Here is a 71,482-nt window from a genome sequence, read left to right as displayed (position 1 = left end):
TCGATGATTAGTACAAACCTGAGTTGAAAAACTTCCCCATATAGCTTTAACTCTTCCATTCTCATCAGTTAGTACTCCTGAAAAACTGCTACCAAAATCTACAAAAAAGCAACCAACATCATTAACTAATTGATGTATCTAAATATGTTTTAAAATTCATTAAAAAATGGATAATGGTATTTACCAGTATCAAGCTCTATAACTTCCATGTTGGTTGCTCTATAACGCGGTGAATCAGCTGAACTTATCTTTAGAGGTGCATACGGATTGGTTACAACAGATTTTCTAGATGTTGCTTGTAAACTCTTATTTAATCCCACAAGATACACATCCTCTCCACGCCTCAATGCAGGTTCTATCACAAAATGAAATAAAAATGAGAAAACATCTCAACCATTGATCTGGTACAAGTTTTTCTACCTGGAAGAAGTTGGGCAGCTCGGACTACTGAACTACCAGCGGGTCCAAGGGCAGAAGGGTCATATGCAATAATTGCATAGTTATGAACAGGATGGAGAAAGACCACCTGAAAAATCAAAACTTGTGACAAAAATAAACGGCCGGCTTCTTAATTTTTTTAATATCTGTTTCATACCTCCCCAGGAATTTCGATTGGAAAGGCGGCAAAAGAAAGCATGACGTCAGATGCTGATACGGCAACAGTATTCTTGTCAACTGCAACTAACCCCATTTCTTCTGAATGATAGATAATGACACCAGTTCCAAAAAAATGCTGTGCATAAACACCATCAACCATACATGATGATGGTACATGAACCTGACACGTCATACACCAGTAAATATAAATATTCCAAAAGTTGTACACAAATCCCATCAAATAGTAATAATAAATGAACGATGATTTGATTTTGAAGATGTTACCGAAAACATGACCAGAGTAGGCTCTATCACACGCTCAGCAACAGAAGCATTACCAGAGCCTGCTGATGTGTCTTGATCTTCCATATCCGCAGATGAATCTTTATCGGTGGATTCCTCTTGAACATGTGCGGAGCTACTAGTGTCCATGCTGGCAACACCATTAGGTACTTGGGAATTTGAGGGCAAAGCCGTCTTTCTTATCCAAATACCAGAAGTGTCGTTGCGTGTATATATGCTAGGTGAAGCATACCACTCTTGGCGGTTAACTGTAACAAGAACAGACTGCGAACAAAAGAAAGTCAATATTATCCACCAAAACATCCAAAAAATATACTTTAGCAATATTATTATTAAAATACCTTCCTCCTGTGTCGATCTTTGTAGTTTATGTATTCTAATGGAACCCGAGCTCCTTTAGAGAGATTGGATAGAACATTAATGAAGTCTTCAACATTTGAAATGTCTTCATTGGCTAATCTTTTGATAATGGCATGCCGTGGGACCCCGGCTCGATAAAGCATGTAACTGCAAATGAAAAAAAGATACAAAAACAAATGGTTGAACATTTCATTTTCAGAAGTAGACCAAAGAGAAACCATGTTAACTGCACACATATTTACCCGGGTTCTGCTACATATACAAGACCACATTTAAAACGAAAATTCCTAGCTTGTTGATATGAGAGCGGGTGTATAATCCCCCCACTAACTTCCAAAAAGTAGTTTGGAGTTATGGAGTGTAAATCCTCAACCTGAAACAAAACACAATATTGAATTTTCCAACACTAAATTTTTGTAAAGCACAAAACATGGATGTAAGAGACCGGTCAACCATCACTCACCACTAACTGAACGGTCAAAGATGTGCCACCCCTTTCAAACTCTAGCTCAACATTTTGGCCCACACTGTCATCAAGTAAAGTCTCCATCTTCAGAAACTGAGTAATCACCTGCGTAAACTCTAGTTCATTTAAGCATAGTTTTACAAATGATAGTTTAAGAAACTATATTCATATAGCACATACCTCCCCATTCATGCGAACAAGAACATCACCCGGTTCCAAATGTTTACAAGCTGGGCCACCTGGCACCTACAGCATACCCGTGACGATGTCAGACATATTTGCTCAGCTGAATCTGTAGATAGCAATTTCACAACAGAATCTGAAAAACTTACCACAGAGTCAACTACAAGCATCCCGGTTTCAGTTAGTGGAGATGCATGGCGAACCAACTAACCCAAAAACAAATCAAATACCAGAACATTCAAAATTGTTTTTACAAATCAACAAATAAAGTTGAATAAAAACTAACAGACCTGCTCTGTTTCACTTTGTAAACCGAGCCTGCGTGTTTCATCAAATCCTTTGTGGACAAAGGTTGCCTAACAGAAACAAGAGACTGATAATAATTATAATAACAACATTAAGTTTAATAATGAAATTAACTTTCAGCTAATGTAACCAACAAACCTGGAATGTACCGCGAGGTACTGTAACAGCCTGCCACTTATCTTGACTAGAATCTCTTCCTTCTTGCAAGAAATTTAATGCCCTAACAACCTGCAAATGCAAACTTCAGAGTTTATGCATGATTCCTTAGAAAACATAACATTTCTTGTTCCAACATATAATATTGTACTTACTCGTTCTAAAGGAAAGTAAAATGCCGAGGCACTAGAAGAGTTGCTGCCAGCGTTTAATGCAACCGCACGTCCTTTCCAATCAACGACTGGGGACCCACTCGAACCGCCTTTAGTACCTGAAGCTGCCTGTTGTGGGAAATCAAAATAATATAAGAAATACAAGCTACTTGGTCAAAGTCTAGAATAACCCAAAAATAGTAGCATTAGTAGTTGGAAGTTCACCTGTATGTAGAATGTATTGAAATCATTGTAGCCATCTCTGCAGCAAGAAAATATCTCATTGTTAACAAGTGATGCATAGCGGTGATCTTTTATTCATCTTTTTCACTATTATTACATATGATATAATTCAAAGAACACATATGAAAGCAGAACAAATCAGGCATATAGGTGTAGTAAATCAACCAAATATAATGTAAGCTGCAAGGATTTTAATCATCTTTGGCACGAAGTTAATCCAAGAGCTAGCATACTCATACTTGGACCAATTCAAAATGTGCTAGAAAAGGTTCGAAATGGCATAACTTTTGCTCCTTTAGAGTTACGGGACCCATTACTAATGGATGAAAAATCTCAATGGGCCCCGGATTTCAATCTCTTAACAAGTTTCCCCAGTTTTAGCAAACTAGAATAACTTACTTTACATTGTAAATACGCATAAATCTTTAGTTATTTCCAGTTTTAAGATTCAATATTATATCAATTTTCTTATCAAGAGCATTCTTGTTACAACTTTATCAAACCAAGAATATAAACAAAGAAAACACTGTGAAGCAGCATACTTCCTATAATGCGGTGCATCTCTGTCTAGACGCGCAAGAGTACCCGCCAAAATAGAGATCTTCTCTCCACTATCATTCCCAACAACTCTAATTTCCAGTCCAACAGAAGCCGCTTCAGGAGCCAAAGGTATCTCCTCATAGCTCAGAAACTTCACCGCGGCAGGATCATACCGAAAGAATCCAAAATCATGAACCTAAAAAATTGCACAATCAGTCAATCACAATATTATAATTTATATATCACCACAAACTGTCACACACTCACACACATCAATTATCTTATCAAGTATTAACAAACCAACTCACAGGGTCTCGGTATATCGGATACACCGGAATCTCTTCCCGGTTCACAAACATAGCTTCAGCTGTCACCGGACCTACAAAACACACACACTCAAATTAAAAGTCAACTCAATTACTATAAAAGTCAACTTATATTATCACAGTTAAAAAGTAATGTTTTTACATCGAAACGGAAACATAATTACCTGGTTTAACGACGTGGCGATTAGTTAAAATAATTCCACGACGCTTATCAACAACGAACCCCGTGGCGTGGCTTGCAGCAGCGGACTCGGTATCAAAGGCTCTACACGCCGTCGTACGGAGCACAACCACCGCCGGAACGACCTTGTGCAGCGCTTTACGCCAATCCTCAGCCGTCGCGTGGTTGTCTCCTGACGGAGGATCGATTTCCATGGACAGATCATCATCGGGAGGATTAATAACATCCAATGACTCCGATTGTGATGCTTCCAGTGAGTCGTCCATATCCGGTGACTGTGTATGGTGGTGAAATGAAACTCCGGTGACGGTTACGGTGGTGATTACAGAGGTTTTTGAGAGATCGAAGGTGAAGAGTAAAATAGTTATAAACAGTTACAAATGGCTGTTGGAGTCAAACTATTGGTCAACTGTTAAAGTTATTGACAATTAGGTGTGAGCTTTTTATGTGAAGTTGGTGTAACCGATCCTTTTACCAGTAGTATATTTCAAAATTCTACTTTCCTTTTCTACTTTAGAATCATGCGAAATAGATGTATCATGTTGAGTCGAAACATCTACCTAAATTTGATCGGTATTAATTTGGTTTGTTATGGATAAAAAAAAATAATAAAAATTTCAAAAATGTAAAAACCAAATAAAAGAAACCAGAAACTGAAAAATAGCTTGCGGCACCTGTCATGCCTGTCAATATTATATATACTATACTATAATATAAAAAAGACAATATTATATATACTATACTATAATATAAAAAAGATTTTTTCACGAACTGTATTTTAAATATGGAGCGGAATCATTGCTTGATCTGGTAGTAAATGTGTATGACTTTTAATCAAAACTTTTTAAATGTTGTGGGTTCAATATTAGTTGTTCAGAAAATAAATATGAAAAGATACAAATTATAGTTACAAAATACACATGTATCTTAGGATTATGTAATACTTTTCTATTAAAAAGCCATACAATATTTGATACTTTTATATTAACAACCATACAATATAAATACAACATGTTTGCTAATAGACTAGAAGATACATATGAAAAAGACAAATTATAATTACAAAACATATATAACAAATGTTCGCTTGGTACCATTTTTCTTAACGGTGTTAACTTAATGGCAGTGATATCTTTTCCAAAGTGTTATAACACTTGTCAAACTCTCCTTAACCAAAGTTCGAATCTTTCTCTGTGATGCTTGCCCATATTTATAGAATTTACACTTAGTAGGAACTGTACGGGAACCTCCTCAAAAGGAAATCTATTAGCGAAAAACCCCTAGTCACATGAGTTAATTCATGATACCAAATTGGATAAAAAGGTAGTGTTTTTATTGATTTTATTTATGAAACCGGTGCTAGATAATATCATATAAATTAGTTGATTTAATATAATTTACTTCGTATATTATAAAACACTACTAGAGTGCTAAATATGAGACTTTTTAAGAAGAAAGAATAAAATGTTAAGTTGAAAATTCGACAGCAGTCCGGTTATTAAAACAAAATTAGGTAAAAGCAAAACTGCCAAGAAATGTGTGCCTTTTAGTATTTGATAAAAGATATAAAGATCTTTAATTGAAATTACATGAAAGTTTGTTTGCTTCTTTGTTTTCTAGGTGGGTGGGTCGTGGATGGAGTGTGGTTTGGTTTGGTCCCACCATTGATTCAAAATATGGTCCGAGTAGTTTGAATACGGATGAATAAACAAAATCCCAATTGGCCTACATAGCCGACAAAGAATATTATTTTATTCAACTAGCATAATTCGTTGGATATATATATATATATATATGAATTTGGTAACGACTGTCCTACGTGTTCGTTATTACTTTATATACGTATGAACATATATTATATTATGGACGACCACTAAGACGAGAATAGATGATTATTGCATTCATTCCGTTAACAAGATCGTTTTACAAACATATTGAATTTTGTTGTAGCAACCTTTAATTATTGTTTATGGTATTATATTATAATGAAGTGTTACAAAGTTTATAAGAAAGCAAATACTCACACAATCTTTGTTTTGAAAAGCATTTTAATACTACTTATGAAATGAATATATAATTTATCACAAATGAAAAAATAAATTTTAAATAAACAAAAATAGTCCCTCTTTGATTTTAAAGTATGTTATATGAATCAGAATGTTTACGTAACTACCATTAAGTTTTGCAATACGAGGGGCAGAAGTGAAATTTGGCAAACATCATTGGCTAACCGAAATAAAAAAAACATTGTCAGAAGTGGGATTTGAACCCACGCCCTCTCGAAAAGACCAGAACTTGAGTCTGGCGCTAGAGGTGGTCAAAAAAACCGGTCCTCGAACCGGTTTGCCGGTTTAAACCGGAAACCGGTTTTTTAAGAAAACCGGTTTTTTGTAAACCGGTTTGACCGGTTTACAAACCGGCGGTTTATATATCGGTTACACAATTTGGAGCCAAAACCGGTTTTATAACCGGTTATAAAAAAAACTGGTTTTTTTAATAACCGGTTATTAAAAAACCGGTTTTTTTTAATAACCGGTTTTTTTATAAACCGGTTTTTGACCGTTATAAAAAAACCGGTTAACCGGTTAAAAACCGGTTTTTTCCCGTTGAGTAACGGCCATATAGCCGTTTTTTATAATTTTTGACCGTTTTTTTTTTCCCCATTTTACCCCCACAAACATCTATATATAGCTTAGGTTGGGTATTGGTTAGATCACACTCGATTATACAACTCCAAACGCTCTAAACGTTTATTACATACGCGATTATTTTGTTATCTCACGCTCAATTATACCACATTACCACTCCATACGCTCTTATTTCGTAGTCGATTATCATGGCCTCCCAAAGTGCTACTTCATCCGTCAACATGGGTGCCTCGAACACGGGAGAAACGGTCGTTCGGTCATCCCCACGAAACGAAACCAAGATGTTTGGCAACATTTCGACCTATGCGAAATGTCTAACGGTACCCAAAAAGCTCGATGCAAACATTGTTTGAAGTTTTATGGCAAAGATGCAAACTCCACTTTAAGAGCGCATGTACAAAGGCCCTTTTGCAAGGCCTTGAAGGACGAATCGGGAAGTAGTTCGCAGCCGGAGATGACGAATCAAGGAATGGTGTTTACGTACGACCTTGAAGCGGTACGTCAAAAGTTTTCAAACTTTGTGATTCAAAATACACTTCCTTTCAACCACTTCGACAACCCTCAATTCACGGAGATGATGCAAAAGTATGTTCAACCACGCTACCAACACGTAAGTCGTTCGACCCTTAGAAGAGATTGTCTTAAAGCTTGGAAAAACGCTAAATCCGAACTAATTTCATACTTTTCAAACTTACAAACTGGTGTAAACTTAACAACGGATGTGTGGTCGGTACCTAATGGTTCGCCCGACTCATACATTTGTGTGACGGCTCATAGGGTTGACCCCGGGTCGTGGCAAATGATGAAACGAACCGTTGCGTTTCAATTGTTTGATTACCCGCACACGGGTAGAAATATTTTTAAACTCTTGGATAAAGTCATTCGACAATACAAGATTGAAGATAAAATCTTTTCAATTTCGTTTGATAACGCGTCCAACAATACGGCCGCGGTTGGCCATTTAAAATTAAAGTATAAACCTATTTGTGATGGAGCGTTTTTTCATAGCCGATGCATTGCACATATTATCAACTTGGCCGTGCAAGATGGGTTAAACGTGATCGAAACGCAAAGAAACAATTTTAAAAGAATGTTACGAGATGTTTTTAGCAACAATAAAACATTTTCAAGATACAAAAAATTTTGTGATGAAGCTAATTGTCAATGGTTGGGGCCCAATTGGGATTGTCCAACAAGATGGAACTCGACTTGTGATATGTTTGAGAAAGCCATCCAACAAAAAGAATCACTAATTGCGTTTCATCAAATAATGTCATGTGACATCTGCCCGATCCGACCCGACCCAGGTACCCGTTTCTCTGACCCGATCTCTTTCTTTTATGATTTAATATTTATTTATACTAATATTTTACTTTTAATAATAATAATATATTTTCCTTTCCGCCTCTTTCTCTCTCTTTCTTTCCGCCGTCCCGTCCCTCTCCTTCTCTCTTTCCGCCTTCTTTTCCCTCTTGTCGCCGTCCCGCCCTTACGCCTTGTTTCCCTCTTTTTCTTCTAACTCTTTGCTTGTCCTTTGTTCCTTCCCGCCTAAGGTTGTCTGCGCAGCTCCACGCGCCAGACCCCTTACAAGGAATCCTGCGTGAAGACCACCTGTTTCAGCGATACGCGAGACGAACTCTTCTCGCAGCGCGCTAAGAATTTTAATTCTTCTCGCAGCGCGCTAAGAACGGTAGTTCTTCCCGCGACGCGCTAAGGATTGTAGTTCTTCTCGCAGCGCGCTAAGAATCGTAGTTCATCCCTCGACGCGCGAAGAATTATAGTTCTTCCCGCGGCGCGCTAGGAATTTTAGTTCCTCCCGCGGCGCGCTAAGAAATGTGATTCTTCCCGCGGCGCGCTTAGAAATGTAGTTCTTCCCGCGACGCGTTAAGGTTGGTTCTGTCTGCCTTCGCGCTCGCGCTCTCTTGACCTTCTGTGTCTGCCTTCGCGCTCGAGCCTTCTCGCGCTAAACCCGTTTTCTTCTGTTTAATCTAGCCGTTTGCTTTTGTGTTGTCTTATCTTTTGTGCTGTTGACCTAATCTGCTTTATGTCTGAAAAGTTACTTTCGGCGCAGCATGCGCACCAACCCCATTGGTTGGCAGAAAAAGTGACTGACATTATCTTTTGAGATCTGCTTTTTCCATGCCTGACCAGTACCTTTATCTGACCTGCCCATGCCTTTTTACTGTTCCCTGTCAGCTTTTTCTCTTTTTCCCTGCTGCCATATCTTTTGATATCTTTTGCTTTTGGAATCTTTTACTTTTTGAGATCTTTTCCCCTTTTTCTAGGGATTGTGTTCCCTAGGGTTTCTCTATAAATAATAGTATTATTTTTCCTAACACTACACACACAAAACACTTAATCTCTCCTGTTCTCCTTGCTCTCTCTGCCGCCTCCCTCTCTGCCTCCGTCTTCCTCCCTGTTATGTCCTGCTCTTCCGGTAATATATATATATTATATATAATAATTTACTTATTAATTATGCTAACTTATAATCAAGACTTAAAACAGATCGTTAAAACAATAATCTTTAATTATAGGTTAACTTGTGCTTGTTTAAAGTTGGTTCTTGCTTTATCTTACACCGCATCGTTTATCAAGTGAGTAATCTCGTACCTAATCCCTTTTTGCTTTTAATGTTTTGGGATGTTCATGTGTTCATACAAACTTAGAGTCTTAAACTTGTTTATGAGCTTTAGTCGCGCAGTATCCCATGTGTTGAGGACGTTTACTTGGCTGTTTATTTGTATGTGTGTATCATTAACCGCTTTGTTCGGCCTATTCCGCAGTTTTCATGGATCCATTAGATGAACACGGGAGACCTATCGTTTACGGTTTTCTTTGTTTACACTTGCACAGATGTTTTCTCGTTTTTGTGCTCAATTGGGAGCACGGATTGAACTATGAACTATGAGCTATGATCTATCTAGGCTTGATCACAATCTGATTGCACCCTTGTTAAACACCAGACATACACGTGTTGCGCGCAGATTTATTGTTATCTATGTATTGTATTAAACTTGATTTCTCACCAACACGCAAGTGTTTGACGTTTATTTTAACACATGTTCAGGTTTGCAGTAGCTGTTTTTGGAGCTTGTGGACACATAGGACGTTTTTACTTTTGGACCTAGATTAAAATGTATCAAGACAAGTTATTGCTGTTCGAATATTATGATTTATAATATATTGATTTATGATGATTTATGTTATCTTACTTTTACTTTGCTCGTGCGCGAATGAATGTATTTATTAAATATTGACACCCAATAGTGTCACGAGTAATGAAACAATATGTGGCGCCCCGATGTATAATCCGCCTTTGGTCGGGGTGTTACAGATTGGTATCAGAGCTCGTTGACCTTAGGATAGGTGGTTAGACGTAACGGCCTAGAATACCTAAGAGTCCCTTCTCGCGCATGAGAGAAATCTCATGTTTGCGCGCTTATTGTTAATTACTCGTTGTTTATGAATATGCTCGCGCTTGCGCAGTATATGATTTTATGTTTTATTCCGCGATATTTCGATTTTTGATTGAATTTCGATTTTTATTGATTTTACTTACATATTCGTTTGTTGGGTTTGAAAATCCGAAAAGTCATGGTGATACATGAATAGTTGATTTTCAATTTCCATTTACAATTATGTTCTGAGGTTGGAGACTTGAAAAGTCATGGTGATACATGAATTGTCAACCTCCAATACTCATTTTCTTGTATATTTTATATTGAAGATTGAAAAGTCATGGTGATACATGAATCGTCAATCTCCAATACTCGTTTACTCGTATATTTTAAATTGGGAATTCGGAAAGTCATGGTGATACATGAATTGTCGATTCTTGATTCGAATTTGCTACCTTTATTAAGTCTGCATTTAGGGTCATTTATTTTACTTTAACTCTTGATAGTATCTAACTCCGCGAAACCAAGCTTTTCGAGGTTATACTTTGCGATAAAAACCAAGATATTAACTAAAATTAAAACTTTTATAGAATGCCTCCACTATCAGCTCGCCATCTTAGGAAGAAAGAAGCCGCGCACAGGCGATCGCTGCAACGTTCCCAGGAAATGGCCACCGCAATAGCCCAAGCTTTGAGCCAAAACAATACCAACACCTCCAGTTACAACATTAAATCCTTTAACGCGGGTAACCCTCCAAAGTTCACAGGTCTTGAAGGAGCCACCGTGATGCTCCAGTGGCTTGAGAAAATAGAAAACACTTTCCTCCACACCCAATGCCCCTCAGACAGACGAACCCTATATGCTTCCAGTGTCCTGGAATCTAGAGCGCTTACATGGTGGAATGGAGTAGCTCATGCGCGTGGCGCAGAAACTGCTTCTAGCATGCTCTGGGAGGAATTTAAGGAGATTCTGACGCGAGAATTCTGCCCTCCCAACGAAGTTAAGCGCCTGGAGGAAGAATTTTGGAATCTCAAGCAGTACAGCGGTGAAGCGCGCGAGTACGCGACGCGTTTCCATGAACTAAGCCTGCTTGTCCCTCACCTTGTTACCCCTTCCCGCCGAGCCATAGAGAAATTCCTTGGGGGTCTCCCCATGGAAATTCAAGATTCTGTATGGGCCAGAAACCCAGTAACCCTCTCTGACGCCATCGAGTTGGCCGCTGTGCTCAGCGACAACCATGTCAGAGCAGGAACCCTGTTCCTGCGGGGAGCTGAGAAGACCAAACCCACCAAAACTGCCCCTGAACCAACAGAAACCAAACCAGAACCCTCAAACCGTAACAACCTCAAGCGCAGGCGCAAAGCCTATGCGCTTACCAACCCGCCCATTGTCCAGCAACCCATCTACCAACCTCCAGTTTACGCGCCTAACCCACTGTCAGCCTACCCAACACCTCCTGTAGCCCACAACTATGCCTTAACCAATCCAGCACTCCCTGCCCCGCCAACTAAGAAACCTTACACAGGAAATCAACCCTTTTGCCCAACCTGTAGACTTCACCACCCAACCCAAACCCCGTGTCGACAATGTAACCGATATGGCCGCGTTGGTCACTCTGCTGAATACTGTAGAGTCCCTCTCGCCAACCCAATTGCGCCAACACCACCAGTCTACCCGCAGAATCCACAACCAACCTACCAAAACCCACGACCCAGATCGTGCTTTAACTGCGGTGATCCCAGTCATTTCCGGAACGCGTGCCCAAGACTACAAGTTCAGATTACACAAGCGAATCCGGTGAACCAGATTTCGAACCAAGTGACGCGTGGACGAGCTTTTAACATAACCGCGCACCAAGCGCAAGCGAATAATGACGTAGTTAATGGTACATTTTTGCTTAACGGATTTTATGCTTCTGTACTTTTTGATACTGGCGCCGATCGAAGTTTTATCTCTCGCGCCTTCGAGCAGAAGCTTGCGCGACCGCGCAGCGATTTAAAAGAATATTTTTCAGTTGAATTGGCTAATGGCGAAACTGTTTTAATTAACTCGGTGATTAAAGATTGCACGCTTAACCTTAACGAAAACGATTTTCTAATCGACCTCATCCCCATGCCTCTTGGAAGTTTTGATGTTATCATTGGTATGGATTGGCTTTCGCATAATCGCGCCGAAGTTATTTGCGCCAAGAAGTTGATTCGCATTCCTCGAGAAAATGGTGATCTTCACATCTACGGCGAAAAACCCTCCAGTGGTCTTAAGCTTATGTCTTGCGCCGAAGCCCAAAGACTCATGCGGAAGAAGCGTATTGCATTTTTAGCCCATGTGGTCAAACCTGCTGAAGAAAAGAAGCTTCGCGATATCCCCGTTGTGCGTGATTTCCCTGAAGTTTTTCCTGATGATCTTCCTGGTATCCCTCCCGCTCGTGAAGTCGAGTTCCGTATTGATCTTGTCCCTGGTGCTTCCCCCGTAGCTAAATCTCCTTACCGTCTTGCGCCCGCTGAGATGCAAGAATTGGCAAGCCAACTTCAAGAGTTGACTGCTAAAGGATTCATCCGCCCTAGCTCTTCGCCCTGGGGTGCTCCGGTGTTGTTCGTTAAAAAGAAAGATGGATCGTTTCGCATGTGTATCGATTACCGCGAGTTGAACAAACTCACCATTAAAAACCGGTATCCCTTACCGCGTATTGACGACCTCTTTGATCAACTCCAAGGTGCCTCTTGTTTCTCCAAGATTGATCTCCGCTCTGGCTATCACCAGTTGCGCATCCGCGATGAAGATGTTCCGAAGACTGCTTTTCGAACTCGTTATGGCCATTTTGAATTCTTGGTCATGTCCTTCGGTTTAACCAACGCACCCGCCGTTTTCATGGATCTAATGAATCGGGTGTGTAGGCCTTTCTTGGATAAATTCGTGATCGTGTTTATCGATGATGTTCTGGTGTATTCTAAGACCAAGGCCGAGCATGAGCAACATCTCCGATTGGTATTGCAAAAGCTTCGAACCGAGCAGCTCTATGCTAAGCTTTCCAAGTGTGAATTCTGGTCTGATGAAGTACAGTTTCTTGGCCATGTTGTGAACAAGATGGGTATTCATGTCGACCCATCCAAAATTGAAGCAATCAAGAACTGGATTACGCCATCCTCTCATTCTGAGATCCGTTCCTTTCTGGGCTTAGCTGGTTATTACCGGCGCTTCATTTCGAACTTCTCGAAGATCGCTTTGCCTTTAACAGCTCTAACGCACAAAGGTAAACCATATATTTGGGGCTCGAAGCAAGAAGAAGCCTTTCTATCGCTCAAGCGATTGTTGTGTGAAGCTCCTGTTCTTGCGCTACCTGAGGGTAATGATGATTTTGTCGTGTACTGCGATGCCTCCAACCAAGGTCTCGGTTGTGTTCTTATGCAACGAGGCAAGGTTATCGCTTACGCATCAAGGCAACTTAAGGTTCATGAAAAGAATTATACAACTCACGACCTCGAACTTGGTGCAGTTGTATTTGCCTTGAAGATCTGGAGATACTACCTCTATGGTACTAAGTGTATCCTCTACACTGACCATAAAAGCCTTCAGCATATCTTTGATCAAAAGGAACTCAACATGAGGCTACGCCGATGGAACGAACTCATCAGCGATTACGATTGTGAGATCCGGTATCATCCTGGTAAGGCTAATGTGGTAGCCGATGCGCTCAGCCGAAAACCCTGCCAGCTTAACTGTATCTTGCCGCGCACGCATCTTCACTTTGCGCCGATTCAAAGCAACCTTGAATCGCGTATTCGTGACGCGCAGCGCGCATCCATCAGTAATGGTAACCTTCGCGCCGAGTTAGCGTGTGGCGCGGAAGCGCATTTTGTCCCTAATCTGGGTGGAATTCTCTGCTATCTTAATCGCATCTGGATTCCCTTTGATGAGAATCTTCGCGCTGATATCCTGAGTGAAGCGCACAAATCTCGGTATTCTATTCATCCTGGCGCTGATAAGATGTACAAGGATTTGCGCATTACTTATTGGTGGCCCGGTATGAAAAAGGATATTGCTGTGTTCGTAGCTAGATGTCTGACTTGTTCTAAAGTGAAAGCTGAACACCAACGCCCATCTGGTTTGCTCGAACAACCAGAAATTCCTACGTGGAAATGGGAATGTGTAGCGATGGACTTTATTACCAAGTTACCTTTGACAGCAAGCAAACATGATAGCATTTGGGTAATAGTGGATCGTTTGACTAAGTCTGCTCACTTTCTGCCCATTCGTGAAAACTACCGTGTTGAGCATCTCGCGCAGCTTTATGTCAAGGAAATTGTCTGCCGCCATGGTACTCCTTTGAGCATCATATCCGATCGCGATGGCCGTTTTATATCTCGCTTTTGGAAATCTCTCCAATCTGCGCTAGGAACTCGCTTGGACATGAGTACGGCATATCATCCTCAGACTGACGGTCAGTCTGAGCGAACTATTCAAACCCTTGAGGATATGCTCCGATCTTGTGTTCTTGATTTTGGAGGTAATTGGGATTCACACCTGCCTTTGATTGAGTTCTCTTATAATAACAGCTATCATTCCAGTATCGGTATGGCCCCATTTGAAGCACTTTACGGTCGTAAGTGCCGCTCCCCGATCTGTTGGAGCGAAGTGGGTGAAACTCAAATCACAGGACCCGAACTTGTTCAAGAGACAACCGATAAAATCGCCAAGATCCGTGATCATCTGCTGACTGCCAGAAGCCGACAGAAGAGTTACGCAGATCGTAGGCGGAAGCCTCTCGAATTTCAAGTTGGTGATCTTGTTCTCCTCAAGGTGTCGCCCTGGAAGGGTGTTGTCCGCTTTGGGAAGAAAGGTAAGCTTCCTCCTCGATATGTTGGACCATTTAAGATTCTCGCGCGTGTGGGAAAAGTTGCCTACAGACTTGACCTGCCGCCCGCGCTCAGTAATGTGCATCCAACGTTCCATGTATCCAATCTCAAGAAGTGTTTAGCTGACGAGAACCTTCACATTCCACTTGATGAAGTTCAAGTTGATGAATCTATGCATTTCGTTGAGAAGCCTGTTGAGATTATGGATCGCGAGGTTAAGCAAACCAAGCGCAGTCGCATCCCTATCGTGAAAGTTCGCTGGGAGTCCAAGCGCGGAGCCGAGTTTACATGGGAAAGGGAAGATCAAATGAAGATCAAGTACCCGCACCTGTTCTCTGCGCAACCTACTTCGAGATAAATTTCGGGACGAAATTTCTTAAAGTAGGGGAGACTGTGACATCTGCCCGATCCGACCCGACCCAGGTACCCGTTTCTCTGACCCGATCTCTTTCTTTTATGATTTAATATTTATTTATACTAATATTTTACTTTTAATAATAATAATATATTTTCCTTTCCGCCTCTTTCTCTCTCTTTCTTTCCGCCGTCCCGTCCCTCTCCTTCTCTCTTTCCGCCTTCTTTTCCCTCTTGTCGCCGTCCCGCCCTTACGCCTTGTTTCCCTCTTTTTCTTCTAACTCTTTGCTTGTCCTTTGTTCCTTCCCGCCTAAGGTTGTCTGCGCAGCTCCACGCGCCAGACCCCTTACAAGGAATCCTGCGTGAAGACCACCTGTTTCAGCGATACGCGAGACGAACTCTTCTCGCAGCGCGCTAAGAATTTTAATTCTTCTCGCAGCGCGCTAAGAACGGTAGTTCTTCCCGCGACGCGCTAAGGATTGTAGTTCTTCTCGCAGCGCGCTAAGAATCGTAGTTCATCCCTCGACGCGCGAAGAATTATAGTTCTTCCCGCGGCGCGCTAGGAATTTTAGTTCCTCCCGCGGCGCGCTAAGAAATGTGATTCTTCCCGCGGCGCGCTTAGAAATGTAGTTCTTCCCGCGACGCGTTAAGGTTGGTTCTGTCTGCCTTCGCGCTCGCGCTCTCTTGACCTTCTGTGTCTGCCTTCGCGCTCGAGCCTTCTCGCGCTAAACCCGTTTTCTTCTGTTTAATCTAGCCGTTTGCTTTTGTGTTGTCTTATCTTTTGTGCTGTTGACCTAATCTGCTTTATGTCTGAAAAGTTACTTTCGGCGCAGCATGCGCACCAACCCCATTGGTTGGCAGAAAAAGTGACTGACATTATCTTTTGAGATCTGCTTTTTCCATGCCTGACCAGTACCTTTATCTGACCTGCCCATGCCTTTTTACTGTTCCCTGTCAGCTTTTTCTCTTTTTCCCTGCTGCCATATCTTTTGATATCTTTTGCTTTTGGAATCTTTTACTTTTTGAGATCTTTTCCCCTTTTTCTAGGGATTGTGTTCCCTAGGGTTTCTCTATAAATAATAGTATTATTTTTCCTAACACTACACACACAAAACACTTAATCTCTCCTGTTCTCCTTGCTCTCTCTGCCGCCTCCCTCTCTGCCTCCGTCTTCCTCCCTGTTATGTCCTGCTCTTCCGGTAATATATATATATTATATATAATAATTTACTTATTAATTATGCTAACTTATAATCAAGACTTAAAACAGATCGTTAAAACAATAATCTTTAATTATAGGTTAACTTGTGCTTGTTTAAAGTTGGTTCTTGCTTTATCTTACACCGCATCGTTTATCAAGTGAGTAATCTCGTACCTAATCCCTTTTTGCTTTTAATGTTTTGGGATGTTCATGTGTTCATACAAACTTAGAGTCTTAAACTTGTTTATGAGCTTTAGTCGCGCAGTATCCCATGTGTTGAGGACGTTTACTTGGCTGTTTATTTGTATGTGTGTATCATTAACCGCTTTGTTCGGCCTATTCCGCAGTTTTCATGGATCCATTAGATGAACACGGGAGACCTATCGTTTACGGTTTTCTTTGTTTACACTTGCACAGATGTTTTCTCGTTTTTGTGCTCAATTGGGAGCACGGATTGAACTATGAACTATGAGCTATGATCTATCTAGGCTTGATCACAATCTGATTGCACCCTTGTTAAACACCAGACATACACGTGTTGCGCGCAGATTTATTGTTATCTATGTATTGTATTAAACTTGATTTCTCACCAACACGCAAGTGTTTGACGTTTATTTTAACACATGTTCAGGTTTGCAGTAGCTGTTTTTGGAGCTTGTGGACACATAGGACGTTTTTACTTTTTGGACCTAGATTAAAATGTATCAAGACAAGTTATTGCTGTTCGAATATTATGATTTATAATATATTGATTTATGATGATTTATGTTATCTTACTTTTACTTTGCGCGTGCGCGAATGAATGTATTTATTAAATATTGACACCCAATAGTGTCACGAGTAATGAAACAATATGTGGCGCCCCGATGTATAATCCGCCTTTGGTCGGGGTGTTACATGTCAAGTAGGGGTAAATGTGCACCGTACGATCCTAGAAACTGGTTATTGATTGAGATCGTTACGGAGGTCCTTCAAATTTTTAAATCTTGCACAACTAGTTTATCCGGGGTTTACTATCCAACAAGCCCCATTGCTTTACCAAAAATTGCTGTCATGTGAACAAAGTTGAGTGAACTTCATTGTAGGGGTGCACCTTATTTTGATATGGGTGTAAAAATGAAAGAAAAATTTAGAAAATATTTTCAACAACTACCCGCTGTTTTGACATGTGCTGCTGCGTTAAACCCTTGCATAAATGTTGGTGGTGTTGAAGCTTTAATAGAAAAAATTTGTGATGAGCTAGAGTTAAACGACGATCAAAACCCCTATTATAACCAAACTTTAAAGAATGCTTTCAACACCACCTTGTCTAACATGTATGATGTTTACCTTACAAAATACGGGTCGTCTTCCCAAATTCATGACTCGTTAAGAGCTGTTGCCCAATCCCAATCCCAAACCGACCTTGAAATGGGGATGTACTACATGATTTAGGAAGACGCCGGTAAACGTCAAAAGGTAAACACCCCAAGCAGTGAACTTGGAAGGTATGGTGGTACCAACTTTGTGAAACACATGACTCCAGATGAATTTAGAAGTCTTGATTTGCTGGCTTGGTGGAGAGGTAAGGAGGATGAGTTTCCGATCCTCGCCGCCATGGCCAAAGATTTACTAACGGTCCAAGCTTCCACGGTAGCTTCGGAGTCTGCTTTTTCTGTTTCTGGCAGGGTTATATCGATTAGGAGGACTCGACTCACTCCACCAGCTGTAGAGATGTCTATTTGCTACAAGGATTACTTGGACTCTTTAGATAGGGCACAACATCAACGCTCACTCGAGGGGGAAATGGACTATGAGGCGGGCTTGTATGAAGACGAGGTCAATCAAGGACACACTCAACCAATGACCGATGAAGAAGCCGCGTACGACGATTACCTAAGGAATAGCTCGGGATCGGGTAGCGATGAAAATAATGAGTAAGAAACAGCAAGTTGTTAATGTAATCGTGTCTAAGCATTCTTTAATGTTTGTATTTTTGAGTTACGAATATGCGATAACGATTTAATGTTTGTATTTTTAATGTAAAAGCTATAAATGAAAGTTATGTATTTTTGAGTTACGAATATGCGATAACGATTTAATGCTTGTAGTTAACGGTTTGTTTATACTGTGAAAAAATTATGGTTATTTAAAAAAAAAAAAAAAAAAAAAAACCGGTTAACCGGTTAGACCGGTTATTAAAAAACCTGTTAATAAAAAAACCGGTTTATTAACCGGTTCTAACCGGTTCCCAAACCGGTCCTAACCTGTTTGACCGGTTATGGTTTTCATACACAAAAACCGGTTATTAACCGGTCCGGTTATTAACCGAACCGGTTTTTTTAAAAAAACCGATTTGTGCACCTCTATCTGGCGCCTTAGACCACTCGGCCATCCTGACTTGATATCTAACGATTCTCAATTAATTATTGATACCAACTGTAAAAATTAACTTTTTTATTCTAAATAATTGCTCCAACTTCCAACGATAATATACAAATAAATTGCTAGGTAATTATAGATGACTTGATATTGTGCTTTTATTAGCTTCGTTTTACAGCCTGCTAATTGCCATCACCATGTATGCCTCTTGGTTTTTATTGATTAAAGTATCTTGTTATTTAAAAGACAAGTATTCTATGAACAAAGAGGATTCTGTATAACGATTTTATTTGCTTTCCTAGTTTCATCTGAGTTGTGTTTATTTTAAAAGGGAAATTTTTGAGTGTAATAAAAGTGATGAATTGAGATTCAACATGTTTGAAGCCCGCGTTACCATCACTAACAGAGATTTAAGATAAATAAGTTGGAACCCGCTTTACCGATTCTAATACTAATAAAGAGTTAAGAACATTGATGCATTTGTGTTAATCACTTGATTCATCACAAGTATATGTTACGGTTTATTCGAGACAACCGTCAATCTCCCAAGAACACAAGAGAATAAGAGAAAATAACCCAAGATAATAATTCTTTTTTATTCTTTTACTTAAACGAGATTACAATATATAGGAAAACAAAGACATAAAAATAGAAAAAGATAAACAATAATGAAACATAATTTGATTATAATAAGGAAACTAAATAATATATAAACTTAAATATTATTATTATTATTATAGGATCGTGTCAGTATGTTAGAGAGAGAGAGATAGATGTTCATTGTAGAACCAATACTCCAATAGTATGCTGGAAACATAGCTATGAACGCTTTAACCTTTGCACTGCTTGTTGTATACTCCGTAACTGACTAGAATGTACATGAATTTAAATATGTTGGAGGTTTATTTTAAAAAAATACGGTATTGATAACATTATGTTTATATGCATATTTGCATCCACTCCATGTTTATGTGCCCATTGCTATACTTTAAAAAAATCTAGAGAGAAAATAAATCACTTTCGTATTCTATTTTGTTGTAACAATTATTGTAACAATATGCACATATTAGTACACGTATCTCATAGTTCTATCATAATATTACTGTAACAATATGATTACATTGTCACACCCCGATAAAAGGCGGCGGTACATGCCGGGGTGTAACGTGATTGGACAAATACACAAGACACTATTAAAGTGACAATATTTAATCAACTCATTAATTTCATTCAATCACCAAAGTAACACATATTGTTCATACAAATAACATCAAAACATAAGAAAATAGATATTGTTCATTCTTCTAATAACCTAGCGGTATCAAAATAGAATGACGTCTTCAAACTCCAACTCAAGTAATAATCAAACCTGTAACATGCATAAAATAACATTTGTCAACACGTATGTTGGTGAGCAATTTCATAGTTTTGAGTATATATAATATGAGTGAAATCCACAAACGTATATGAGACTATAAATAAAAGCATCAATCATGGTATATAAAACATATGTAAATGAGGATCATTTCTAATCGGTAAGAATACCGACATACTTGGATAATGAGGCCCTATTCTACTAGCACAAGGCTAAGTAGTTAGGGGAGCGTATGATCATACTTAATGAGGCTCAACAACAACATAAAAATAAACACTCGCGCACGTAAAGCATATGAGACATATAACACACAATAGAGCAAGTATTCTAGCATCATATACCCTAAAGTTTGTGGTTTGAGAAATGAGTATAATATAAATCATTTTTGTTTGAATAAGTATGCATGTTACCCCCAAAAGATAAAAATGAAAACGGGGGATGAAATGTACTCACGTTAACTAAGTAACTTGAAAGATTGATTCGTGAATAATCGGAGATCGGGTTTAACGAGCAAGACCTAGATTAAACGGGTCTTAAGTTAGTAGGTAGTCTTTGAAGGGTTTAAAATAAAATATGACAAGTAAAGTAAATAAATGAAGTTTATGGTTTAAAAATGTAAATACTTGGGAAATTAAAGACATGTTTTAAAAAGTAAGTTTACTCGAAACCGGGTCTTGGTATTTCATTCATAATTATTACTCGACCTATGTTAAGTAACTTATGTGGGTTATAATGCACTAATGCAAGACCCTTTGGGTATATGAACACCAAAACAAGGTTTTAATCGAGTGTTCGGATTTGTTAACTTGGGTCTAGATAATTAACTAAACTCAAAGTTAACTTTCCAAAATGTTTTGAGATAACTCAATAAAATCGAAAGACTTAACCAAGTATATAGTTCTATTATGAAGAACCTTAACGTCCGTTAAGTGTGTACCCAAGTAGTAAAGTACACAATACCACATACATGATAAGAACATCAGAAGTCAGAACATGCACGTTTAAGGCCCAATAAAGGGAGGGCCGACCTACTTATAGTTTATCCGGCTCAATAAAAAGACACCGCATTTTCACTTCTAAAAAACTAACGATTTCAATTTCAAACACACAGTGATTTTAAGAATAAGATAACTTTGATATTTAACAATCTAATTTGTATCATGGTTTAGAGCTCTAGAAATCTTGAATACTTTCATCTGTGAATATTTCGTCTTTATAAACCAAATGGAAAACATAAGAAATTTGATTTAACTTATTGCATTAAGCTATTGAGCTCTTGAAGTTTGATTAGACGTTTTACACCAGTGATAAATGTTTCCTTGTGACGGTTTAACGTAATTAGTTTACGCAACATGTTTTGACCCAGCCCGTCGACAACGATTTTCGTGTAAACTACCCATAAGCATTCTTTCATTTGTGAATATTTCGTCTATAAGAAATGCTTTTAAATTATTTGAAAAAAGAGAGAACGTTTTACTATAATGTAATATTTTTTTTATTACGTTTATGTCGATTTAAGTTTATTTTGTTTGAAAAGACACTTCTTTAGTTCTTTTGAAAAGCAAGTCTGTAATGATGTGTAATTGCTAATACTAATAATCAGGCCTCCCTTATGAAAGATATAGTCATATAGATAGAGGCCCACTAATAAGTTAGTGGTCCAAAAACACAGCAAAGTCAAGGTCTAGTATGAAGAGTCTAAACGTTTTAAAGGTGTTCTTGAATATTATTATACACCAATTCAAACATTTTATTCTTAAATATATTAGTTATTTATTAATTTACCGAAAGATAGAGCCATTTTTCTTTCAAAGTAAATGAAACTTAAATACTTTTCACAATCATAATAGATGAGTTTGAGATATGTATATGATATAAACATTTTGTTTTAATCGGTAAATAACTACTATATATAACTTACGGGGATGGATCTTGCGAGAAGTGATATTACAGCGATAAGTGTGAGAAGTGAATGTATAACTCCATTAATCTCTAATTTCACTCCATTTCATATGATGTTACATACATATATGTAGGTTGGTTGTATTTATGTCTTAATTACACATTCAAACCAACCTATAAACATATAAACGTACCGAACCACATTCAAACTTATGTACCTAAACACATACAAACATACATACACATATACAAACATACGTACCTACACACATACATATGCACCTACACAACGCATCTACACATAAGAAATGGGGTAAAATTAGGGATTAACGGAGTTACACCTTCAATTCTCGCACATCTCGCTGTAAAAAACTTTTGAAATGATCCAATACCTATAACTTACATGCTATATTTACTATTCTTACTACTTACTAGGTGATGAGATATGGACCCGGATACAGGTCAGATCCAGACTCATGACTAAAAACAGCCAAGCACTATGAAGGAAAATGCCAAGAAGGAACACACCTGGCGAACATCTAGGGCGAATACGTTCAAAGTGCCGCGAAAGAGAAGTTATATATCATAAATGTGCAGGCATATACACTAACATGGAAGAGCCACATGTATAGCAGGTACGCATTGGACCACCACAATGGACACGCAAGGGAGACAATGGTACTAAGCAGTGGGCTCTGCGCAACACGACATTCACGATCTCCACTATGACGACTGCAGACGGGACAAACCGGATATTCCTTCGACACGTGGCCCAACAGGCTTTCTTTAACACCTCAGGTTAAAAATACCGAACTCCTCCAAATAGTAAAGAATAAATACTTAATTTATACAACACTAAGACGCATTAGTTGGTGTAAGTAACTAAATAGATTCACGGGTATAATATTTTACCAACCTTGTATATATTATTCAGTCTTCCACAACATTTACAATGAACTACACCAATTTTGGCAAGTTTATCAACATTCACCACTTACCAGTCACATGATACCTACCAAACACAAAAGGCCTGGACTGGCTTTCCTAGTATGTAACAACATATTATCCCACCACATGTTCATAATATATCATGTTACATTAAACTGATCCAACAAAACCCACATTTAGAAAAAAACATATTACCGACCTTTTTTAATCATGAGAACCCGTTACGCGCAAATGTCTCCGCTGTAGATGTCTCAAACTCTGTTCCATGCTAACTTGCACCATATCTGCTAACATCTGTTTTGCATTCCCAGACTGTTCCTTACCTTCAATATGTGATATTATATCACACACAATGTTTTCAAGCGTATCGGGCTCGCGTTCCGATCTTCGGTACGCCGATTCCCGTAACAACCGAAGCAAAGTACGGGCTTTTGTCTGCGAGGTTACGGTTCCTTGAACCGTAAGCTCCAAAAGCCCAGGGATAACACCTTCTTTAAGTATTGGTTCCCAATATCTACACCGGTCACTTTCACACATGGTTAAAAGTGTACCCACCGCGTGCTCACGGTTTTGGGGGGACCCACGCTCGAGAACCTCCACAACCGCAAGCACGCCGCCTTCTTCTGAAGTTAGTGACACCCTCCCTTCTTCAAAACTAATCAATAATTCAAGAACACCAGTGCATCTTTCTGAAATCTTTGAGGATTTTTTGGAGCTTTTAAGGATATTTACTAGGTAAGGAACAGGTTGTGATTGTAAGATGAGGTTAAGGTTGTTTTTGTCTGATGAAAGATTGTATAGAGCCATGACTGCATCCACCTTGGCTTGTGGGGTCCCCTGATCAAGAACCTCGACTAGAAACGGTATCGAACCGGATGCACCAATGGTTGACCTTGTGACAGGTGATGCGGATAATGTGGCTAATAACGCGGTTGCGTGTTCTTGCATATTTATGATTCCTGATTTAAAAATTGTGACAATTGGGTCCAATGCGCCAGCATCCACAATACTGATCTTGTTTCTGTACAAATTGAATCAAAAAATTATAAAAAAATGAAGAACAATTATGAAAAGTTAATCAAGTATCAGATTCTATGCCCAATTAAAAAGCATTCATTGACTTCATGCTTATCTTCTAAGTAAATATTTAATAAAATGGTTAGTTAAACTTAATCAAGCTCTCTACGAATATCAACGTTGGTACCGAATAAATAATATACTCTCTAGCAGGCATATCTTCTGCAACCTGACCCGAACCCATGGTATAATTCGAGTAGAAACTAAAATGATCCAAATTCAGAACAAACAAAACTACCAATTTCCTGAACAAAAACATTTATCTTATATTCATGCTTATCTTTCTGCATTTATTAAATACAATGGTTAGTCAATCGGGTTTTGCTGCAAATATCAACGCGTGTAAAGAATAATAATATACTCTCTCTAGAATATTATCGGTGTAACCCGACCCATTAGCAAGTTTATAAAAATGACTCGTTTTAACCCATGAAATCACATAACGAACAAATCAGCCAATTTCTTGAAAAAAATAACATCAGACTTGTAATTTTTTTTTAAAAAAAAAATAATACTTCCCAAAATTTTTTACAAAATGAACATAATTTATAAACGCAATTTACGGTTTTAATTCGGTTGGATTCAATCATACATTAAAAGGATCATTTACAATTCAAGATTTCTTCAACAATACATTAATGAACTCTAAGCAAAGCAGACACCAGAAAGTGACATACAACAGTCTCTTTAAAGCAGTTAACTTCAAACTGAATTAATCAACCAGAAAGCAAGATCCATATTGGTGACTGGTGATCAAGACACATAAACAGTAACCGTAGTAATACCATACCAGCTTTCTTTTTGAAATTACGTCAAATTCATGATTTGATTAACAAACTAAGTACTAACCATATTATCTTCAGATACTTCTTTAACATGATCTGTTAACTTTTCTCAACCAACCAATTAAAATCATGATTGATTAAAAAGTAGAACCACAAACAGAATACTTTTAACATTATTGCACTCTCATTTTTCTTTGAATTGATGAATTTGAGAAAAATATGCACACATAAGCATAGAAAATGACACACCAATAATTTAATTTAAACTTCGGTTTTCATCCCTATGGTTAACAGAAATATTTGTCAGAGTTAGTCAGCTAAATTTTTTTTTTTTGAACGGCCAACAAAAACCATTCATTCAAAACCGAACAAGTAGCGAAAAAAATAAAACTGAAACGGCAAAAAATAAACTTTTGGATTAAAGTTTATTAGGGAAACTAGTAATTTAAAAAAATATATATAAAAACCACAACATGCCTGCCAAAAAATTGCAAACCAAAAAATGTATTTGGCAGAAAAAAATAACTTTTTGGACTAAAGTGGCAATTGTAGCCAAAACTGAACTTTGACTCAAATAATAATATTAACTTATGTTTCATCTTACCAACCCGGTGTCAAAGGCAAAGCCTTTAACTCTTTAAGTCTCATATATAACACAAATTTGTCGTAAAAAAAAAAAACAAAACGTACGTTTCGTCTTGGACGGCGAGATTAAGCAGCGCGAGAAGAGCTGCAGCTTTCGCTTCAACAGACGGATCCCGTAGCATGGAAACAAGGGGAGGTATGGCGTCAGAGAATTGTCTACGGAAGCGTTGTGATGTTTTGGTAAGTTTTCGGATTTCCTTAGCTGCTTGAATTTTTGAAAACGTATCATGGTTGTGTTGTTGGATGATATGAAGTGTACGGTCGATGGTGGAGGTTGTCGGAGTATGATCACCGGTGATGGTGGTGGTGGTGTTTGAATCCATGGGGAGTTGGCACTGGATGAAATTAAGTGAAGGGGGTTTAAAAGAGATTGGCGTTAAGCAACAGTTATTATTATCAACGGCTTTTTCTTTTTATAGAATATATATATTTGTTTATTATAACCTTAAAATTTATAATATGAAAAAACAGACACCATATATTAAACTTTATAAGCTTCTATACTTGTGGTAATCATATTTTGGGGTGTTTGGGATTTGCTTATTTAATATCCTTATGATTTATAAGTTGCTAGAAGGGTGTGATAATTGTGATCTGACAGGTGTTTGAATACAGACTCTAGTAATCACGTAATAATTATGGGTGTTTATGGTTTGGTTTGAAACTTTACAACCGTTTAAATATGTTAATTGGTTAGGTTTCATGGTTGGTTTTTTTCTTTAACTTTCGGTTTCAATTTTCAACGGTTTAGTTTCTATTTTGGACGACAAATAATCATTACTAGCAGCTTGGCTCGCATGTTTGACTTAAAAACCGTCACAAACGGCCCTAAACACTCATTTTTAAATTACTTAATCATAAGCGTCTTAATTTGCCCTCTCCTATATTATATATAATAATATAGATAAGTTATAAAGAATTTGAAAAAATTAAAGGTTGTGAGTAAATAACCCATAAATTATAACTTTGTAACTTATAACTTATGAGAAGCTTAAATAAGGAATTCTAAACAGTCTTATATAAATTTATTTCTAGCTTAGTAAAACCTTTTGTACTTTTTGTACTGTTAACTCAACCTTTGAAATATTATATCAACTTCATGATTATTTATGAAAAAGAAAAGGGCGTGGTGAAAGAGTAAAAGTTCTCGTCTTTTGGTTTTATGAATAGAATAATGTGTAAGAGTTCTTCTTCCAATTTTTCAGAATTTCTCGTACTAGTTTTAAGCAACAATAGTATTTGTGTGTCTTGTCTTAGTGTGTGAAAAAAAAAATACAAATATCATTTTATTTATGTTACAACTTCTCATTACAATATTTTTTGCTAGTTGGCATGATCGATCTTAGACTAACATAATAGTAAGTGGTTAGCAGTCTATCTGGGGTCAAATGTTACTACGATAAAAAAACAAGGAATGATTGGCAATAACACCCACTTACACGGGACCGAAAGTTTGAGTTCGACGTTTATGTCAACACAATGTTTACCAAACATATTGGCTCTTTAAATAGATATCACTTTTAGGCTTGGTCATCTATTTTTGTGGGAAAAAAAATACCCAATTTTTTTCATTAATTTAAGCTCTATATAAAATTTACTAATTTGATTACCGCTACCTCATTGAACACATGACTATACATGTTTAATCATCTAATATTATTTCAATATATTTAAAAGGTTTCTTTGTTAAATTTGTTAGAATGAAATATATGAGAGTTGTAGCTATATATAGACAAAAACAGAGTTACAATCATGTATGTATTATTAAAATAACAATAAACCTTTTATTAGTTGTTTGGTGATGTTTATGTAACTTAATCTCAACAGTCTTTGTCAATGAAAGCAAAGCAGTACACAAATGTATTGTTGGCTTGTTGCCCACCAACGCTTTACAAATGTTCCTTTAACCAATCAATACATATAAAAATCAGATTATATCCGTTGGATATAACTACTTTAAAATTAACATACCAAACAAAAACTTGTAATTATGGGAAATGGGAAATGATGGGAAAAGTTAATGTTCAAACTAAAAAAACGTACTAACTACACTAATCAAATAGTGTAATTATGTAAATAATTAACTACAATATATATATATAATTACACTTCTTAATACGTACAGTTCACATACTTATTTTATTTGTATTTGATCCAAGCAAAGGGGAGAATTATATAGATATCTTATTTATTACATTTTAGCAATTAAAATTGATTATGTATTGAATATAAATGTATTACTACTATAAATCATTTTCTAATAATCATACATGTACTCCATTCCAAATAATTTTTTACAGTAAGCAATGGATTCGAGCATAAAGTTTTGAGTAATAACATAATGAAGATTAAGATTCTTAACTGAAAGTGACCCGTTATTAAGTTATGTGTTTTCCTAATCTTTGTTCTTTAAGATAAACAAACAGATTAAATAATTTTTTATTCCACTACTGATTTGAAAATCAAGGCACTAAAGTCTTGTTTTCAAATTGTGTTATGAAAACTTGCATGAAGACAGATGAACAATCATTTAAAATATACATTTTGAACATACAAACAATTCAAAACATCATGATGGTTTATACGTTTTTCTTCTTGATTTTCTTAATGTTTCAGTCCAATTAAGTTTGGCAAAATCCACTCCAAAAATACTATTGACAACTTAGGCAGAAACGCTCACAGTTTTTCTTCTTCTTATCTTACAAGTGTCATATTTGTCTCAATAATGATGTAATATGAGTGTGAGAAAGTATTTTTAAACCAAATTTCACTTCTAAACGATAAAGCGATACAATTATATACATGTTCGGCTATTTTAGTGTTATCGTTTTATTAGTTGATTTAATATAATTTACTTTGTATCCATACACACGAACGATTTAAATTATAAAACACTAGACTACTATAGTGCTAAATACGAAACTTTTTAAGAATAAAGAATAAAATGTTGGTTATACCTTTTAATAAAACAAAACTAGGTAAAATGCAAAGCTGCCAAGAAAGAAAATAAAGTATAGTGTTTTTCTATTGTTTGCCTTTTACCCAACCACCCTTAAATATACCATGTATAGTCCAATACGGAGCATATTGACTCCATTAATTTTGCCTTATTATGTTTTTTATTTTAATTTTTTATACTACCGGTGCGATGGTGGCCCTCAGTTTGGGTTATCCTCCATGATTGCATGCAAGGTCCATACCATTTGTCCTTGACCGTCGGACCACAATAACACACCCATGATCTCGTCCTCTCTTTTTGGCCCATTCCTCAAACTCTTTACGGGACTCAAAAATCTAAAACCAGTTACAAATAAATATAATAAATAATAATCTTAAATATATATAAACGAAAACTCCCTAAATACTCTCAAGCCATCAGATTGCTTTATTCTTAAATGAATGTTTCTCATGCATTCGACCCGAATTAATGGGTATGGGTCTCACCAAATCCATATAGCCCTTAAACGGGTTATAACATCTCATTATATTTAAAATTAATCTCATCAAATATTTGATATGAAAAATCATATAAAACAGGGAACTAAAAACCAATATCCATTTAAAAAAAATATTTATAATTAAGAAACAATTTTATGATGAAAAAAAAATAAGTTGGTCATGGGTCTCACTAAACCCATATAACTTTTAAACCGGGTATAACATCTTATTTATTTGTGAAACCCTTTTATCATCAAATCATAAGTATATCATTAACTTTCTTACAATAAATAATGCTCATTTATTTGTGAAACCCTTTTATCATCAATATATTATTAACTTTCTTACAATAACTAAAAATAAAATTAAAAAATATATATAAGTATTATAAACGAATAATGTAAAACAACATACGAGGATGAAAATAAATTACAATACATGTTGCGCGCAAATAAAAAAAGGAAAATGAAAGAAAAACTATAGAACAAAGAATCTTAATCTTAAATATATATATAAACGAAATCCTTAAAAGCTCTATTGTTGCTTCTTACATTCTCTTAAGCCACCAAATTGTTTTATTTGTAAATAAAAGTTTCTCATGCATTTGACCCCAATTCACGGGTATGGGTCTCGCTAAACCCAGATAACATTAAACTCATTATAACATCTCATTATATTAAAAAATAATCTCACCTTGATATGAAATCTTATAAAATAGGGATAAACTGAAAATTAGTATCCAATTTTTCTTAGAAAAAGATATTATTTATATTAACAATTTTATAGTAAAAAAAATAAGCGGGTAATGGGTCTTACCAAACTCATAACTTTTAAACGGGTTATAACATCTCATTTATTTGTACTCTAAGTATATTATTAACTTTATTAAAATAAAAAAAAAATAAAATCCAAAAAATATAAATAATAGACACGAAAATCATACACAACCTCCGTAATACGGGGATAAAAACTAGTAATAAATATAATAATTAAATAATGATAATAATAAAATTAAATTAATAATCCTAACAATAATACTACAATAATAAATCTAATATTTATATTAATAAATATAATAATTAAATAATAATAATAATAAATATAATATTTAAATAATCATAATAAATATTATAACAAAAAATAATGGTGTCTTACATTATTTGTTTTATACGAAACCATCGGCTCGCGTATATTGGCTAACTGTAAAATTGTTCAGGTTGACTCTCGTAAGCGAAGTACTCCTGAAAAACGTGATGGTAACATGTATTAGTTAAAAATCAAATAACGACTTTATATTTAACATATATTACCTGGTTTAAATTTGGTAACCCGAGCGTGCTAGGCTGATCGTAAGACTATTCAGCCCGCCTATCGTAACGGTGATACTCCTAACAAACGTAATGGCAACATATTTTAACTATAAACAAACTAACAAATTTATATTATATCAATATACAACGAAACCTGGTTCAAATCAGGTAATCCCGACGCGTTAGGCTGATCGTTAGGCGCGTATCCCGACTCCTCCTCGTTGTCAAGAAACATATTGTCGAACCACCACATTTTATTTTTTTGGTTTCGATTCTCGAAAGGGGATAGTGAATTGTGTGTGCATGACACACACAGATATATATATATATATATATATATATATATATATATATATATATAATAAAGAGAAGAAAGGGGGAGTCGGATGACTCAATTATTCAAACTGAACCTATATGCTCTGTATTGTGCTATACGCGGCATATAGGGTACAATATAACAACCTATGACTGTCAAAGTAGTCCTAGGTTGTCAGTCGTACCCTTACACCGCGTATTGTACAATACGCGGCGTATATCCCTTAGTATGGGGCGTATTATACAATACGTCGCATATAAGGTACATCATATAGGACAAACACCTCTTAATATGAGACGTCTTGCACTATACGCCCCCATATTAAGGGGCGTATGGGGGTGTCCAACATAACCCCTATATTTGATAAAAGGTATAAAGAACCATTGAAATTACGCTTCTTTGTTTTCTAGGTGGGTGGGTCATGGATGAAGTGTCGTTTGGTTTGGTCCCACCATAGATTCAAAACATGAGGAGGAGGATGGGAGTGATCAGAATGAGGAAACGGATGATTCGGGTTCGGTTCGTGTGAAGAAATCGAGGAAGGGGGTGAATGGGAGGATGTTGGGGTTGGTGGGAGCTCAAATGTTGGAGCTGAGAGATGTTATGATGAGGAGAGAGGAGAAGCGGAAGGAGAGGGAGTGGAAATGAGAAGAGAAGAAGGCCGAGAGTGATTCTCGGAACGAGTTGGAGTTTGAAGAGAGGCGGATGGTGATGGCGAAACGGGAGGCTGAGAGCAGGATGAGGTTGGAAATGGAGTTTGATGAGGAGAGGAGGCGAAGGATGGCGGTGGAGGAGAGGTGGGAGGAGGAGGAGATGAAGTGGCGGGAGAAGATGGTGCGGATGCAGATTGAGCATCAGTAACAGATGATGCAGCTGCATGCAAACGCGTGTCAGAACCAGATGCAGATTCTTGGAGTTATGGCACGGGTTTTTGTCAGTTTTTTGGGTCAACGAGTGATGGGTTGGGTGCTTTGGTACTGCAGGTTTTGCAGCATCCGGTTCCAGGTGGATTGGATGATCATGATAAGCCAGATGCTAATTCACCTTCGGAGTTCTTGCAAGTGTAATTTTGTTAAAGCTCAGATTACATATATGATGTATTACAAATGTCTGTTATCACTTATCAGTTTATTGATTAGTGTGAAATAACTGGATTGTTTTAAATGTTTATAATGCAATTTTATGATACATAGTTCTATAATAGTTCATAGTTCAGTCTTTCGATTATAAAATGCCAGAAAACCTCAAAATACAAAACATTTATTCTGCGCCAAATATATGAAGTTACATGTACATGCTACAATGTATATATCTAAGAAATAAATATATCACAATGATTTGATACGAATTCAGTGTTCATATGCTATCTCTAGCTTCCAATGATTTAATAATCTTTCTGTGCCACATGGCGGTTTCAGGATCGAACCTGAGCTCCCATGTAGGCCAGTAGTGCAGGTCCTGTTTCAGTGTCAGGACCCGTGGCTTCCCATTCAAGTGCACTGTCCGTACACGAACAAATTCTTCGTCTTCAATTTCCTGTATGCAGTAGCATGCATTGTTTTAAGTTTAATAAACGAAAGTGTAATTTATTGAAAAACACAAACAAAGAATAAATGAACATTTGTACCTTTGTGACATTAACAAAAGCATCCAAATCAGGAGTTGGTTTTCCATTAACTTCCACAATCCATTGTTGAGCATATAAACCGTATCTATGCACCGGGCTCCCAGAGGAACACCTGCAACAGTGTAAATTATATTCTTTAGCCTTTACACACATCAAGTAGACACCGATGCTGACTGGACAAAAACAGGTCAAATCCGTACCTTGTGACATATACACCATGGCCCTCTTGCGGAAGAAACCCGAGAGCACGTACTTCCGGATGAGGATCTTGTACTAAACATCCACACCAGTTAATTACACGTGTTGTGCCGTTTCCATCTCTTATATCTGTTCCCACTTGAACATCCATTTCTCGCCCCTGAAGAGCAAACCATAAAACAAGATTCATTAATATTTCTCACATTAAACGAAGATTCATTAATATGATTAACCTGTCGAAAGACGGTGAATTCAAGTTTTGCAACCATGTCATCATACATATCCAAGGCATGGCATGCATCTTCAATATCATTAAAACATGTAACCGGCTTCTTATTAATTGCAAGACCATATCACCTTGTTCTAATAGATTCTCAGCTTTAGATCCTGCTAAACAACCTTTAACTCGTAGGACCTGACGTCTAACAGGATCTTTCTTTACAAGAGCCTGCAAAACAACAATTTATAAAAATATCAATTCCTGCATATATTACACATAAAGAAAGTGAGAAACATATTGCATACCTGGATCCAGTTGTTGCTGAGCCCAAAACTTCTCGCTTTGGAGAGTAAAGTACGAGTAAACTCGACCTCTAAAACCCTAACTAGAGGCATTGGTCTTTTAACACCATTTATTAGAAGTGACGGTCCTTTCACACCTAATATTATTTTGTCAAGAACTTGACTGATTGAATGTATATGAATGCCTCTTGCAAAATGATCTTCAGATGAATTCGCACCATATTTGATCTGCAACCAAGATTTCATCATCAGAATCTTAGTCAACCGTACGGTTGACTAATAAAGAACTAAGAGAACCAACCTTCCTTTTCTTTTTTGATCGATGATTAGTACAAACCTGAGTTGAAAAACTTCCCCATATAGCTTTAACTCTTCCATTCTCATCAGTTAGTACTCCTGAAAAACTGCTACCAAAATCTACAAAAAAGCAACCAACATCATTAACTAATTGATGTATCTAAATATGTTTTAAAATTCATTAAAAAATGGATAATGGTATTTACCAGTATCAAGCTCTATAACTTCCATGTTGGTTGCTCTATAACGCGGTGAATCAGCTGAACTTATCTTTAGAGGTGCATACGGATTGGTTACAACAGATTTTCTAGATGTTGCTTGTAAACTCTTATTTAATCCCACAAGATACACATCCTCTCCACGCCTCAATGCAGGTTCTATCACAAAATGAAATAAAAATGAGAAAACATCTCAACCATTGATCTGGTACAAGTTTTTCTACCTGGAAGAAGTTGGGCAGCTCGGACTACTGAACTACCAGCGGGTCCAAGGGCAGAAGGGTCATATGCAATAATTGCATAGTTATGAACAGGATGGAGAAAGACCACCTGAAAAATCAAAACTTGTGACAAAAATAAACGGCCGGCTTCTTAATTTTTTTAATATCTGTTTCATACCTCCCCAGGAATTTCGATTGGAAAGGCGGCAAAAGAAAGCATGACGTCAGATGCTGATACGGCAACAGTATTCTTGTCAACTGCAACTAACCCCATTTCTTCTGAATGATAGATAATGACACCAGTTCCAAAAAAATGCTGTGCATAAACACCATCAACCATACATGATGATGGTACATGAACCTGACACGTCATACACCAGTAAATATAAATATTCCAAAAGTTGTACACAAATCCCATCAAATAGTAATAATAAATGAACGATGATTTGATTTTGAAGATGTTACCGAAAACATGACCAGAGTAGGCTCTATCACACGCTCAGCAACAGAAGCATTACCAGAGCCTGCTGATGTGTCTTGATCTTCCATATCCGCAGATGAATCTTTATCGGTGGATTCCTCTTGAACATGTGCGGAGCTACTAGTGTCCATGCTGGCAACACCATTAGGTACTTGGGAATTTGAGGGCAAAGCCGTCTTTCTTATCCAAATACCAGAAGTGTCGTTGCGTGTATATATGCTAGGTGAAGCATACCACTCTTGGCGGTTAACTGTAACAAGAACAGACTGCGAACAAAAGAAAGTCAATATTATCCACCAAAACATCCAAAAAATATACTTTAGCAATATTATTATTAAAATACCTTCCTCCTGTGTCGATCTTTGTAGTTTATGTATTCTAATGGAACCCGAGCTCCTTTAGAGAGATTGGATAGAACATTAATGAAGTCTTCAACATTTGAAATGTCTTCATTGGCTAATCTTTTGATAATGGCATGCCGTGGGACCCCGGCTCGATAAAGCATGTAACTGCAAATGAAAAAAAGATACAAAAACAAATGGTTGAACATTTCATTTTCAGAAGTAGACCAAAGAGAAACCATGTTAACTGCACACATATTTACCCGGGTTCTGCTACATATACAAGACCACATTTAAAACGAAAATTCCTAGCTTGTTGATATGAGAGCGGGTGTATAATCCCCCCACTAACTTCCAAAAAGTAGTTTGGAGTTATGGAGTGTAAATCCTCAACCTGAAACAAAACACAATATTGAATTTTCCAACACTAAATTTTTGTAAAGCACAAAACATGGATGTAAGAGACCGGTCAACCATCACTCACCACTAACTGAACGGTCAAAGATGTGCCACCCCTTTCAAACTCTAGCTCAACATTTTGGCCCACACTGTCATCAAGTAAAGTCTCCATCTTCAGAAACTGAGTAATCACCTGCGTAAACTCTAGTTCATTTAAGCATAGTTTTACAAATGATAGTTTAAGAAACTATATTCATATAGCACATACCTCCCCATTCATGCGAACAAGAACATCACCCGGTTCCAAATGTTTACAAGCTGGGCCACCTGGCACCTACAGCATACCCGTGACGATGTCAGACATATTTGCTCAGCTGAATCTGTAGATAGCAATTTCACAACAGAATCTGAAAAACTTACCACAGAGTCAACTACAAGCATCCCGGTTTCAGTTAGTGGAGATGCATGGCGAACCAACTAACCCAAAAACAAATCAAATACCAGAACATTCAAAATTGTTTTACAAATCAACAAATAAAGTTGAATAAAAACTAACAGACCTGCTCTGTTTCACTTTGTAAACCGAGCCTGCGTGTTTCATCAAATCCTTTGTGGACAAAGGTTGCCTAACAGAAACAAGAGACTGATAATAATTATAATAACAACATTAAGTTTAATAATGAAATTAACTTTCAGCTAATGTAACCAACAAACCTGGAATGTACCGCGAGGTACTGTAACAGCCTGCCACTTATCTTGACTAGAATCTCTTCCTTCTTGCAAGAAATTTAATGCCCTAACAACCTGCAAATGCAAACTTCAGAGTTTATGCATGATTCCTTAGAAAACATAACATTTCTTGTTCCAACATATAATATTGTACTTACTCGTTCTAAAGGAAAGTAAAATGCCGAGGCACTAGAAGAGTTGCTGCCAGCGTTTAATGCAACCGCACGTCCTTTCCAATCAACGACTGGGGACCCACTCGAACCGCCTTTAGTACCTGAAGCTGCCTGTTGTGGGAAATCAAAATAATATAAGAAATACAAGCTACTTGGTCAAAGTCTAGAATAACCCAAAAATAGTAGCATTAGTAGTTGGAAGTTCACCTGTATGTAGAATGTATTGAAATCATTGTAGCCATCTCTGCAGCAAGAAAATATCTCATTGTTAACAAGTGATGCATAGCGGTGATCTTTTATTCATCTTTTTCACTATTATTACATATGATATAATTCAAAGAACACATATGAAAGCAGAACAAATCAGGCATATAGGTGTAGTAAATCAACCAAATATAATGTAAGCTGCAAGGATTTTAATCATCTTTGGCACGAAGTTAATCCAAGAGCTAGCATACTCATACTTGGACCAATTCAAAATGTGCTAGAAAAGGTTCGAAATGGCATAACTTTTGCTCCTTTAGAGTTACGGGACCCATTACTAATGGATGAAAAATCTCAATGGGCCCCGGATTTCAATCTCTTAACAAGTTTCCCCAGTTTTAGCAAACTAGAATAACTTACTTTACATTGTAAATACGCATAAATCTTTAGTTATTTCCAGTTTTAAGATTCAATATTATATCAATTTTCTTATCAAGAGCATTCTTGTTACAACTTTATCAAACCAAGAATATAAACAAAGAAAACACTGTGAAGCAGCATACTTCCTATAATGCGGTGCATCTCTGTCTAGACGCGCAAGAGTACCCGCCAAAATAGAGATCTTCTCTCCACTATCATTCCCAACAACTCTAATTTCCAGTCCAACAGAAGCCGCTTCAGGAGCCAAAGGTATCTCCTCATAGCTCAGAAACTTCACCGCGGCAGGATCATACCGAAAGAATCCAAAATCATGAACCTAAAAAATTGCACAATCAGTCAATCACAATATTATAATTTATATATCACCACAAACTGTCACACACTCACACACATCAATTATCTTATCAAGTATTAACAAACCAACTCACAGGGTCTCGGTATATCGGATACACCGGAATCTCTTCCCGGTTCACAAACATAGCTTCAGCTGTCACCGGACCTACAAAACACACACACTCAAATTAAAAGTCAACTCAATTACTATAAAAGTCAACTTATATTATCACAGTTAAAAAGTAATGTTTTTACATCGAAACGGAAACATAATTACCTGGTTTAACGACGTGGCGATTAGTTAAAATAATTCCACGACGCTTATCAACAACGAACCCCGTGGCGTGGCTTGCAGCAGCGGACTCGGTATCAAAGGCTCTACACGCCGTCGTACGGAGCACAACCACCGCCGGAACGACCTTGTGCAGCGCTTTACGCCAATCCTCAGCCGTCGCGTGGTTGTCTCCTGACGGAGGATCGATTTCCATGGACAGATCATCATCGGGAGGATTAATAACATCCAATGACTCCGATTGTGATGCTTCCAGTGAGTCGTCCATATCCGGTGACTGTGTATGGTGGTGAAATGAAACTCCGGTGACGGTTACGGTGGTGATTACAGAGGTTTTTGAGAGATCGAAGGTGAAGAGTAAAATAGTTATAAACAGTTACAAATGGCTGTTGGAGTCAAACTATTGGTCAACTGTTAAAGTTATTGACAATTAGGTGTGAGCTTTTTATGTGAAGTTGGTGTAACCGATCCTTTTACCAGTAGTATATTTCAAAATTCTACTTTCCTTTTCTACTTTAGAATCATGCGAAATAGATGTATCATGTTGAGTCGAAACATCTACCTAAATTTGATCGGTATTAATTTGGTTTGTTATGGATAAAAAAAAATAATAAAAATTTCAAAAATGTAAAAACCAAATAAAAGAAACCAGAAACTGAAAAATAGCTTGCGGCACCTGTCATGCCTGTCAATATTATATATACTATACTATAATATAAAAAAGACAATATTATATATACTATACTATAATATAAAAAAGATTTTTTCACGAACTGTATTTTAAATATGGAGCGGAATCATTGCTTGATCTGGTAGTAAATGTGTATGACTTTTAATCAAAACTTTTTAAATGTTGTGGGTTCAATATTAGTTGTTCAGAAAATAAATATGAAAAGATACAAATTATAGTTACAAAATACACATGTATCTTAGGATTATGTAATACTTTTCTATTAAAAAGCCATACAATATTTGATACTTTTATATTAACAACCATACAATATAAATACAACATGTTTGCTAATAGACTAGAAGATACATATGAAAAAGACAAATTATAATTACAAAACATATATAACAAATGTTCGCTTGGTACCATTTTTCTTAACGGTGTTAACTTAATGGCAGTGATATCTTTTCCAAAGTGTTATAACACTTGTCAAACTCTCCTTAACCAAAGTTCGAATCTTTCTCTGTGATGCTTGCCCATATTTATAGAATTTACACTTAGTAGGAACTGTACGGGAACCTCCTCAAAAGGAAATCTATTAGCGAAAAACCCCTAGTCACATGAGTTAATTCATGATACCAAATTGGATAAAAAGGTAGTGTTTTTATTGATTTATTTATGAAACCGGTGCTAGATAATATCATATAAATTAGTTGATTTAATATAATTTACTTCGTATATTATAAAACACTACTAGAGTGCTAAATATGAGACTTTTTAAGAAGAAAGAATAAAATGTTAAGTTGAAAATTCGACAGCAGTCCGGTTATTAAAACAAAATTAGGTAAAAGCAAAACTGCCAAGAAATGTGTGCCTTTTAGTATTTGATAAAAGATATAAAGATCTTTAATTGAAATTACATGAAAGTTTGTTTGCTTCTTTGTTTTCTAGGTGGGTGGGTCGTGGATGGAGTGTGGTTTGGTTTGGTCCCACCATTGATTCAAAATATGGTCCGAGTAGTTTGAATACGGATGAATAAACAAAATCCCAATTGGCCTACATAGCCGACAAAGAATATTATTTTATTCAACTAGCATAATTCGTTGGATATATATATATATATATGAATTTGGTAACGACTGTCCTACGTGTTCGTTATTACTTTATATACGTATGAACATATATTATATTATGGACGACCACTAAGACGAGAATAGATGATTATTGCATTCATTCCGTGAAGAAACACTAAGTTACCCCGGGCAAATTACGGATAATCTGGGGGTTAAATAGATGTTTCCCACGAGGGGTTAGATCCGGCAAAGATGGTTCTTCTGATAACCTGCAAAACAGACACCGTGAGCTCGTCACTGAGAAGGGGGGGTACCTCCTTGTGACCACCCTCCGGCGTGAGAATCAGACTAGATTGCTCTTAAATATAAATGTATATTAAGAGATTGCTAGAGCAGATATCAGGTATAAGATGTAAGATACAAGATAAGATTAGATGATCATACCATTTGGGGTATTTATAGCCGAATGTAGGTTTCCAAGAGGGTATAGCCGGCTGAATAGTATTCCTGTTCTACCAACTGTGGCCTACGCACGCGCCATGCTGGCAGTTGGTGGGTAGGCAGCGGCTGACAGTGACCAGGCCTGCTGTGTACTGTTCCTTTTCCACCAACTGCAGGCTATGCACGTGGTATGACAGGAGTTGGTGAGTAGGTAGCGGCTAATAGTGACATACAGTACAAGAGCATGCTGCTTGCCATACTGTTGTCAATGGGCTGTCGTATCTCTGGTCAGATCTTTTGCCCATACCCCGTCAGGTACAGTACAAAAGATCTTCTAGTATCGTACGGACTGGCTCATTTGGGCGGGAGTATTCCCCCTCCCGCCTTTGTGCAGGATTGTTCCCGGCTTTGCTCATTCCTTCAGGTGACTACTGAATTATTGAGAGCTAAGTGCCTTGTGCGTGTAGCCTTGCTGCGCGGGTGGCCTTCCCTGATGGCTTGTATCCGCAGCTGCGGGAACAGGCGGAGTACTTCACCATTGGGAGGCATTTCCTGCGGGAACAGCTTGCGTACTGCGCGTAAGGACGTCACGTCTCTGAGCATGGTGGGTCCTGCGGATCCAGTTGGTTTCTGCGCAGACGTCTCTCTTCAAGGTGAGTCCTGTGGGTCCAACTGGGCTCTGCTGGGACCTACCTCTTCAAGTCCCCCCAGTCCAATGTTCTTCTCATGAGTGTTTAATAAGTGAGGTGAACTTTTAGACTTAAGCAAAGGGTTTTTGAAAAGGGTTTAGTTTTAAGGTTTTCCATGGGGATTCTTTCCGCGGAAGTCCTTATGTCACTTGCAGAAATTCCTGACTTTTCTGCTTGATCTTTGGGTATGATGCGGGTAGGTCTGTAACCTCCTCGCAAGTCAGGAGCGTTGAGTCACACTTGTGTGGATTCTCCATGAGGTTTTGGTAGTTTTGAACATAGTGATCAATTATGTTAAAACCACCAATTCCATCTTGAAGCTTCAAACAATGTAGTTCTCGACGTTCCCGCTATGCGGGGATGATATTCCCGTTTCCGCAAGCATTGCCCAGAAGATCCTTCTTGGTTTCAATTCCTTGCGGAGTGCTAGGTATGTGAAGGGTTTTGCCTTGACACTGTACCCGCACTCGTCTTACGGTTACTTTACTTCCAAGGTATTCCTGGCGTCAATTCCCTGCGAGTGCTAAGTATGTGAAGGGTTTTTGCCTTAACACTGTTCCCGCACCCGTCTTATAGTTACTTGGTCGCCGAGGTATTCTTGGCTTCAATTCCCTGCAGGTGCTAAGTATGTGAAGGGTTTTGCCTTAACACTGTACTCGCACCTGTTTTACAGTTACTTGGTTGCCAAGGTAAGGGGTATTTTCCCGCTTACTTTTGAATCCTTTTGAAATTTTTGAAATTCGAAGAGTTGGTGAAAGGATAAGAACAGTCCAAACTATTGAAACGTCGTCCGACGGTTTCTTCTGACCATGTCAGGACGTGCAGGAAGTTATAGCGACGTGACAGTATATGGTCATTCCAGGCGCTTTTTCAGGCGCGTGGGCGCGAATTTTCGGGCGCGTGGCCGCGAAATTAATGGCACGCGTCCTTTCAACAGCTGTTGCCAGCTTGCTTATTGCCACGTGTCATAGTTTCATTGCACCTACGATTTCTCTCTCTTCCGCATTAAATTCATCGCATTGATTGCGATTAGTATATAAAGGGGGAGAGGGTCCTTTGTAATCCACACTTTCACTTTTCTCTTCATCTTCAAAACGATTTCCGGCGAATACTCACCTTTTCAGTCGAGCATTCTCTTGAAATCGTTCTCTTCTTTCATACCTGCAAGATGTCTTCTGCTCACGATCTTGAGGCTACAGCTCAGGAGGCTGGGGTGTACGCCGAGAACCCGTCATCCACGTCCGACAAGGATGACAAGAGTATTGCTGGCGAGTGCCAGTGTGCTCTGCCTGTCGATCTATATCAGTACATCGTCAGGAAGTTCATGCTCGAGTCTTTCGAGTCTGAGTTTCCTGAACCTCACCAGACGGTGTATGATGCCCCCAGAGGCAAGATCGGGGTATATGCCGCATTCTTTGTCTATGGGAATCTTAGGTTCCCCCTGACGAAGTTTGTGTACCGTGTTCTGGAGAGGCACGGTGTACACCTGACCGAGGTACACCCGATGGCGATCGCAAAGATTCGCCACTTCGAGTGGGTGTGCCGGATTCTGGGCGTTGAGCCCTTCGTCGACCGCCTGATGACCTTCTACTCTTGGAGGTGCATCCAGGGGTGGTATACTCTGATAACCCGGATCAAGGGTTTGAAGATTTGCGCAACCGAGCGCAGTCTTCGTTCATGGAAGCGGGAGTTCTTTTATATCTCCGCTCGCGCCATCCCCCTTGCCATGAAGTTCAAGAATGGGCAAACACTCCCCAGCCTTCACGCCTCCAACTACCAGGAGGCGGAATGGTTCTCAAAGATATCCCGAGTCCAATCTCTGGTTTACCGCTTTGCGGAGTCCGGGATGGTGATGCTCGGGATGAGCCGGGTGTGGAAGGATGCGGAGGCGCAAAAGATCCCGATCGTCCTTGAATACGGTTTGAACTCTGTCCCTTACGGTATGCTCTGTCTTCTTTGTTTATATAGGTTTGTCTTCTAACAGTTTTTCTTTTATTTCAGAGGGGAACGACTTGCAGTCGCTCCTATATCCGCGGGAGGCTGATAGTCCCGCTCGGATGGGGACTCGTGCTCTAGATGAGAACGAGTTGCCCATCATTGAACAGACGGCGGATCGGTTCGTGGAGGTCTACCCGCCAGGCCACGAGATCCTGAGCGCCAGGCGGCCAGGTAAGGCGTTATTCAACCCTCGACCCCTCAATGCTGAAACCTCTGCTGGAATTCCTCTAATCTTGTGTTCTGATGAGAAATCCGCAGATGGTCCTCCGTTGGTGCGGAAGAAGAAGGCTGCCGGCGGGAAGAGGAAGGAGAAGGTGGCCTCCACTGCCGATCCGGTGCCTCGGTCTGATTCAGAGACCAGAGCGAGGAGGTGGCGGGGAACCCTGGTGGTGATAAGACCACTGCTCCGGAGGCTGCGACGACTGTCACCTCCGGAGAGCCCAGGATGACGACGGTGAGCGGCGTAAAGAGGTCGGCTCCATCGGGTTCGTCCCCGCCTGTCCGCACTTTTAGGCTCAAGAAAACCCGTAAGTACAAACTTTATTTTTAACTTCATAGCTTTCCATCATTAATACTTGTCTTCCTTGTGTAGGCGTGGATGCTACCGCATTCCAGGGTGGAGCGGGGAGGAGTACCTCCGGACCCATGACGGTAGGCTTGGTCAGCCTACCTGAGGCGACGACCCAGGCGGCTGCGCCTGCCTCAGTTGGTTCAGTTGCTCACCCAGTTGAGCCAACTGTTCCAACTGTGATGACATCACCGCCGGCTGTCAGTGCCATATTTACTGAATCTTTCACTGAGCCGGCGGTTACTATTTCTGCGCACTCCGCAGCGGCGACCACGGTTGTGAGTTCACCTACGGTGAGTTCACCTCCGTTGGTTTCTACTACCGCGACGGCCTTCACCATGCCTCCTCCGTCATCGGCATCGACGGCCGATCCTTCAGGTATGCTTGGGGCTTCTCGCCAACCTCTGCCTCCTTCCCATCTGCCTGACCTCTTGGACGGATTTCCCTTGGGTTCAGGTGATGGGTTTGGCGGCTATCGGCCTGTTGTCGACCCTACATGTGCGTAGGGTTCTTTTGGCCTTTTTTTTTTATATCATCTTTTCCTAACTGCTTTTTGTTTTTTGCAGTGTCGGATTCCAATGAAGTGTATGTTCCACGATGGAACATCCGCCGAGGAACAACCCTTCGCACGCCTGTGGAGTGCGTGGAGTGGGCTCGTCACGCAGCTCCCAGTGGTGCGTTGGGGGAAGCCATGGCTAGCTACCAGGAGGGTAGGCTAACCAATGAGCTTCGGGTTCTCCTGGCCCGGATGCAGCCGCGCGTCGAGCTGCTTTGTCGTGAAAACGACAAGTTAAAAGCAGCTCGCATCCAAGAAGTAGCTCAGGCGAGGGCTGTCCGGGAGGAGAATAGGAGGCTTACCGCAGTGGCTGCGGAAAAGGAGAAGGCCTTCAAGGCCCTCGAGGTTGAAGTTCAAGCCCGGCTCGAGGCCCGTTCCAAGGCTGCCCAAGCTGTTAACGAACAGCTTCGGCTGGCTAAGGAAACTGCACGGAACGCAACCGAGAGGGCCACCAAGGCTGAAGCTGTTGCTGAGCCTTTACGCCTCGAGAATGAGGAACTCAAAGCCAAACTAGAGGCGCTCCAACAGGCTCATGATGCCTTGGCGATGGAAGACGCCAAGAAGCTCCAAGAGATCTTGGACCAGAGGGGCGTGCTTGACCACACTGAGCGGAAGCTAAAGGGCGTTGAAGAGGCTGCTGCAAAGGAAGTGTTGCTTGCCAACCTCAATAAAAGTGAAGCCGAACGCGCCCGTAACCAAGCTCAAGCCGCCCTCCAAGAGGCTCTGGTTGCCTCTTCGAGAAGCGTTGTCTCAGGTAAGCTTAACTTCATAATGTCTTTACGCTTTTCTTTGTAAATAGAAAATGTTTTGATACTTGTATTTTTTCTTTTTGTAGGTTGTGCATCGGGTCTTCACGGATACGTCTTATGAAGATGCTATGAGCGCAGCCCTCAACGCTTCTCAAGAGGATGGGGAAAAAGGCCGGCTTCCTGCTTGGTCTAGGGTTCGTTGAGAAAGGCATCCCGCCTTCCAACTTCCCTTTATTTGATGTGGATACTGAAGCTGTATACGACCAAGCAGTGAATCAGTATGCCGCCTTCCCGCATCCGGTGGTGGAGAAGGTAAACGAAGTTGCCGCTGCTGATGATGGGCTAGCTATCCTTAAAGCTTTCCTTGAACCGCCACACTCTACTGATGGTGCGGGTCCAAGTGGAAGTGGTCCTGAGGCTTGATCTTGAAGATCCCTTTCCACCATTAGAGTAGATTTTTGTTTTTGTATAGCTTCTTTTGTATGCGGGTATGTACCCAGCAATCTTAATAATATTTGAATTTCGATGGAATAAAGATTATTTGCCAATCCCTTGCCTTGTTTATTTCACGCATATTCTGATTTAACTTAGCAATTTCTTTAGTACTTAGATAATTTAACTTTTCAACGTGGTAGATAGTAAGTTAAAAGTTTTGCGTCCTCTTTCATGATTGTGCGGATAAGACCGTCACTTGCACTTAGTAGGATGGCTGACCTGCGTGGAAGTTTTCCTCATCTTTTCCTTTGAAATTTTCTAAGTGTTTAGAATAAGTTAACCTTTGAACGTGGTAGATAATAGGTTGAAGTTTTGCTTCCTCGTTCGTGATTGTGCGGGTAAGACCGTCACTTGCACTTAGTAGGATGGCTAAACTTTACCTACATCTAACCTGCGTGGAGGTTTTCCTCATCCTTCTGTTAGAAATTTTCTAAAGTATTTTGAATAAGTTAACCGCTCGACGCGCGGTTGTCAATAGGTTCGGTTTCCTCTCATGATTTTTGCGGTTAGGACCGACACTTTCATTTAGTGGGATGACCAAAGTTTACCTATGACTGACCTGCGTGAAGGTTTACCGTTTTTTGGGTTTATGCGGGTTTTGCCGCCTTCCCCACGCAACGACTTTCCACGTAATTATGCGGTGAGTACCGGCATCAGTGTTGAATAAATTAACCGTTCGACGCGCGGTTGTTAATAGGTTAGTGTTCAGTTTCCTCTATCATGATTCGTGCGGATAGACCGGCACTTTCATTTAGTGGGATGACTGAACTTTACCTTTAACTGACCTGCGTGAATGTTTGCCGTTTTTTGGGTTTATGCGGGTTTTGCCGCCTTCCCCACGCAACGACTTTCCCCGTAATTATGCGGTGAAAACCGGCATATTCGTGTGGAAAGTTCATAAGTATAAATGTAAAATCATCAGCGTCGATGTTCTAAGGAGAATCGTTTCCATTAGAAGTGGCTCTGGGTCTTTACAAATTTGGAATTGATCTACATGCAAACTGTGTAATTGAGCTCCCTTCCATGTTGTTGGGATGGGAGTGCCATCGAGCCGATATGCACCTGGTTCGGGATCTCGTTGTTTCCGCAGTATGTAGTCTCCGGCATTGAAGCTGCAATTTTATTCGTGTTTTCCCCAGCTGGGGTTCTACACGCATCAGCCTGCTCAGCGTTCGTTACGCCACGAGGTGTGCGAGCGTCCCATCTCTGACAAATGCTTCGACGATGTCCTTTACGTCCGTGCATTCTTCAGTGTTGTGGCCTTTTGTCCTGTGAAAGTCACAGTATTTGCTCCGATCAGCATTGTGACGATGTCGGATTATTGGAGCCTTTGGCCATGGGAGCTCCTCAGTGGCGAATATCTCGGTGACGCTTTTGGTGAGTGGCGTCCATCTGGAGTTCTGGTTCGACTGTACGTTATCCCTTCCGCCTAACCGATGTTGCAAGCGGGATGTGGTGTCAAAGTTTACCCTTGACTGCCAAATGCCTAGCTTCCGCTTTTTGTTTAGTCGGGCGGTAAGGACGTTGTCTTCTCTTGTTTTCTGGGTGTAGAGGTTTGTGCTCTGGGGGAGATCTCTACCCAGTTGCTTCTCCGTTTCCGCAAAGCGTTTAGCTGCTGTCATGATGGCATCCCATGTGGATGGCATGCCATATTTACCCGTTAAGGTGCGGATGAGCTCTGGGTCGTTTGCGCCCTGGATGAAAGCAGCGCGAACAAGATCTTCGCTAATATTACCCAGACTTAGCTTCTTTGAGTTTAAGCGAGTGATGAAGTCTGGCAAAGATTCACCTTCCTCTCGAATGCATTTGAGGATTGTCCATTGCTCTTCGGTATACTTTCTTTGTTGGCTGAAGTGTTGGCTAAATTTTTGCTGGAAGTCTTCCCAATCGTAGATGTGGTGGACCGGTAGACGATCGAACCACGCTCTAGCTGCCCCAACAAGCGTCATTTGGAACATGTAACACCACGTAGGTTCCGTCCAACTACTGACGGTTGCCCCCACTATGAACCTGTTCAAATGATCGTCTGGATCAGATATACCATCGTAAGTGCCGATGTTGGACATCTGTTTGGCACTTTTCGGGACGATTGCTTCCGTAATGTCCCTTGCAAATTTGGACGTTCCCGCCTTTGCAGCGGTTGGTGTAAATGTTTTGGAGAAGTCACGTGGGTTTCCACCTGCGTTTTTTGGTTTGAAGGTTTCTCCAAAACGCCTTCTCGGTTGGGAGTCCGTTTCCTTACGCTTCCCTTTCGCCCTATGACGAGGGTTTGCGTCACTATCGGATTCCTCCGAATCATTGTCCCAGTACTCTCCGAATCATTTCGCCCTATGGGGGAGAAGTCACGTGGGTTTCCACCTGTGGGTAGGCAGCGGAATATTGAATTTTGTTAACAAGATCGTTTTACAAACATATTGAATTTTGTTGTAGCAACCTTTAATTATTGTTTATGGTATTATATTATAATGAAGTGTTACAAAGTTTATAAGAAAGCAAATACTCACACAATCTTTGTTTTGAAAAGCATTTTAATACTACTTATGAAATGAATATATAATTTATCACAAATGAAAAAATAAATTTTAAATAAACAAAAATAGTCCCTCTTTGATTTTAAAGTATGTTATATGAATCAGAATGTTTACGTAGCTACCATTAAGTTTTGCAAAACGAGGGGCAGAAGTGAAATTTGGCAAACATCATTGGCTAACCGGAAATAAAAAAAACATTGTCAGAAGTGAGATTTGAACCCACGCCCTCATGAAAAGACCAGAACTTTAGTCTGGCGCCTTAGACCACTCGGCCATCCTGACTTGATATCTAATGATTCTCAATTAATTATTGATACCAATTTTAAAAATTAACTTTTTTATTCTAAATAATTGCTCCAACTTCCAACGATAATATACAAATAAATTGCTAGGTAATTATAGATGACTTGATATTGTGCTTTTATTAGCTTCGTTTTACAGCCTGCTAATTGCCATCACCATGTATGCCTCTTGGTTTTTATTGATTAAAGTATCTTGTTATTTAAAAGACAAGTATTCTATGAACAAAGAGGATTCTGTATAACGATTTTATTTGCTTTCCTAGTTTCATCTGAGTTGTGTTTATTTTAAAAGGGAAATTTTTGAGTGTAATAAAAGTGATGAATTGAGATTCAACATGTTTGAAGCCCGCGTTACCATCACTAACAGAGATTTAAGATAAATAAGTTGGAACCCGCTTTACCGATTCTAATACTAATAAAGAGTTAAGAACATTGATGCATTTGTGTTAATCACTTGATTCATCACAAGTATATGTTACGGTTTATTCGAGACAACCGTCAATCTCCCAAGAACACAAGAGAATAAGAGAAAATAACCCAAGATAATAATTCTTTTTTATTCTTTTACTTAAACGAGATTACAATATATAGGAAAACAAAGACATAAAAATAGAAAAAGATAAACAATAATGAAACGTAATTTGATTATAATAAGGAAACTAAATAATATATAAACTTAAATATTATTATTATTATTATTATTATTATTATTATTATAGGATCGTGTCAGTATGTTAGAGAGAGAGAGAGATGTTCATTGTAGAACCAATACTCCAATAGTATGCTGGAAACATAGCTATGAACGCTTTAACCTTTGTACTGCTTGTTGTATACTCCGTAACTGACTAGAATGTACATGAATTTAAATATGTTGGAGGTTTATTTTAAAAAAATACGGTATTGATAACATTATGTTTATATGCATATTTGCATCCACTCCATGTTTATGTGCCCATTGCTATACTTCAAAAAAATCTAGAGAGAAAATAAATCACTTTCGTATTCTATTTTGTTGTAACAATTATTGTAACAATATGCACATATTAGTACACGTATCTCATAGTTCTATCATAATATTACTGTAACAATATGATTACATTGTCACACCCCGATAAAAGGCGGCGGTACATGCCGGGGTGTAACGTGATTGGACAAATACACAAGACACTATTAAAGTGACAATATTTAATCAACTCATTAATTTCATTCAATCACCAAAGTAACACATATTGTTCATACAAATAACATCAAAACATAAGAAAATAGATATTGTTCATTCTTCTAATAACCTAGCGGTATCAAAATAGAATGACGTCTTCAAACTCCAACTCAAGTAATAATCAAACCTGTAACATGCATAAAATAACATTTGTCAACACGTATGTTGGTGAGCAATTTCATAGTTTTGAGTATATATAATATGAGTGAAATCCACAAACGTATATGAGACTATAAATAAAAGCATCAATCATGGTATATAAAACATATGTAAATGAGGATCATTTCTAATCGGTAAGAATACCGACATACTTGGATAATGAGGCCCTATTCTACTAGCACAAGGCTAAGTAGTTAGGGGAGCGTATGATCATACTTAATGAGGCTCAACAACAACATAAAAATAAACACCCGCGCACGTAAAGCATATGAGACATATAACACACAATAGAGCAAGTATTCTAGCATCATATACCCTAAAGTTTGTGGTTTGAGAAATGAGTATAATATAAATCATTTTTGTTTGAATAAGTATGCATGTTACCCCCAAAAGATAAAAATGAAAACGGGGGATGAAATGTACTCACGTTAACTAAGTAACTTGAAAGATTGATTCGTGAATAATCGGAGATCGGGTTTAACGAGCAAGACCTAGATTAAACGGGTCTTAAGTTAGTAGGTAGTCTTTGAAGGGTTTAAAATAAAATATGACAAGTAAAGTAAATAAATGAAGTTTATGGTTTAAAAATGTAAATACTTGGGAAATTAAAGACATGTTTTAAAAAGTAAGTTTACTCGAAACCGGGTCTTGGTATTTCATTCATAATTATTACTCGACCTATGTTAAGTAACTTATGTGGGTTATAATGCACTAATGCAAGACCCTTTGGGTATATGAACACCAAAACAAGGTTTTAATCGAGTGTTCGGATTTGTTAACTTGGGTCTAGATAATTAACTAAACTCAAAGTTAACTTTCCAAAATGTTTTGAGATAACTCAATAAAATCGAAAGACTTAACCAAGTATATAGTTCTATTATGAAGAACCTTAACGTCCGTTAAGTGTGTATTTGGTATCACCGGTCCAAGCTTGTTATAAGATCAAGTTGGATACCGACACACCAAGTAAGTTGATAAAATACTTAAAATTAGTTTAAAATACATTCTTGAAAAAAAGATGAGTTTCGATGGCCAAAAACACACTTGTGTGTCTTAGGCAAGTGAACTCGGTTTAGTTCGGTTTTGGTTCGGTCCTTGACTCGAAATGATATCGAGGATGGTTGCCACATACCCAAATACCATAGAACTATTAAAATGGTTTTAGAAGTTGCAAGGTTCAAATCTTTCATAAACATGTTTATTTAACTATTTTAAACAAAACTAGTAAACAAAACTATTTAAAACAAAAGCTAGTAAACAAGAGTTCGGTCTTGATTCGGGTCTAATCTCGGGATGAAACCGAGACTAGTGACTTCATACCCAACACCATGGAACTCTTTAAACATGAATTAAAACTAAACTACTTACCATATAAACAAAAGCATTAAAGGGAAATAGTATAAACAAGACTAGTAAACAAGAGTTAGGTCTTGGTTCGGTCTTGATTCGGGTCTAATCTCGGGATAAAACCTAGACTAGTGACTTTATAACCAATACCATGAAACTCTTTAAACATGAATTAAAACTAAACTACTTACAATATAAACAAAAGCATTAAAGGGAAATAGTATAAACAAGACTAGTAAACAAGAGTTTGGTCTTGGTTCGGTCTTGATTCGGGTCTAATCTCGGGATAAAACCGAGACTAGTGACTTCATAACCAATACCATGAAACTCTTTAAACATGAATTAAAAGCTAAACTACTTACAATATGAACAAGACTAGGAAGGCATTAAAGGAAAATAGTATAAACAAGAACTACAAAGAGTTCTCCATGTAGCCTTGCCTTGTAGCATATCACCTCCCGAAGAAGATGAAAGCCGAAGGAAACAAGGGGTGCATATTATATATATGTTGTGCCACAAGATATGAATTAATAAGTAACAAACAAGAATTAAAGAATGTTATTGCTTGATTATTAAGAACCTTAGAGGTTAGAGATATGAACTTTATTAGGGAGAGAAAGAAGATGAATAAGCAAAGAATAATGAAGAGGGTGGGGTTGTTTATATAGGGAATGAGTCAAACTTGTTTTCCTTGTTTTATATCAATACTTGCATGTGTTTTTTTTTTTAAAAAAAAGGTTTAAATAATACAATCTAGTAACAAATCCAAAAGGTAAGAGATGATTATGAAACATAAAAATCCAACATTTTATATTAGTGAAAGATTTGGTTTACAAATCGGGTCGGGTTTTGATACAAATACAAATACAAATACAAAAAAGATCGAAAATGACGAATGTTACATATATGAACACGGCCCGATTATTACATGTGTTACTTTTTTGAGTAATACACTATATAGAGGTGACTAGAATGAACCGGTTTTTAACCCAAACTGAAATCGACTATGAAATTTGTTTGATTTAACCGATAGCGAAGAACTCCCCTATTAAAACTGGTAAATATCAAGTCGGTTAAAAACTGGTTTTAAATCGAACATTCATTTTTCACTTAGAAACCGGTTTCAAACTTGATTTGGTTCTTACTCCAAAACCGATGTGTGTACCCAAGTAGTATACACAATACCACATACATGATAAGAACATCAGAAGTCAGAACATGCACGTTTAAGGCCCAATAAAGGGAGGGCCGACCTACTTATAGTTTATCCGGCTCAATAAAAAGACACCGCATTTTCACTTCTAAAAAACTAACGATTTCAATTTCAAACACACAGTGATTTTAAGAATAAGATAACTTTGATATTTAACAATCTAATTTGTATCATGGTTTAGAGCTTTAGAAATCTTGAATACTTTCATCTGTGAATATTTCGTCTTTATAAACCAAATGGAAAACATAAGAAATTTGATTTAACTTATTGCATTAAGCTATTGAGCTCTTGAGGTTTGATTAGACGTTTTACACCAGTGATAAATGTTTCCTTGTGACGGTTTAACGTAATTAGTTTACGCAACATGTTTTGACCCAGCCCGTCGACAACGATTTTCGTGTAAACTACCCATAAGCATTCTTTCATTTGTGAATATTTCGTCTATAAGAAATGCTTTTAAATTATTTGAAAAAAGAGAGAATGTTTTACTATAATATAATATTTTTTTTATTACGTTTACGTCGATTTAAGTTTATTTTGTTTGAAAAGACACTTCTTTAGTTCTTTTGAAAAGCAAGTCTATGATGATGTGTCATTGCTAATACTAATAATCAGGCCTCCCTTATGAAAGATATAGTCATATAGATAGAGGCCCACTAATAAGTTAGTGGTCCAAAAACACAGCAAAGTCAAGGTCTAGTATGAAGAGTAAACGTTTTAAAGGTGTTCTTGAATATTATTATACACCAATTCAAACATTTTATTCTTAAATATATTAGTTATTTATTAATTTACCGAAAGATAGAGCCATTTTTCTTTCAAAGTAAATGAAACTTAAATACTTTTCACAATCATAATAGATGAGTTTGAGATATGTATATGATATAAACATTTTGTTTTAATCGGTAAATAACTACTATATATAACTTACGGGGATGGATCTTGCGAGAAGTGATATTACAGCGATAAGTGTGAGAAGTGAATGTATAACTCCATTAATCTCTAATTTCACTCCATTTCATATGATGTTACATACATATATGTAGGTTGGTTGTATTTATGTCTTAATTACACATTCAAACCAACCTATAAACATATAAACGTACCGAACCACATTCAAACTTATGTACCTAAACACATACAAACATACATACACATATACAAACATACGTACCTACACACATACATATGCACCTACACAACGCATCTACACATAAGAAATGGGGTAAAATTAGGGATTAACGGAGTTACACCTTCAATTCTCGCACATCTAGCTGTAAAAAACTTTTGAAATGATCCAATACCTATAACTTACATGCTATATTTACTATTCTTACTACTTACTAGGTGATGAGATATGGACCCGGATACAGGTCAGATCCAGACTCATGACTAAAAACAGCCAAGCACTATGAAGGAAAATGCCAAGAAGGAACACACCTGGCGAACATCTAGGGCGAATACGTTCAAAGTGCCGCGAAAGAGAAGTTATATATCATAAATGTGCAGGCATATGCACTAACATGGAAGAGCCACATGTATAGCAGGTACGCATTGGACCACCACAATGGACACGCAAGGGAGACAATGGTACTAAGCAGTGGGCTCTGCGCAACACGACATTCACGATCTCCACTATGACTACTGCAGACGGGACAAACCGGATTTTCCTTCGACACGTGGCCCAACAGGCTTTCTTTAACACCTCAGGTTAAAAATACCGAACTCCTCCAAATAGTAAAGAATAAATACTTAATTTATACAACACTAAGACGCATTAGTTGGTGTAAGTAACTAAATAGATTCACGGGTATAATATTTTACCAACCTTGTATATATTATTCAGTCTTCCACAACATTTACAATGAACTACACCAATTTTGGCAAGTTTTTCAACATTCACCACTTACCAGTCACATGATACCTACCAAACACAAAAGGCCTGGACTGGCTTTCCTAGTATGTAACAACATATTATCCCACCACATGTTCATAATATATCATGTTACATTAAACTGATCCAACAAAACCCACATTTAGAAAAAAACATATTACCGACCTTTTTTAATCATGAGAACCCGTTACGCGCAAATGTCTCCGCTGTAGATGTCTCAAACTCTGTTCCATGCTAACTTGCACCATATCTGCTAACATCTGTTTTGCATTCCCAGACTGTTCCTTACCTTCAATATGTGATATTATATCACACACAATGTTTTCAAGCGTATCGGGCTCGAGTTCCGATCTTCGGTACGCCGATTCCCGTAACAACCGAAGCAAAGTACGGGCTTTTGTCTGCGAGGTTACGGTTCCTTGAACCGTAAGCTCCAAAAGCCCAGGGATAACACCTTCTTTAAGTATTGGTTCCCTATATCTACACCGGTCACTTTCACACATGGTTAAAAGTGTACCCACCGCGTGCTCACGGTTTTGGGGGGACCCACGCTCGAGAACCTCCACAACCGCAAGCACGCCGCCTTCTTCTGAAGTTAGTGACACCCTCCCTTCTTCAAAACTAATCAATAATTCAAGAACACCAGTGCATCTTTCTGAAATCTTTGAGGATTTTTTGGAGCTTTTAAGGATATTTACTAGGTAAGGAACAGGTTGTGATTGTAAGATGAGGTTAAGGTTGTTTTTGTCTGATGAAAGATTGTATAGAGCCATGACTGCATCCACCTTGGCTTGTGGGGTCCCCTGATCAAGAACCTCGACTAGAAACGGTATCGAACTGGATGCACCAATGGTTGACCTTGTGACAGGTGATGCGGATAATGTGGCTAATAACGCGGTTGCGTGTTCTTGCATATTTATGATTCCTGATTTAAAAATTGTGACAATTGGGTCCAATGCGCCAGCATCCACAATACTGATCTTGTTTCTGTACAAATTGAATCAAAAAATTATAAAAAAATGAAGAACAATTATGAAAAGTTAATCAAGTATCAGATTCTATGCCCAATTAAAAAGCATTCATTGACTTCATGCTTATCTTCTAAGTAAATATTTAATAAAATGGTTAGTTAAACTTAATCAAGCTCTCTACGAATATCAACGTTGGTACCGAATAAATAATATACTCTCTAGCAGGCATATCTTCTGCAACCTGACCCGAACCCATGGTATAATTCGAGTAGAAACTAAAATGATCCAAATTCAGAACAAACAAAACTACCAATTTCCTGAACAAAAACATTTATCTTATATTCATGCTTATCTTTCTGCATTTATTAAATACAATGGTTAGTCAATCGGGTTTTGCTGCAAATATCAACGCGTGTAAAGAATAATAATATACTCTCTCTAGAATATTATCGGTGTAACCCGACCCATTAGCAAGTTTATAAAAATGACTCGTTTTAACCCATGAAATCACATAACGAACAAATCAGCCAATTTCTTGAAAAAAATAACATCAGACTTGTAATTTTTTAAAAAAAAAAATAATACTTCCCAAAATTTTTTACAAAATGAACATAATTTATAAACGCAATTTACGGTTTTAATTCGGTTGGATTCAATCATACATTAAAAGGATCATTTACAATTCAAGATTTCTTCAACAATACATTAATGAACTCTAAGCAAAGCAGACACCAGAAAGTGACATACAACAGTCTCTTTAAAGCAGTTAACTTCAAACTGAATTAATCAACCAGAAAGCAAGATCCATATTGGTGACTGGTGATCAAGACACATAAACAGTAACCGTAGTAATACCATTACCAGCTTTCTTTTTGAAATTACGTCAAATTCATGATTTGATTAACAAACTAAGTACTAACCATATTATCTTCAGATACTTCTTTAACATGATCTGTTAACTTTTCTCAACCAACCAATTAAAATCATGATTGATTAAAAAGTAGAACCACAAACAGAATACTTTTAACATTATTGCACTCTCATTTTTCTTTGAATTGATGAATTTGAGAAAAATATGCACACATAAGCATAGAAAATGACACACCAATAATTTAATTTAAACTTCGGTTTTCATCCCTATGGTTAACAGAAATATTTGTCAGAGTTAGTCAGCTAAATTTTTTTTTTGAACGGCCAACAAAAACCATTCATTCAAAACCGAACAAGTAGCGAAAAAAATAAAACTGAAACGGCAAAAAATAAACTTTTGGATTAAAGTTTATTAGGGAAACTAGTAATTTAAAAAAATATATATAAAAACCACAACATGCCTGCCAAAAAATTGCAAACCAAAAAATGTATTTGGCAGAAAAAAATAACTTTTTGGACTAAAGTGGCAATTGTAGCCAAAACTGAACTTTGACTCAAATAATAATATTAACTTATGTTTCATCTTACCAACCCGGTGTCAAAGGCAAAGCCTTTAACTCTTTAAGTCTCATATATAACACAAATTTGTCGTAAAAAAAAAAAACAAAACGTACGTTTCGTCTTGGACGGCGAGATTAAGCAGCGCGAGAAGAGCTGCAGCTTTCGCTTCAACAGACGGATCCCGTAGCATGGAAACAAGGGAAGGTATGGCGTCAGAGAATTGTCTACGGAAGCGTTGTGATGTTTTGGTAAGTTTTCGGATTTCCTTAGCTGCTTGAATTTTTGAAAACGTATCATGGTTGTGTTGTTGGATGATATGAAGTGTACGGTCGATGGTGGAGGTTGTCGGAGTATGATCACCGGTGATGGTGGTGGTGGTGTTTGAATCCATGGGGAGTTGGCACTGGATGAAATTAAGTGAAGGGGGTTTAAAAGAGATTGGCGTTAAGCAACAGTTATTATTATCAACGGCTTTTTCTTTTTATAGAATATATATATTTGTTTATTATAACTTTAAAATTTATAATATGAAAAAACAGACACCATATATTAAACTTTATAAGCTTCTATACTTGTGGTAATCATATTTTGGGGTGTTTGGGATTTGCTTATTTAATATCCTTATGATTTATAAGTTGCTAGAAGGGTGTGATAATTGTGACGTGACAGGTGTTTGAATACAGACTCTAGTAATCACGTAATAATTATGGGTGTTTATGGTTTGGTTTGAAACTTTACAACCGTTTAAATATGTTAATTGGTTAGGTTTCATGGTTAGTTTTTTTCTTTAACTTTCGGTTTCAATTTTCAACGGTTTAGTTTCTATTTTGGACGACAAATAATCATTACTAGCAGCTTGGCTCGCATGTTTGACTTAAAAACCGTCACAAACGGCCCTAAACACTCATTTTTAAATTACTTAATCATAAGCGTCTTAATTTGCCCTCTCCTATATTATATATAATAATATAGATAAGTTATAAAGAATTTGAAAAAATTAAAGGTTGTGAGTAAATAACCCATAAATTATAACTTTGTAACTTATAACTTATGAGAAGCTTAAATAAGGAATTCTAAACAGTCTTATATAAATTTATTTCTAGCTTAGTAAAACCTTTTGTACTTTTTGTACTGTTACCTCAACCTTTGAAATATTATATCAACTTCATGATTATTTATGAAAAAGAAAAGGGCGTGGTGAAAGAGTAATAGTTATCGTCTTTTGGTTTTATGAATAGAATAATGTGTAAGAGTTCTTCTTCCAATTTTTCAGAATTTCTCGTACTAGTTTTAAGCAACAATAGTATTTGTGTGTCTTGTCTTAGTGTGTGAAAAAAAAATACAAATATCATTTTATTTATGTTACAACTTCTCATTACAATATTTTTTGCTAGTTGGCATGATCGATTTTAGACTAACATAATAGTAAGTGGTTAGCAGTCTATCTGGGGTCAAATGTTACTACGATAAAAAAACAAGGGAATGATTGGCAATAACACCCACTTACACGGGACCGAAAGTTTGAGTTCGACGTTTATGTCAACACAATGTTTACCAAACATATTGGCTCTTTAAATAGATATCACTTTTAGGCTTGGTCATCTATTTTTGTGGGAAAAAAAATACCCAATTTTTTTCATTAATTTAAGCTCAATATAAAATTTACTAATTTGATTACCGCTACCTCATTGAACACATAACTATACATGTTTAATCATCTAATATTATTTCAATATATTTAAAAGGTTTCTTTGTTAAATTTGTTAGAATGAAATATATGAGAGTTGTAGCTATATATAGACAAAAACAGAGTTACAATCATGTATGTATTATTAAAATAACAATAAACCTTTTATTAGTTGTTTGGTGATGTTTATGTAACTTAATCTCAACAGTCTTTGTCAATGAAAGCAAAGCAGTACACAAATGTATTGTTGGCTTGTTGCCCACCAACGCTTTACAAATGTTCCTTTAACCAATCAATACATATAAAAATCAGATTATATCCGTTGGATATAACTACTTTAAAATTAACATACCAAACAAAAACTTGTAATTATGGGAAATGGGAAATGATGGGAAAAGTTAATGTTCAAACTAAAAAAACGTACTAACTACACTAATCAAATAGTGTAATTATGTAAATAATTAACTACAATATATATATATAATTACACTTCTTAATACGTACAGTTCACATACTTATTTTATTTGTATTTGATCCAAGCAAAGGGGAGAATTATATAGATATCTTATTTATTACATTTTAGCAATTAAAATTGATTATGTATTGAATATAAATGTATTACTACTATAAATCATTTTCTAATAATCATACATGTACTCCATTCCAAATAATTTTTTACAGTAAGCAATGGATTCGAGCATAAAGTTTTGAGTAATAACATAATGAAGATTAAGATTCTTAACTGAAAGTGACCCGTTATTAAGTTATGTGTTTTCCTAATCTTTGTTCTTTAAGATAAACAAACAGATTAAATAATTTTTTATTCCACTACTGATTTGAAAATCAAGGCACTAAAGTCTTGTTTTCAAATTGTGTTATGAAAACTTGCATGAAGACAGATGAACAATCATTTAAAATATACATTTTGAACATACAAACAATTCAAAACATCATGATGGTTTATACGTTTTTCTTCTTGATTTTCTTAATGTTTCAGTCCAATTAAGTTTGGCAAAATCCACTCAAAAAATACTATTGACAACTTAGGCAGAAACGCTCACAGTTTTTCTTCTTCTTATCTTACAAGTGTCATATTTGTCTCAATAATGATGTAATATGAGTGTGAGAAAGTATTTTTAAACCAAATTTCACTTCTAAACGATAAAGCGATACAATTATATACATGTTCGGCTATTTTAGTGTTATCGTTTTATTAGTTGATTTAATATAATTTACTTTGTATCCATACACACGAACGATTTAAATTATAAAACACTAGACTACTATAGTGCTAAATACGAAACTTTTTAAGAATAAAGAATAAAATGTTGGTTATACCTTATAATAAAACAAAACTAGGTAAAATGCAAAGCTGCCAAGAAAGAAAATAAAGTATAGTGTTTTTCTATTGTTTGCCTTTTACCCAACCACCCTTAAATATACCATGTATAGTCCAATACGGAGCATATTGACTCCATTAATTTTGCCTTATTATGTTTTTTATTTTAATTTTTTATACTACCGGTGCGATGGTGGCCCTCAGTTTGGGTTATCCTCCATGATTGCATGCAAGGTCCATACCATTTGTCCTTGACCGTCGGACCACAATAGCACACCCATGATCTCGTCCTCTCTTTTTGGCCCATTCCTCAAACTCTTTACGGGACTCAAAAATCTAAAACCAGTTACAAATAAATATAATAAATAATAATCTTAAATATATATAAACGAAAACTCCCTAAATACTCTCAAGCCATCAGATTGCTTTATTCTTAAATGAATGTTTCTCATGCATTCGACCCGAATTAATGGGTATGGGTCTCACCAAATCCATATAGCCCTTAAACGGGTTATAACATCTCATTATATTAAAAATTAATCTCATCAAATATTTGATATGAAAAATCATATAAAACAGGGAACTAAAAACCAATATCCATTTAAAAAAAATATTTATAATTAAGAAACAATTTTATGATGAAAAAAAAATAAGTTGGTCATGGGTCTCACTAAACCCATATAACTTTTAAACCGGGTATAACATCTTATTTATTTGTGAAACCCTTTTATCATCAAATCATAAGTATATCATTAACTTTCTTACAATAAATAATGCTCATTTATTTGTGAAACCCTTTTATCATCAATATATTATTAACTTTCTTACAATAACTAAAAATAAAATTAAAAAATATATATAAGTATTATAAACGAATAATGTAAAACAACATACGAGGATGAAAATAAATTACAATACATGTTGCGCGCAAATAAAAAAAGGAAAATGAAAGAAAAACTATAGAACAAAGAATCTTAATCTTAAATATATATATAAACGAAATCCTTAAAAGCTCTATTGTTGCTTCTTACATTCTCTTAAGCCACCAGATTGTTTTATTTGTAAATAAAAGTTTCTCATGCATTTGACCCCAATTCACGGGTATGGGTCTCGCTAAACCCAGATAACATTAAACTCATTATAACATCTCATTATATTAAAAAATAATCTCACCTTGATATGAAATCTTATAAAATAGGGATAAACTGGAAATTAGTATCCAATTTTTCTTAGAAAAAGATATTATTTATATTAACAATTTTATAGTAAAAAAAATAAGCGGGTCATGGGTCTTACCAAACTCATAACTTTTAAACGGGTTATAACATCTCATTTATTTGTACTCTAAGTATATTATTAACTTTATTAAAATAAAAAAAAAATAAAATCCAAAAAATATAAATAATAGACACGAAAATCATACACAACCTCCGTAATACGGGGATAAAAACTAGTAATAAATATAATAATTAAATAATGATAATAATAAAATTAAATTAATAATCCTAACAATAATACTACAATAATAAATCTAATATTTATATTAATAAATATAATAATTAAATAATAATAATAATAAATATAATATTTAAATAATCATAATAAATATTATAACAAAAAATAATGGTGTCTTACATTATTTGTTTTATACGAAACCATCGGCTCGCGTATATTGGCTAACTGTAAAATTGTTCAGGTTGACTCTCGTAAGCGAAGTACTCCTGAAAAACGTGATGGTAACATGTATTAGTTAAAAATCAAATAACGACTTTATATTTAACATATATTACCTGGTTTAAATTTGGTAACCCGAGCGTGCTAGGCTGATCGTAAGACTATTCAGCCCGCCTATCGTAACGGTGATACTCCTAACAAACGTAATGGCAACATATTTTAACTATAAACAAACTAACAAATTTATATTATATCAATATACAACGAAACCTGGTTCAAATCAGGTAATCCCGACGCGTTAGGCTGATCGTTAGGCGCGTATCCCGACTCCTCCTCGTTGTCAAGAAACATATTGTCGAACCACCACATTTTATTTTTTTGGTTTCGATTCTCGAAAGGGGATAGTGAATTGTGTGTGCATGACACACACAGATATATATATATATATATATATATATATATATATATATATATATATATATATATATATATATATAATAAAGAGAAGAAAGGGGGAGTCGGATGACTCAATTATTCAAACTGAACCTATATGCTCTGTATTGTGCTATACGCGGCATATAGGGTACAATATGACAACCTATGACTGTCAAAGTAGTCCTAGGTTGTCAGTTGTACCCTTACACCGCGTATTGTACAATACGCGGCGTATATCCCTTAGTATGGGGCGTATTATACAATACGTCGCATATAAGGTACATCATATAGGACAAACACCTCTTAATATGAGACGTCTTGCACTATACGCCCCCATATTAAGGGGCGTATGGGGGTGTCCAACATAACCCCTATATTTGATAAAAGGTATAAAGAACCATTGAAATTACGCTTCTTTGTTTTCTAGGTGGGTGGGTCATGGATGAAGTGTCGTTTGGTTTGGTCCCACCATAGATTCAAAACATGAGGAGGAGGATGGGAGTGATCAGAATGAGGAAACGGATGATTCGGGTTCGGTTCGTGTGAAGAAATCGAGGAAGGGGGTGAATGGGAGGATGTTGGGGTTGGTGGGAGCTCAAATGTTGGAGCTGAGAGATGTTATGATGAGGAGAGAGGAGAAGCGGAAGGAGAGGGAGTGGAAATGAGAAGAGAAGAAGGCCGAGAGTGATTCTCGGAACGAGTTGGAGTTTGAAGAGAGGCGGATGGTGATGGCGAAACGGGAGGCTGAGAGCAGGATGAGGTTGGAAATGGAGTTTGATGAGGAGAGGAGGCGAAGGATGGCGGTGGAGGAGAGGTGGGAGGAGGAGGAGGAGATGAAGTGGCGGGAGAAGATGGTGCGGATGCAGATTGAGCATCAGTAACAGATGATGCAGCTGCATGCAAACGCGTGTCAGAACCAGATGCAGATTCTTGGAGTTATGGCACGGGTTTTTGTCAGTTTTTTGGGTCAACGAGTGATGGGTTGGGTGCTTTGGTTCTGCAGATTTTGCGGCATCCGGTTCCAGGTGGATTGGATGATCATGATAAGCCAGATGCTAATTCACCTTCGGAGTTCTTGCAAATGTAATTTTGTTAAAGCTAAGATTACATATATGATGTATACAAATGTCTGTTATCACTTATCAGTTTATTGATTAGTGTGAAATAACTGGATTGTTTTAAATGTTTATAATGCTATTTTATGATACATAGTTCTATAATAGTTCATAGTTCAGTCTTTCGATTATAAAATGCCAGAAAACCTCAAAATACAAAATATTTATTCTGCGCCAAATATATGAAGTTACATGTACATGCTACAATGTATATATCTAAGAAATAAATATATCACAATGATTTGATACGAATTCAGTGTTCATATGCTATCTCTAGCTTCCAATGATTTAATAATCTTTCTGTGCCACATGGCGGTTTCAGGATCGAACCTGAGCTCCCATGTAGGCCAGTAGTGCAGGTCCTGTTTCAGTGTCAGGACCCGTGGCTTCCCATTCAAGTGCACTGTCCGTACACGAACAAATTCTTCGTCTTCAATTTCCTGTATGCAGTAGCATGCATTGTTTTAAGTTTAATAAACGAAAGTGTAATTTATTGAAAAACACAAACAAAGAATAAATGAACATTTGTACCTTTGTGACATTAACAAAAGCATCCAAATCAGGAGTTGGTTTTCCATTAACTTCCACAATCCATTGTTGAGCATATAAACCGTATCTATGCACCGGGCTCCCAGAGGAACACCTGCAACAGTGTAAATTATATTCTTTAGCCTTTACACACATCAAGTAGACACCGATGCTGACTGGACAAAAACAGGTCAAATCCGTACCTTGTGACATATACACCATGGCCCTCTTGCGGAAGAAACCCGAGAGCACGTACTTCCGGATGAGGATCTTGTACTAAACATCCACACCAGTTAATTACACGTGTTGTGCCGTTTCCATCTCTTATATCTGTTCCCACTTGAACATCCATTTCTCGCCCCTGAAGAGCAAACCATAAAACAAGATTCATTAATATTTCTCACATTAAACGAAGATTCATTAATATGATTAACCTGTCGAAAGACGGTGAATTCAAGTTTTGCAACCATGTCATCATACATATCCAAGGCATGGCATGCATCTTCAATATCATTAAAACATGTAACCGGCTTCTTATTAATTGCAAGAACCATATCACCTTGTTCTAATAGATTCTCAGCTTTAGATCCTGCTAAACAACCTTTAACTCGTAGGACCTGACGTCTAACAGGATCTTTCTTTACAAGAGCCTGCAAAACAACAATTTATAAAAATATCAATTCCTGCATATATTACACATAAAGAAAGTGAGAAACATATTGCATACCTGGATCCAGTTGTTGCTGAGCCCAAAACTTCTCGCTTTGGAGAGTAAAGTACGAGTAAACTCGACCTCTAAAACCCTAACTAGAGGCATTGGTCTTTTAACACCATTTATTAGAAGTGACGGTCCTTTCACACCTAATATTATTTTGTCAAGAACTTGACTGATTGAATGTATATGAATGCCTCTTGCAAAATGATCTTCAGATGAATTCGCACCATATTTGATCTGCAACCAAGATTTCATCATCAGAATCTTAGTCAACCGTACGGTTGACTAATAAAGAACTAAGAGAACCAACCTTCCTTTTCTTTTTTGATCGATGATTAGTACAAACCTGAGTTGAAAAACTTCCCCATATAGCTTTAACTCTTCCATTCTCATCAGTTAGTACTCCTGAAAAACTGCTACCAAAATCTACAAAAAAGCAACCAACATCATTAACTAATTGATGTATCTAAATATGTTTTAAATTCATTAAAAAATGGATAATGGTATTTACCAGTATCAAGCTCTATAACTTCCATGTTGGTTGCTCTATAACGCGGTGAATCAGCTGAACTTATCTTTAGAGGTGCATACGGATTGGTTACAACAGATTTTCTAGATGTTGCTTGTAAACTCTTATTTAATCCCACAAGATACACATCCTCTCCACGCCTCAATGCAGGTTCTATCACAAAATGAAATAAAAATGAGAAAACATCTCAACCATTGATCTGGTACAAGTTTTTCTACCTGGAAGAAGTTGGGCAGCTCGGACTACTGAACTACCAGCGGGTCCAAGGGCAGAAGGGTCATATGCAATAATTGCATAGTTATGAACAGGATGGAGAAAGACCACCTGAAAAATCAAAACTTGTGACAAAAATAAACGGCCGGCTTCTTAATTTTTTTAATATCTGTTTCATACCTCCCCAGGAATTTCGATTGGAAAGGCGGCAAAAGAAAGCATGACGTCAGATGCTGATACGGCAACAGTATTCTTGTCAACTGCAACTAACCCCATTTCTTCTGAATGATAGATAATGACACCAGTTCCAAAAAAATGCTGTGCATAAACACCATCAACCATACATGATGATGGTACATGAACCTGACACGTCATACACCAGTAAATATAAATATTCCAAAAGTTGTACACAAATCCCATCAAATAGTAATAATAAATGAACGATGATTTGATTTTGAAGATGTTACCGAAAACATGACCAGAGTAGGCTCTATCACACGCTCAGCAACAGAAGCATTACCAGAGCCTGCTGATGTGTCTTGATCTTCCATATCCGCAGATGAATCTTTATCGGTGGATTCCTCTTGAACATGTGCGGAGCTACTAGTGTCCATGCTGGCAACACCATTAGGTACTTGGGAATTTGAGGGCAAAGCCGTCTTTCTTATCCAAATACCAGAAGTGTCGTTGCGTGTATATATGCTAGGTGAAGCATACCACTCTTGGCGGTTAACTGTAACAAGAACAGACTGCGAACAAAAGAAAGTCAATATTATCCACCAAAACATCCAAAAAATATACTTTAGCAATATTATTATTAAAATACCTTCCTCCTGTGTCGATCTTTGTAGTTTATGTATTCTAATGGAACCCGAGCTCCTTTAGAGAGATTGGATAGAACATTAATGAAGTCTTCAACATTTGAAATGTCTTCATTGGCTAATCTTTTGATAATGGCATGCCGTGGGACCCCGGCTCGATAAAGCATGTAACTGCAAATGAAAAAAAGATACAAAAACAAATGGTTGAACATTTCATTTTCAGAAGTAGACCAAAGAGAAACCATGTTAACTGCACACATATTTACCCGGGTTCTGCTACATATACAAGACCACATTTAAAACGAAAATTCCTAGCTTGTTGATATGAGAGCGGGTGTATAATCCCCCCACTAACTTCCAAAAAGTAGTTTGGAGTTATGGAGTGTAAATCCTCAACCTGAAACAAAACACAATATTGAATTTTCCAACACTAAATTTTTGTAAAGCACAAAACATGGATGTAAGAGACCGGTCAACCATCACTCACCACTAACTGAACGGTCAAAGATGTGCCACCCCTTTCAAACTCTAGCTCAACATTTTGGCCCACACTGTCATCAAGTAAAGTCTCCATCTTCAGAAACTGAGTAATCACCTGCGTAAACTCTAGTTCATTTAAGCATAGTTTTACAAATGATAGTTTAAGAAACTATATTCATATAGCACATACCTCCCCATTCATGCGAACAAGAACATCACCTGGTTCCAAATGTTTACAAGCTGGGCCACCTGGCACCTACAGCATACCCGTGACGATGTCAGACATATTTGCTCAGCTGAATCTGTAGATAGCAATTTCACAACAGAATCTGAAAAACTTACCACAGAGTCAACTACAAGCATCCCGGTTTCAGTTAGTGGAGATGCATGGCGAACCAACTAACCCAAAAACAAATCAAATACCAGAACATTCAAAATTGTTTTACAAATCAACAAATAAAGTTGAATAAAAACTAACAGACCTGCTCTGTTTCACTTTGTAAACCGAGCCTGCGTGTTTCATCAAATCCTTTGTGGACAAAGGTTGCCTAACAGAAACAAGAGACTGATAATAATTATAATAACAACATTAAGTTTAATAATGAAATTAACTTTCAGCTAATGTAACCAACAAACCTGGAATGTACCGCGAGGTACTGTAACAGCCTGCCACTTATCTTGACTAGAATCTCTTCCTTCTTGCAAGAAATTTAATGCCCTAACAACCTGCAAATGCAAACTTCAGAGTTTATGCATGATTCCTTAGAAAACATAACATTTCTTGTTCCAACATATAATATTGTACTTACTCGTTCTAAAGGAAAGTAAAATGCCGAGGCACTAGAAGAGTTGCTGCCAGCGTTTAATGCAACCGCACGTCCTTTCCAATCAACGACTGGGGACCCACTCGAACCGCCTTTAGTACCTGAAGCTGCCTGTTGTGGGAAATCAAAATAATATAAGAAATACAAGCTACTTGGTCAAAGTCTAGAATAACCCAAAAATAGTAGCATTAGTAGTTGGAAGTTCACCTGTATGTAGAATGTATTGAAATCATTGTAGCCATCTCTGCAGCAAGAAAATATCTCATTGTTAACAAGTGATGCATAGCGGTGATCTTTTATTCATCTTTTTCACTATTATTACATATGATATAATTCAAAGAACACATATGAAAGCAGAACAAATCAGGCATATAGGTGTAGTAAATCAACCAAATATAATGTAAGCTGCAAGGATTTTAATCATCTTTGGCACGAAGTTAATCCAAGAGCTAGCATACTCATACTTGGACCAATTCAAAATGTGCTAGAAAAGGTTCGAAATGGCATAACTTTTGCTCCTTTAGAGTTACGGGACCCATTACTAATGGATGAAAAATCTCAATGGGCCCCGGATTTCAATCTCTTAACAAGTTTCCCCAGTTTTAGCAAACTAGAATAACTTACTTTACATTGTAAATACGCATAAATCTTTAGTTATTTCCAGTTTTAAGATTCAATATTATATCAATTTTCTTATCAAGAGCATTCTTGTTACAACTTTATCAAACCAAGAATATAAACAAAGAAAACACTGTGAAGCAGCATACTTCCTATAATGCGGTGCATCTCTGTCTAGACGCGCAAGAGTACCCGCCAAAATAGAGATCTTCTCTCCACTATCATTCCCAACAACTCTAATTTCCAGTCCAACAGAAGCCGCTTCAGGAGCCAAAGGTATCTCCTCATAGCTCAGAAACTTCACCGCGGCAGGATCATACCGAAAGAATCCAAAATCATGAACCTAAAAAATTGCACAATCAGTCAATCACAATATTATAATTTATATATCACCACAAACTGTCACACACTCACACACATCAATTATCTTATCAAGTATTAACAAACCAACTCACAGGGTCTCGGTATATCGGATACACCGGAATCTCTTCCCGGTTCACAAACATAGCTTCAGCTGTCACCGGACCTACAAAACACACACACTCAAATTAAAAGTCAACTCAATTACTATAAAAGTCAACTTATATTATCACAGTTAAAAAGTAATGTTTACATCGAAACGGAAACATAATTACCTGGTTTAACGACGTGGCGATTAGTTAAAATAATTCCACGACGCTTATCAACAACGAACCCCGTGGCGTGGCTTGCAGCAGCGGACTCGGTATCAAAGGCTCTACACGCCGTCGTACGGAGCACAACCACCGCCGGAACGACCTTGTGCAGCGCTTTACGCCAATCCTCAGCCGTCGCGTGGTTGTCTCCTGACGGAGGATCGATTTCCATGGACAGATCATCATCGGGAGGATTAATAACATCCAATGACTCCGATTGTGATGCTTCCAGTGAGTCGTCCATATCCGGTGACTGTGTATGGTGGTGAAATGAAACTCCGGTGACGGTTACGGTGGTGATTACAGAGGTTTTTGAGAGATCGAAGGTGAAGAGTAAAATAGTTATAAACAGTTACAAATGGCTGTTGGAGTCAAACTATTGGTCAACTGTTAAAGTTATTGACAATTAGGTGTGAGCTTTTTATGTGAAGTTGGTGTAACCGATCCTTTTACCAGTAGTATATTTCAAAATTCTACTTTCCTTTTCTACTTTAGAATCATGCGAAATAGATGTATCATGTTGAGTCGAAACATCTGCCTAAATTTGATCGGTATTAATTAGGTTTGTTATGGATAAAATAAAATAATAAAAATTTCAAAAATGTAAAAACCAAATAAAAGAAACCAGAAACTGAAAAATAGCTTGCGGCACCTGTCATGCCTGTCAATATTATATATACTATACTATAATATAAAAAAGACAATATTATATATACTATACTATAATATAAAAAAGATTTTTTCACGAACTGTATTTTAAATATGGAGCGGAATCATTGCTTGATCTGGTAGTAAATGTGTATGACTTTTAATCAAAACTTTTTAAATGTTGTGGGTTCAATATTAGTTGTTCTGAAAATAAATATGAAAAGATACAAATTATAGTTACAAAATACACATGTATCTTAGGATTATGTAATACTTTTCTATTAAAAAGCCATACAATATTTGATACTTTTATATTAACAACCATACAATATAAATACAACATGTTTGCTAATAGACTAGAAGATACATATGAAAAAGACAAATTATAATTACAAAACATATATAACAAATGTTCGCTTGGTACCATTTTTCTTAACCGTGTTAACTTAATGGCAGTGATATCCTTTCCAAAGTGTTATAACACTTGTCAAACTCTCCTTAACCAAAGTTCGAATCTTTCTCTGTGATGCTTGCCCATATTTATAGAATTTACACTTAGTAGGAACTGTACGGGAACCTCCTCAAAAGGAAATCTATTAGCGAAAAACCCCTAGTCACATGAGTTAATTCATGATACCAAATTGGATAAAAAGGTAGTGTTTTTATTGATTTATTTATGAAACCGGTGCTAGATAATATCATATAAATTAGTTGATTTAATATAATTTACTTCGTATATTATAAAACACTACTAGAGTGCTAAATATGAGACTTTTTAAGAAGAAAGAATAAAATGTTAAGTTGAAAATTCGACAGCAGTCCGGTTATTAAAACAAAATTAGGTAAAAGCAAAACTGCCAAGAAATGTGTGCCTTTTAGTATTTGATAAAAGATATAAAGATCTTTAATTGAAATTACATGAAAGTTTGTTTGCTTCTTTGTTTTCTAGGTGGGTGGGTCGTGGATGGAGTGTGGTTTGGTTTGGTCCCACCATTGATTCAAAATATGGTCCGAGTAGTTTGAATACGGATGAATAAACAAAATCCCAATTGGCCTACATAGCCGACAAAGAATATTATTTTATTCAACTAGCATAATTCGTTGGATATATATATATATATATATGAATTTGGTAACGACTGTCCTACGTGTTCGTTATTACTTTATATACGTATGAACATATATTATATTATGGACGACCACTAAGACGAGAATAGATGATTATTGCATTCATTCCGTTAACAAGATCGTTTTACAAACATATTGAATTTTGTTGTAGCAACCTTTAATTATTGTTTATGGTATTATATTATAATGAAGTGTTACAAAGTTTATAAGAAAGCAAATACTCACACAATCTTTGTTTTGAAAAGCATTTTAATACTACTTATGAAATGAATATATAATTTATCACAAATGAAAAAATAAATTTTAAATAAACAAAAATAGTCCCTCTTTGATTTTAAAGTATGTTATATGAATCAGAATGTTTACGTAGCTACCATTAAGTTTTGCAATACGAGGGGCAGAAGTGAAATTTGGCAAACATCATTGGCTAACCGGAAATAAAAAAAACATTGTCAGAAGTGAGATTTGAACCCACGCCCTCATGAAAAGACCAGAACTTGAGTCTGGCGCCTTAGACCACTCGGCCATCCTGACTTGATATCTAATGATTCTCAATTAATTATTGATACCAATTTTAAAAATTAACTTTTTTATTCTAAATAATTGCTCCAACTTCCAACGATAATATACAAATAAATTGCTAGGTAATTATAGATGACTTGATATTGTGCTTTTATTAGCTTCGTTTTACAGCCTGCTAATTGCCATCACCATGTATGCCTCTTGGTTTTTATTGATTAAAGTATCTTGTTATTTAAAAGACAAGTATTCTATGAACAAAGAGATTCTGTATAACGATTTTATTTGCTTTCCTAGTTTCATCTGAGTTGCGTTTATTTTAAAAGGGAAACTTTTGAGTGTAATAAAAGTGATGAATTGAGATTCAACATGTTTGAAGCCCGCGTTACCATCACTAACAGAGATTTAAGATAAATAAGTTGGAACCTGAAGAGGTATGTACCCGCCTCAACACCGAGCGAGGCGGGTCAACCCACAAGATATAGACAAGGGGCTTGAAATCAAGACATTATGAAGGCACAAAGCCAAAACCTACGCGCATGGCGCATATCACATATGCTCACGCATATCACATATGCTCATGCATCACATGCTCAGGCACCACAGATGCTCATGCATCACATGCTCAGGCATCATATGCTCAGGCACCACATATGCTCACGCATCACATATGCTCACGCATATCACATATGCGCGTGGCGCATCCGCGCGTGGCGCATATCACATGCTCGTGCATATCACATCTGCGCATGAAACATCTGCGCGTGAGAATAAAGAGAAGACCTCGCGCATCCTCAGGATAGGCGCGTATCACACATGCACATAATCAACCTCGTCCTTATCCAAATCAGGATTAGGGCAACCTTGATTGTGCACGTCAGACAACCTTCCAGAATGTATCTTTTTAAGGAATAAGAATATGCTGATGTTGACAGCTGCCAATGAAAGGTGGACAACTCAGCAAAACCTATGTGCTACCACGTGATTATAACCAATGAAAAAGCACCAGGTGTCCCAAAGGACACGTGGCGCAAAGTAACTGGAAGAGGCCAACAAAGCCCTAATTGGGTCTGAGCCCAATCATTGGAAACCCTAGCACTATAAATACAGCATCAACTCCACAAGGAGAGGATATACAGTCACATCCAATTACAGAGTATTCAGCTATTAAGCAATACATTCCATTTCCTTACTCTCATATCATTATCTTCTCCTACAAACTCTTATTCTCACACCGGAGGGTTACCCCAAAGAGGACCCCTCTGTCCCTTTCTGAGGGGTAAGTTTACGGTGCTGTTCATTTTGTAGGTGGAAGAACCCAGATCCATCAGATCCAAGAGAACCATCGGTGAAATAGCATAATCACACCCGAGGAAAATAGATCGTCTACCAGTGAGTCGATCCACGTCTCTTCATTGGCGCCATCCACTGTTACAACGGCAACAAGATCTAATCAGATCTCTATAAAAAACAAATTTTCACCATGGTTTCTGGCGTTCGTAACGTTGATCAAGTTCTGGAGGATATTGAACGTGAGGATGTTAATGAGGGACAACAGTTTCTGAGGGTGCCGCGTGATTCTACGCGCGCCACCAGTAACCGTCCCTTCATCACAACTCCTCATGGCCAGACTGAAACTCCTCCAGACGATCTCACGTTACAAAATCTTGCCGACGCAAAACAAAAAGGACCAATGGGTCCAGAAGATGAAACCAATGATCCCAAAGAATGGCTCATAAACGAGCAACGACGTCTAATGGACAAGTACAATGAGATGGTCAAACACAAAAAGGCAGCCGACTTAACACAAAGGCTAGCGTTTGACAAGCAAAACGTTCATGGAACAAAAAGGGCGCGCGCGCCGGAAGATGGTCATTCCGTTCACACTGCACACACTGAGTTTAGTGATGAAGAAGTGCACAGCATGAGGAAGACGCGAGATACTCATGCAGGAGGCTCACAGCTCCGCGCGCACGTGAACATGGCGCCTGGAGCCAGAGCCGATCTGGATCTGCACACGCCATACAGCCCACCAGTAAGAGGGCAAGTGGACGTAACCACACCATACAGGCCAGCCATCTTGGTGAAACATTCAAAGTTCACTGAGCGCATCACGAAGGCCCCCATTCAGCACAAAACCAAGATGCCAAGTGGTTTGGGCAAATATGACGGCACAACAGATCTAGACGATTTCTTACAAGGGTTTTACAACACAGGAAACCTAGAAAGCTGGACGATGCCAACATGGTGTCACATGTTTGCTCGCTGCCTCACGGGCGCGGCGCGTGTCTGGTTCGAGAGCTTGCCGACCGGGCAGATTGATGGG

General features: G+C 37.5%; 4 protein-coding genes, 2 non-coding genes and 1 pseudogene across 7 annotated transcripts; all 7 read right to left on the bottom strand.

The window, feature by feature from the left end:
- Positions 1-6: 6 nt before the first annotated feature.
- LOC143566404 (protease Do-like 7) lies at positions 7-4,168 on the bottom strand (the record flags this gene model as incomplete). The annotated part of the gene is made up of 17 exons (XM_077053129.1): positions 3,797-4,168; positions 3,615-3,685; positions 3,309-3,502; positions 2,749-2,785; positions 2,527-2,652; positions 2,354-2,443; positions 2,200-2,265; positions 2,059-2,115; positions 1,907-1,972; positions 1,724-1,831; positions 1,503-1,633; positions 1,242-1,407; positions 883-1,164; positions 596-778; positions 421-526; positions 185-355; positions 7-98 (listed from the first exon to the last, which is right to left on the bottom strand). Coding segments are annotated over exons 1-17 (2,229 nt in total), but the record flags the coding sequence as incomplete, so codon positions are not given.
- Positions 4,169-22,814: 18,646 nt separating this feature from the next.
- On the bottom strand, positions 22,815-25,669 carry LOC143566400 (U-box domain-containing protein 45-like). The gene is made up of 2 exons (XM_077053124.1): positions 25,409-25,669; positions 22,815-23,877 (listed from the first exon to the last, which is right to left on the bottom strand). Exons 1-2 carry the CDS (start codon positions 25,483-25,485, stop codon positions 23,061-23,063), a joined length of 894 nt encoding a protein of 297 aa, XP_076909239.1. The 5' UTR covers positions 25,486-25,669; the 3' UTR covers positions 22,815-23,060.
- Positions 25,670-31,694: 6,025 nt separating this feature from the next.
- LOC143566403 (protease Do-like 7) lies at positions 31,695-37,260 on the bottom strand (annotated as a pseudogene).
- Positions 37,261-46,871: 9,611 nt separating this feature from the next.
- Positions 46,872-46,955, bottom strand: TRNAF-AAA (transfer RNA phenylalanine (anticodon AAA)). Its single transcript has one exon. It is a non-coding gene; the product is annotated as a tRNA-Phe (tRNA).
- Positions 46,956-52,947: 5,992 nt separating this feature from the next.
- Positions 52,948-55,583, bottom strand: LOC143566399 (U-box domain-containing protein 45-like). Its single transcript, XM_077053123.1, has 2 exons — positions 55,323-55,583; positions 52,948-53,794 (listed from the first exon to the last, which is right to left on the bottom strand). The coding sequence occupies exons 1-2, from the start codon at positions 55,397-55,399 to the stop codon at positions 52,978-52,980; spliced, it is 894 nt and encodes a 297-aa protein (XP_076909238.1). The 5' UTR covers positions 55,400-55,583; the 3' UTR covers positions 52,948-52,977.
- Positions 55,584-61,640: 6,057 nt separating this feature from the next.
- Positions 61,641-67,194, bottom strand: LOC143566402 (protease Do-like 7). 2 transcript variants are annotated; one of them, XM_077053127.1, is made up of 22 exons: positions 66,823-67,194; positions 66,643-66,713; positions 66,337-66,530; positions 65,777-65,813; positions 65,555-65,680; positions 65,382-65,471; positions 65,228-65,293; positions 65,088-65,144; positions 64,936-65,001; positions 64,753-64,860; positions 64,532-64,662; positions 64,271-64,436; positions 63,912-64,193; positions 63,625-63,807; positions 63,450-63,555; positions 63,214-63,384; positions 63,013-63,128; positions 62,715-62,939; positions 62,422-62,637; positions 62,191-62,348; positions 61,991-62,102; positions 61,641-61,899 (listed from the first exon to the last, which is right to left on the bottom strand). In XM_077053127.1, the coding sequence occupies exons 1-22, from the start codon at positions 67,103-67,105 to the stop codon at positions 61,720-61,722; spliced, it is 3,144 nt and encodes a 1,047-aa protein (XP_076909242.1). In that variant the 5' UTR covers positions 67,106-67,194; the 3' UTR covers positions 61,641-61,719. The 2 variants fall into 2 exon arrangements, with proteins under 2 accessions (XP_076909242.1, XP_076909243.1); XM_077053128.1 differs by having other exon boundaries at positions 63,049-63,128.
- Positions 67,195-69,087: 1,893 nt separating this feature from the next.
- TRNAL-CAA (transfer RNA leucine (anticodon CAA)) lies at positions 69,088-69,171 on the bottom strand. The gene has a single exon. It is a non-coding gene; the product is annotated as a tRNA-Leu (tRNA).
- Positions 69,172-71,482: the final 2,311 nt, after the last annotated feature.

The sequence above is a fragment of the Bidens hawaiensis genome, unplaced genomic scaffold (assembly GCF_021521415.1).
Source record: "Bidens hawaiensis isolate Kalapana, Puna unplaced genomic scaffold, B.hawaiensis_p1.1 tig00022884_1, whole genome shotgun sequence".
Classification (NCBI taxonomy): domain Eukaryota; kingdom Viridiplantae; phylum Streptophyta; class Magnoliopsida; order Asterales; family Asteraceae; genus Bidens; species Bidens hawaiensis.
This window is presented reverse-complemented; position numbering and strand designations above follow the sequence as displayed.

Coding starts and splice junctions, on each gene's coding strand:
- LOC143566400 (XM_077053124.1), bottom strand. CDS start 25,485: ATGCTACGGGATCCGTCTGTTGAAGCGAAAGCTGCAGCTCTTCTCGCG. Junction 23,878..25,408: donor CTCGCCGTCCAAGACGAAAC/GTACGTTTTGTT, acceptor CAATTTGTACAG/AAACAAGATCAGTATTGTGG.
- LOC143566402 (XM_077053127.1), bottom strand. CDS start 67,105: ATGGACGACTCACTGGAAGCATCACAATCGGAGTCATTGGATGTTATT. Junction 65,002..65,087: donor TGCTTGTAGTTGACTCTGTG/GTAAGTTTTTCA, acceptor GGTATGCTGTAG/GTGCCAGGTGGCCCAGCTTG. Junction 64,194..64,270: donor AAGATCGACACAGGAGGAAG/GTATTTTAATAA, acceptor TTTTGTTCGCAG/TCTGTTCTTGTTACAGTTAA.
- LOC143566399 (XM_077053123.1), bottom strand. CDS start 55,399: ATGCTACGGGATCCGTCTGTTGAAGCGAAAGCTGCAGCTCTTCTCGCG. Junction 53,795..55,322: donor CTCGCCGTCCAAGACGAAAC/GTACGTTTTGTT, acceptor CAATTTGTACAG/AAACAAGATCAGTATTGTGG.